Source organism: Scyliorhinus torazame, chromosome 11 (assembly GCF_047496885.1).
Source record: "Scyliorhinus torazame isolate Kashiwa2021f chromosome 11, sScyTor2.1, whole genome shotgun sequence".
In the NCBI taxonomy this organism is placed as follows: domain Eukaryota; kingdom Metazoa; phylum Chordata; class Chondrichthyes; order Carcharhiniformes; family Scyliorhinidae; genus Scyliorhinus; species Scyliorhinus torazame.
In genome coordinates, this window is record NC_092717.1 from 23,824,382 (window position 1) to 23,896,470 (window position 72,089).

Genomic DNA, 72,089 nt, shown 5'->3' on the forward strand with positions numbered 1-72,089 from the left:
ACTGTGAGATGTGGCAGGTCCGGGAGGCTTCCAGCGTCCCGGATGGCTTCATCTGCAGAAAGTGCACCCAACTGGAGCTCCTCACAGACCGCATGGTTCGGTTGGAGCGGCAGTTGGATGCACTTAGGAGCATGCAGGTGGCGGAAAGCGTCATAGATAGCAGTTATATAAATGTGGTCACACCCAAGGTGCAGGCAGAGAAATGGGTGACCACCAGAAAGGGCAGGCAGTCAGTGCAGGAATCCCCTGCGGTTGTCCCTTCTCGAACAGGTATACCCCTTTGGATACAGTCGGGGGGATAGCCTATCAGGGGAAAACAGCAGCAGCCAGAGCAGTGGCACCACGGCTGGCTCTGATGTTCAGAAGGGAGGGTCAAAGCGCAGAAGAGCAATAGTCATAGGGGACTCTATAGTCAGGGGCACAGATAGGCACTTCTGTGGACGTGAAAGAGACTCCAGGATGGTATGTTGCCTCCCTGGTGCCAGGGTGCAGGATGTCTCCGAACGGGTAGAGGGCATCCTGAAGGGGAGGGCAAACAGGCAGAGGTCGTTGTACATATTGGTACTAACGACATAGGTAGGAAGGGGCATCAGGTCCTGCAGCAGGAGTTCAGGGAGCTAGGCAGCAAGTTAAAAGACAGGACCTCTAGGGTTGTAATCACGGGATTACTCCCTGTGCCACGTGCCAGTGAGGCTAGAAATAGGAAGATAGAGCAGCTAAACATGTGGCTAAACAGCTGGTGTAGGAGGGAGGGTTTCCATTATCTGGACCACTGGGAGCTCTTCCAGGGCAGGTGTGACCTATATAAGAAGGACGGGGTGCATCTAAACTGGAGAGGCATAAATATCCTGGCCACGAGGTTTGCTAGTGTCACACGGGAGGGTTTAAACTAGTATGGCGGGGGGGTGGGCACGGGAGCAATAGGTCAGAAGGTGAGAGCATTGAGGGAGAACTAGGGAATAGGGCCAGGATGGGTCTGAGGCAGAGCAGACAGGGTGAAGTTGCTGAACACAGCGGGTCTGGTGGCCTGAAGTGCATATGTTTTAATGCAAGAAGTATTACGGGTAAGACAGATGAACTTAGAGCTTGGATTAGTACTTGGAATTATGATGTTGTTGCCATTACAGAGACCTGGTTGAGGGAAGGGCAGGATTGGCAGCTAAACGTTCCAGGATTTAGATGTTTCAGGCGGGATGGAGGGGGATGTAAAAGGGGTGGCGTAGTTGCGCTACTGGTTAGGGAGAATATCACAGCTGTACTACGGGAGGACGCCTCAGAGGGCAGTGAGGCTATATGGGTAGAGATCAGGAATAAGAAGGGTGCAGTCACAATGTTGGGGGTTTACTACAGGCCACCCAACAGCCAGCGGGAGAACATAGATTGCCCTTAGATTGCCAATCAGAACATAGATTGGGGGCGGATGTTTGAGGGCAAATCAACATCTGACATGTGGGAGGCTTTCAAGTGGCAGTTGAAAGGAATTCCGGACCGGCATGTTCCTGTGAGGAAGAAGGATAAATACGGCAATTTTCGGGAACCTTGGATAACGAGAGATATTGGATGCCTCGTAAAAAAGAAAAAGGAGGCATTTGTCAGGGTTAAAAGGCTGGGAACAGACGAAGCCTGTGTGGAATATAAGGAAGGAACTTAAGCAAGGAGTCAGGAGGGCTAGAAGGGGTCACGAAAACTCATTGGCAAATAGGGTTAAGAAAAATCCCAAGGCTTTTTACACGTACACAAAAAGCAAGAGGGTAGCCAGGGAAAGGGTTGGCCCACTGAAGGATAGGCAAGGGAATCTATGTGTGGAGCCAGAGGAAATGGGCGAGGTACTAAATGAATACTTTGCATCAGTATTCACCAAAGAGAAGGAATTGGTAGATGTTGAGTCTGGAGAAGGGTGTGTAGATAGCCTGGGTCACATTGAGATCCAAAAAGACGAGGTGTTGGGTGCCTTAAAAAATATTAAGGTAGATAAGTCCCCAGGGCCTGATGGGATCTACCCCAGAATACTGAAGGAGGCTGGAGAGGAAATTGCTGAGGCCTTGACATAAATCTTTGGATCATCACTGTCTTCAGGTGATGTCCCGGAGGACTGGAGAATAGCCAAAGTTGTTCCTCTGTTTAAGAAGGGTAGCAAGGATAATCCAGGGAGCTACATGCCAGTGAGCCTTACGTCAGTGGTAGGGAAATTACTGGAGAGAATTCTTCAAGACAGAATCTACTCCCATTTGGAAGCAAATGGACATATTAGTGAGAGGCAGCTTGGTTTTGTGAAGGGGAGGTCGTGTCTCACTAACTTGATAGAGTTTTTCGAAGAGGTCACAAAGATGATTGATGCAGGTAGGGCAGTGGATGTTAACTACATGGACTTCAGTAAGGCCTTTGACAAGGTCCCTCGTGGTAGACTAGTACAAAAGGTGAAGTCACACGGGATCAGGGGTGAGCTGGCAAGGTGGATACAGAACTGGCTAGATCATAGAAGGCAGAGAGTAGCAATGGAAGGATGCTTTTCTAATTGGAGGGCTGTGACTAGTGGTGTTCCGCAGGGATCAGTGCTGGGACCTTTGCTGTTTGTAGTATATTTAAATGATTTGGAGGAAAATGTAACTGGTCTGATTAGTAAGTGTGCAAACGACACAAAGGTTGGTGGAATTGCGGATAGCAATGAGGACTGTCAGAGGATACAGCAGGATTTAGATTGTTTGGAGACTTGGGCGGAGAGATGGCAGATGGAGTTTAATCCGGACAAATGTGAGGTAATGCATTTTGGAAGGTCTAATGCAGGTAGGGAATATACAGTGAATGGTAGAACCCTCAAGAGTATTGATAGTCAGAGAGATCTAGGTGTACAGATCCACAGGTCACTGAAAGGGGCAACACAGGTGGAGAAGGTAGTCAAGAAGGCATATGGCATGCTTGCCTTCATTGACTGGGGCATTGAGTATAAGAATTGGCAAGTCATGTTGCAGCTGTATAGAACCTTAGTTAGGCCACACTTGGAGTATAGTGTTCAATTCTGGTTGCCACACTACCAGAAGGATGTGGAGGCTTTAGAGAGGGTGCAGAAGAGATTTACCAGAATGTTGCCTGGTATGGAGGGCATTAGCTATGAGGAACGGTTGAATAAACTCGGTTTGTTCTCACTGGAACGACGGAGGTTGAGGGGCGACCTGATAGAGGTCTACAAAATTATGAGGGGCATAGACAGAGTGGATAGTCAGAGGCTTCTCCCCAGGGTAGAGGGGTCAATTACTGGGGGGGCATAGGCTTAAGGTGCAAGGGGCAAAGTTTAGAGTGAATGTACGAGGCAAGTTTTTTACACAGAGGGTAGTGGGTGCCTGGAACTCGTTACCGGTGGAGGTGTTGGAAGCAGGGACGATCGTGACATTTAAGGGGCATCTTGACAAATACATGAATAGGATGGGAATAGAGGGATACGGACCCAGGAAGTGTGGAAGATTGTAGTTTAGTCGGGCAGCATGGTCGGCACGGGCTTGGAGGGCCAAAGGGCCTGTTCCTGTGCTGTACTTTTCTTTGTTCTTTGCTCTTTGGTTAACGTGTACGACAGCACGCCATTCGTCTGCAGAATCCACGTTGAGGATAGATAGGCGTGTTGCTGAATTTGAGGAGGCCTTGTCACACATAGTAATGATGCCCACACGATATGGGGACTCCAGGCAGTTGTCCTCTGGATCCGTGGTGTTACGGGGTCAAAATCCAGCAGCCCTTGCTGCACAGATCGAACGCGTTTGCGTTGGAAATGGGATCGCTGGCCCACGACCTGTGGTGCAGACCTGCACAAGGCTACATAATGTCCAGGCTTCCCACAATTTAAACATCGCCTGCCTCTTGTCGGGCATTGCTGCTTTAAGTGGGCGGTGCCGCAGTTCGGGCACGTCATGATTTTGACGGCGTTACGCTCCGTGCATCATCACATATGCGCAGTGTGGTCTTCAGCCTCTTCACTCTCCCGTCCGTGGTGCGCATGCGTGGGACCCCGGGAAAAACACGCGAAATGGCCGCCTTCATCGATGCTAAGGCGCTGCATCCGGGCGATGGCCTGTACACTCTCTGCCTCGTGGGAGGCAAGTTGGTCCTGTTCTGCTGATTTAAGACGGGAGTAGTGACATTTCTCCCGTTCATGCACTTTACACGTCTCAATTGCGACTGGCAGGGCCATGTTTTTTATTTTTAGGAGCTGCTCCCTCTGGGCGTCGGAGTGGACCCCAAACACGATCTGATCCCTGATGAGGGAATCAGCGGTGTCACCATAGTTGCAGGATTGTGCTAATATGTGGAGATGAGTTAGAAAGGCTTGGAAAGGCTCATCCTTACCCTGAAGGCATTGCTGGAAGACAGAGCACTCAAAGCTCTTGTTCGTTTCGACTTCACAGTGACTGTCGAATTTGGCTAACACGGTCTGGAACTTGGTCTTGTCCTCGCCGTCGGCAAAAGTGAGCGAATTGAAGATTTGGATGGCCTGGTCCCTCGCAGTCGATAGGAGCAGCGCGATTTTTCTGACATCGGACGCATCCTCGAGGCCCGAGGCCTCAATGTAGAGACTGAACTTCTGCTTGAAGACCCGCCAGTGGGCGTCGAGATTTCCGGAGACCCGGAGCTGTGGGGGGGCCTGGATCTTCTCCATGCCGCTGGAAGGCACTTGCTGATCGTCACTGAATTATTCCAGGTAAATTACTGAGATGAAGTAGACTCCTGGTAACATGTCGTGTTATTCACCCTGGGGTAACACGGACTGCAACTGGATGCAGTTGGACTGGAAAGCAGACACCAAACTTAGACATTGGTTCAATACGATTTATTGAACTTCTGTAACAATGCACACTGCTTGCTGTGGGTTGACACGCTACTACTCTAACTGTGCTAACTCTAACTAACTAGACCAGACTAGCTCTGAGCCACGTGTAGAAGGTGCTAACTGATATATACACCCTGACTGTCACTACAGTTGTCACCAGTGGAAAGAGGCGGGGTGCTGATGCCTCGTGTGTTTTATAGTTGGAAGCGCCCCTCTAGTGTTCTGTCTGGCGATTGGTTGTGTTCTGTTCTGTATGTTGATTGGCTAACCTGGGTGCCTGTCACTGCCTGTCTTTACCTCATGATGTGCATAAGTGCATATTATGACAGGGTAAAGTGAGCGGAAATTAGAGTGAGTGAAGGATTAGCTGGTGGGGTGAAGAGGGCTGGGAGGAGGCTTGTGTGGAGTATAAATGCCAACGTGAACCAGTTCCATTGAATGACCCGATATAATTGTTTCCACTTTGTGAATCATGTTGCAAAATAATTTACACTGCTGTTGCTTTTTTCTTAAGGGCGGCACGGTGCCACAGTGGTTAGCACTGTTGTCTCACAGCGCCAGGGACCCGGGTTCAATACCGGCCTCGGGTGACTGTCTGTGTGGAGTTTGCACGTTCTCCCCGTGTCTGCGTGGGTTTCCTCCGGGTGCTCCGGTTTCCTCCCACAGCCCAAAGATGTGCAGGTTAGGTGGATTGGCCATGAAAGACTGGCCCTTAGTGTCCAAAGGTTAGGTGGGGTTCCGGGGATGGGGCAGGGGAGTGGGCCTGGATGGGTCGGAGCAGATTCGATGGGCCGAATGGCCTCCTACTGCACAGTAGAGATTCTATGATTCTATTGATTTTAATTTGGTTCAGCACTGCCAGAGGAAGCCTACGACTTACACGAGTTTACCCGGGACTGTATTTTCCTCTATTATTTCTGTTGATACAGTAAACATGAGCAGAGGAGGGCAATGAGAATTACTAACAGGTGATTTAGCAGGAAAGGTTCACAGCTCACTAAAAATGGCAAACATCAGTGAGAGGAAAAGTGAAACTCGAGCAGAAATCTCACCTACGTCGTTCATTCACAATGAGCCACCATATCCAAGCACCTTGGCTTCTCCACCTCTATCAACTTAGTCAGTAATATAGCTATCTCTCCTCATTTATTTTGTGCCCCATAGCTCCCTGACTACCTCAAAACCAACTACTCCAAACAACAAGAATAATTACCACCCTCCTTCGCCAACTCGCTCTCTTTGAACATAGAACATTACAGCGCAGTACAGGCCCTTCGGCCCTCGATGTTGCGCCGACCTGCGAAACCACTCTAAAGCCCATCTACACTATTCCCTTATTGTCCATATGTCCACCCAATGACTCTGAATTTCCCCGTGCATTGTACTGCGAAGCTTGCCTTGTCGCAAGGACACTGGTGATTTGGGTCAATAGGATTTCTGCACTGTTTCCAAGGATGTAACATCAGCTGAGCTGCAGAAAGTCCAAGAAAACTCTTTGAACGCCCAACTTTGGCATCATGCCTCCATTGCCTGTTATACAGCCACCTGACTTCTAACTTGACCATCTTTGCCCCCATCCCCTCGTCTCCCGTCGCCATTGGTCTCTCAGTTCAGTTCTCACAGCCAAACGCTGAGGTATGAGGGCAGCAGACGTGGGAGTACCTGGGTCATGCCGTTCATCACAGGTCCAGCCTCCCTTGTCCTGAGCAAATCTTCACATTGTGAAGCTTTGTTTTGGATAGTAGTAACTCGCCATAACTCAGTTTCTCTATGCAAAACCACCTGCCTGTCCCACACACCCCCTCTGGTAGAAGGTGGAAGCATTTGATAGATGTCTTCATGTCAAGCACTGAGATGTAATAATATATTTGCGGGACTTCTCCCAATCGGCTGCCGTGACTTTATCGGACGATTAGTGGAAACCGTGGGTAGACAGTGAGAGATTTAGTTTGAAGCTCTCATGTGCACAGTTCCATAAAATCGCATCTTCCCCCAACGGGGCCAATTTGCCCCATTATCCCTCGGCCACTTTACCCAGACACTCCAACAACCTACAGCTAACCATTCCCCTTTCCACCACCCTCGCCTGTGCATGAGGTCCTTCTGCCCTGTGGATCCCCTCGTCACTCACGTTTTGACTACTTAGCTATCTTTATTGATCGCAATGCTCAGAAACATTGGGATAGCTCCCTCTTCTCATGAACTGCCCCCCTCCCCTTTAAAAAAGGGAGCGGCATGGTAGCACAGTGGTTAGCACCGTTCCTTTACAGCGCCAGGGTCCCAGGTTCGATCCCCGGCTTGGGTCACTGTCTGTGCGGAGTTTGCACATTCTCCCCGTGTCTGCGTGGGTTTCCTCCGGGTGCTCCGGTTTTTCATAGATTATCGTAGAATTTACAGTGCAGAAGGAGGCCATTCGGCCCATCGAGTCTGCACCAGCTCTTGGAAAGAGCACCCGACCCAAGGTCAACACCTCCACCCTATCCCCATAGCCCAGTAACCCCACCCAACACTAAGGGCAATTTTGGACACTAAGGGCAATTTATCACGGCCAATCCACCTAACCTGCACATCTTTGGACTGTGTGAGGAAACCGGAGCACCCGGAGGAAACCCACGCACACACGGGGAGGATGTGCAGACTCTGCCCAGACAGTGACCCAAGCTGGAATCGAACCTGGGACCCTGGAGCTGTGAAGCAATTGTGCCATCCACCATGCTACCGTGCTGCCCTTTTGAAAAACACAAGTTTCCTCCCACAAGTGCCGAAAGACGTGCTTGTTCAGAGAATTGGGCATTCTGAATTCTCCCTCTGTGTACCCGAACAGGCGCCGCAATGTGGCAACTAGGGGCTTTTCACAGTAAGTTCATTGCTGTGTTAATGTAAGCCTACCTGTGACAATAATAGAGATTATTATTATTATTAAAACCGCCCTCATCATCTCCTTCGTCAAACAGTGTGTCACCACCTCGCTGCCCCTTTGCAGTTCATGGCCGGGATTCTACCCTACCCGGCGGGGCGGAGGGGGGGGGGCCGGCGGCCGACGTGGAAGGCCTTTGGCGCCATGCCAGCCAGGCCCCTCACATTAGCACATATTAATTTCAAACTATAAGGTGCTCCACAGAATGAGACTGAACTGGCATAATCGTCTGACTTTCTCCCGCCTTTATTTGATTACAGCCACTTCCAGGAGCGGGTCGGGGCCATTAAGGAAGTGAAAGGAGCCACAAATATGGGAAGATTCTGTATTTATTGGGTGGAGCCCACATCTGGCTGTACTCACATTATACATGTTCTCAGGCCAAAGGACGATTATGCCAGTTCAGTCTCATTCTGTGGAGCACCTAAATTCTAGCCCAGGGCAGATTTATAGTTTGAAATTAATATGTGCTAACGTGAGGGGCAGCATGGTGGTGCAATGGGTTCGCCCTGCTGTCTCAAGGCGCCGAGATCCGTGTGGAGTTTGCACATTCTCCCCGTGTTTGCGTGGGTTTCGGCCCCACAACCCAAAGACGGGCAGGTTAAGTGGACTGGCCACGCTAAATTGCCCCTTGATTGGAAAAAGAAATGAATTGGGTACGGTAAATTTTTTTTAAAAGTGCTAACGTGAAAGCAAACACGATAGAGGATAAAATGAAAGAATAATACCATTCCCATGGTATTACCAAGCACAGAGCAGTGTTAGCAAGTGGAGACAGCTAAAACCTGGCAAGCAAAACAGAACAAACCTGACGTCAGTTTATGATTGCAAAAGAGCAAAATATTTGGGAGATCTCCAGGCAGTCAGTGTTACCGAGCCGCCCCTTTTATTTGGAAAGAGTATGGTTTAGGAGTGTTGAGAACCAGATTTTAACCCCATGCACCCAGAGTTGAAGCTGGCCAAGCAGACAGTTAAATTGGCCACCGCCACTTACCGCTGCCTTCCCACAGTTTGTCATTTTAACCAGCCCTACCAGGAAGGCAAGAGGGATAACTAGCCAGAGAGAGCTCTCGTCTCTGGCTGGTACATCCCTGAAGTTCCATGTCACCTTCTCCCAGCTCCTCCCACCCCGCCTGGTCCACCAACATTTCTCCCTGATCTTCAAGATGTGGGACGTGGATCTGCGTGTGCTGGCTGTGCAGTACTGTGTCCGAGCGACTATTATTCATGTCAAAACCGCGGCACAGAGAACAGGCAGGCAACTTAACATCGCAGCCCGGCCGGTTCATATCCTCACCTGAGATCCTCAGATGTGCACTTCCAACAGCCAGGTGGAAACCCGGAGCTTGAACCTTTACAGATTTTTCATTACTTCACTCAGAGGAGCTGAGGACAATTATTTTCACTCACTCACTGCTCGGTGAACTCAGGTAGCATGACATTTCATTTCAAATTCGATGGCTTTCAGGGCAATACATTCAGCGAGGTGGGGTGTTCCAGTCTCAAGAAAGGTACAAGGCGATGGGCTGGGAAAGGTCTAGGCCACAGATGTGGGGGGAACCCATCAAGGTGAGGAATTTTTTTAAAAACTTGTAAAGGGCTCAAGGGTTGGGTGGGGGATGGGAGGGCTGCAGCATGGCGTATCCAGAGAAGGCCCGAATGCCATCCAATGACAACCAGGCATTGGTTTTCCCAGCAGCTTGAATCAGGCACGAGTTGGCCACCTATCAGCTTTGCCTGCCTTCCTATTGTCCATGCACAATTCCAATGGGGTGAGCACTCTGCCACATCGCTGATGCAACTGATCGGGGCACAGTCCACAAGTCTTTATAACAATTATCTTTTTAACTTAGTGGAGGAAATCACATTATCACTTTCTGGATCTGATCCCTTACACAATCCTCCCTCTCCAAACACTATCGTCACATTTTACAAAAGTGTTTTGCCTGCCAGGCCAGTGTGGTCACCCTTTGACGTGTCCCAGGGCCCAATCCTGTTCATTACCGACATACCAACCCTTGGTGACATTACTTGCAAACAACGTGGACTGTCATAACTCCCAGCTCATCCACTTTGTCATGATTATTGATCCCAGACCTGTTGACATACAATCCAGTTGGCTGCTTGATAGTCAGTCCTGGAAGAATCAAAACTTCTTACAGCTTGACATCAGCCAAATTGAAGCCTACATGCTCTTTCTCCTTGGCAAAAGGAACCTTACTCCATTAACCTCCCTGTCTGCCATCCGTGCTGAGCCCAACATCGTGCACTCTTAGATGAGTTTTTCCCGTCCTGTATTTTTCAAAGTTACTTGACTTCATTTTCAAATCCCTCCGTGGCCTTGTCCCTCCAATTCGGAAAATCTTCTCCACTTCCATGTCCACTATCTAACCACAATTAGTCACTTTGTTGGGCCCTGGCCAGTTTCTCCCCGGTCAAGACCACACGTAGGGCGTAATTTAACCAAAATGTTTCTAAACATAAAAACTTAGAAAATAGGTGCAGGAGTAGGTCATTCGGCCCTTCGAGCCTGCACCACCATTCAATATAGTCACGGCTGATCATGCAAATTCAGTAAGCCACTCCCGCTTTCTCTCCATACCCCTTGATCCCTTTAGCCGCAAGGGCCATGTCCAGATCCCTCTTGAAAATATCCAACGAACTGGCCCCAACAGCTTTATGTGGTAGAGAGTTCCACAAGTTCACAACTCTCTGGGCAGCACGGTGGTAGAGTAGTTAGCACTGCTGCCTCATGGCGCTGAGGTCCCAGGTTCGATCCCGCCCCTGGGTCACTGTCAGTGTGGAGTTTGCACATTCTCCCCGTGTTTGCGTGGGTTTCGCCCCCACAACCCAAAGATGTGCAGGGTAGGTGGATTGGCCCCGCTAAATTGCCCCTCAATTCGAAAAATGAATTGGGTACTCTAAATTTATGACAAAAAGGTTCACAACTCTCTGAGCGAAGTCCTTCCTCATCTCGGTCCTGAATGGCTTACCCCTTATTCTTAGGCTATGGCCCCTTGTTCCCGACATCCCCAACATCGGGAACATTCTTCCTGCATCTAGCATGTCCAGTCCTATCAGGATTTTATATGTTTCCGTGAGATTCCTTCTCATTCTTCTAAACTCCAGTGAGTACAAGCCCAGTCGATCCAGTCTTTCTTCATCTGTCAGCCCTGCCATCCTGGGAATTAGTCTGATGAACCTTCGCTGGACACCCTCAATAGCAAGAATGTCCTTTCACAAACTAGGAGACCAACCTGCACACAATACTCAAGGTGTGGCCTAACCAAAGCCTCTTGAGAAACTGCAGCAAGATATCCCAACTCCTATACTCAAATCCTCTCGTTATGAAGGCCAGCATGCTATTAGCTTTTCTTACCGCCTGCTGTACCTGCGTGCTAACCTTCAGCGACTGTTCCACCATCACACCCAGGTCTCATTACACTGCCCCTTTTCCTAAACTGCTACCATTCAGATAATAATCTGCGTTCCTGTTTCTGCCACCAAAGTGGATAACCTCACATTTACCCACATTATATTGCATTTGCCAAGTATTTGCCCACTCAGCCAGTCTGTCCAAGTCACCCCGCAGCCTCTTTGCATCCTCCTCACAGCACACACTGCCACCCAGCTTAGTGTCCTCTGCAAATTTGGAGATATTGCACGCAATTCCTTCGCCCAAATCATTAATGTATATTGTGAACAGCTGGGGTCCCAGCACTGAACCCTGCAATACCCCACTAGTCACTGCTTGCCACTCTGAAAAGGACCCGTTTATTCCCACTCTCTGCTTCCTGTCTGCCAACCAGTTCTCTATCCACGTCAAGACATTACTCCTAATACCATGAGCTTTAATTTTGCTCACTAATTTCTTGTTTGGGAGCTTGTCAAAAGCCGTTTTGAAAGTCCAGATACACAACATCTACTGGTTCACCCTTGTCCACTCTATTGGTCACATTCTCAAAAGATTCCAGAAGATTTGTCAAGCATGATTTCCCTTTAGTGAATCCATGCTGACTTGGACCAATCCTGTCCCCACTTTCCAAATGCTCAGTTATTTCATCCTCAATAATTGACTCCAGCATTTTCCCCACCACTGATGTCAGGCTAACCGGTCTATAATTCCCCATTTTCTCTCTCCCTCCTTTTTTAAAAAGTGGGGTTACATTAGCTACCCTCCAATCCAGAGTCTATAGAGTGCTGGAAAATGATCACCAATGAGTCCACTATTTCTCGGGCCACTTCCTTAAGTACTCTGTAATGCAGAACATCAGGCCCTGGGGACTTATTGGGTTTTAATCCCATCAATTTCCCCAATACAATTTCCTGACTAATAAGGATTTCCTTCAGTTTCTCCTTCATACTAGACCTTCTGTCCCCTAATATTTCTGGAAGGTTATTTGTGTCCTCCTTAGTTAAGACAGATCCAAAGTAATTGTTCAACTGATCTGCCATCTCTTTGTTGCCCATTATGAATTCACCTGATTCTCACTGTAACGGACCTACATTTGTCTTCACCAGTCTTTTTCTCTTCACGTATCTACAGAAGCTTGTGCAGTCGGGTTTTATGTTTTCCGCAAGCTTACTCTCGTATTCTATTTTCCCCTTCGGAATTAAACTCTTTGTCCTCCTCTGCTGGATCTTAAATTTCTCCCAGTCCTCAGTCTTGCTACTTTTTTTGGCCAATTTATATGCCTCCTGTTTGGCTTTAACACTATCCCTGATTTCCCTTGTTAGCCATGGTTGAGCCATCGTCCCCGTCTTACTCTTGTGCCAGACAGGGATGTACAATTGTTGATGTTCATCCATGTGTTCTTTAAATGTCTGCCATTGCCTATCCACCGTCAGCCCCTTAAGTATCCTTTGCCACCTTATCTTAGTCAATGCATGTCTCATACCATCAAAGTTATCTTTCTTTAAGTTCAGGACCCTTGTCTCAGACTTAACTGTGTCACTCTCCATCTTAAGAATTCTACCATATTATGGTCACTCTTCCCCAAAGGATCTTGCACCACAATGTTGCTAATTAATCCTCTCTTATTGCACAATACCCAGTCTAGGATGGTCTGCTCTCGAGCTGATTCTTCGACATATTGGTCGGGAAAACCTTCCCGTTTACATTCCAGGAAATCCTCCTCCATTGCATTGATACCAGTTTGATTAGTCCAATCAATATGCAGATTGAAGTCACCCATAATAACTGCTGTACCCTTACTGCACGCATCTCTAATTTCCTGTTTGATGCCATCCCCAACCTCACAACTACTGTTTGGTGGTCTGTACACAGTTCTCACTAAGGTTTTTTGCCCTTTGGTGTTCCGTAGCTCCACCTATACAGATTCCACATCATCCAGGCTAATGTCCTTCCTTACTATTGTGTTAATCTCCTCTTTAACCAGCAATGCCATCCACCTCCCTTTCCTCTCCTTCTATCTTTCCTGAATATTGAACACCCCTGGATATTGAGTTCCCACCCTTGGTCACCCTGGAGTCAGGTCTCCGTGACCCCAATTACATCATATCCATTAATGATTGTCAGCGCAGTTAATTCATTAACCTTATTACAAATGCTCCTTGCATTGAGACACACAGCCTTCAGGCTTGTTTTTTTTAACATTTATTGCCCTTTTGGAATTATGATGTATTGTGGTCTTTTTTGATTTTTGTCTTTGGTTTCTCTGCCTTCCACTTTTCCCTTTACTACCTTTTGTTTCTGTCCCCACCTTACTTCCCTCTGACATCCTGAATTGGTTCCTATCCCCTGCCATATTAGTTTAAACCCTCCCAACAGCACTAGCAAACACTCCCCCTAGTACATTGGTTCCAATCCTGCCCAGGTGCAAACCATCCAGTTTGTACTGGTACCACCTCCCCCAGAACCGGATCCAATGTCCCAGGGGTTTTAATCCCTCCCTCTTGCACCATCCCTCAAGCCACATATTCATCTTAACAACCCTGCCATTCCTACTCTGACTGGCACATGGTACTGGTAGCAATCTTGAGATTACTACCTTTGAGGTCCTACTTTTTAGTTGAACTCCTAACTCCCTAAATTCAGCTTGTAGGATCTCATCCCATTTGTTACCTATATCGTTGGTGCCTATATGCACCACGACAGCTGGCTGTTCACCTTCCCCCTCCAGAATTCCCTGCAGCCACTCCGAGACATCCTTGACCCTTGCACCAGGGAGGCAACAGATACTGGAGTCTCGTTTGCTGCTGCGGAAACACCTGTCTACTCCCCTTCCAGTTGAATCCCTTATCACTATAACTCTGCCATTCATTTTCCTGCCTTCTTGTGCAGTAGAGCCAGCCATGGTGCCATGAACCTGGCTGCTGCCGCCTTCCCCTGGTGAGCCATCTCCCCCAACAGCATCCAAAATGGTAGATCTGTTTTGGAGGGAGATGCCAGCAGTGGACCCTGCACTGCCTTCCTACTCTTCCTCTGTCTGATGGTCATTCATTCCCTATCTTCCTCAGTAATTTTCTATCTGCAGTGTGACCAACTCAACGAACGTGCTATCCACGATTTCCTCAGCATCACGGATGCTCCGAAGTGAATCCACCTGCAGCTCCACAGCCATCAGGTGGTCTGACAGGAGCTGCAGATGGACACACTTCCTGCACATGAAGAAGTCAGGGACACCAGAAGGGTCCCTGAATTCCCACATTGCGCAGGAGGAGCATGACCCGGGTCTGGGATTGCCTGCCATGACTTTTAATTTTTTTTTTAGAGTATCCAATTAATGTTTCCTATTAAGGGGAAATTTAGAGTGTTCAATCCACCTACCCTGCACATCTTTGGGTTGTGGGGGCAAAACCCACGCAAACATGGGGAGAATGTGCAAACACCACACGGACAGTGACCCAGAGCCGGGATCGAACCTGGGACCTCGGCGCAGTGACGCAACAGTGCGAACTACTGTGCCGCCGTGCTGCCCCTCCTGCCATGACTTAACCCTTAAGTTAACTTTACAACAACGCCAAGAGAGAATAAGAGAAAAGAAAATAGAAAATAAGTATAAAAACCACTTACCAGACACGAGCCAATTACTGACCTGGTGGTTGTGATATCCTTCTTTACCCTTGTCTGTCCTCTTCACAGTGCTTTTGTTTTGGTTAGAGAAGGAGAGAGGGAGGGGAACACTAATGCAATGTTTCGGGACTAACCGCTCCTTGACACCGGTTCTTCGGCTACCCACGGTAAAGTCGAGCTGACTGAGTTGACGTCTCCCAGAATCCTCTTCTGCCACCTCTACTGGCCTCTACTCTAATTGTGGTAGCGAGTGGGAACTACCGTGAGCTCCCGATGCTTGACCCGGCAAGGCCATCACTGCTATAAAACATGTCCCAGTCACTGAGGGCAAGGACGAGGGCGTCGACACGATGGCGCAGACCATGGGGAAGCGCCAGGGCTGGCAGAGCCAGATGATACAGATGGGCAGCTGGGGCTCAATCCAGTTGCCACTCCGACCCGAGGTGAACCCCAGGACCTTATTGGCACTGACCGGGCGGAGAGGCCGCTGGATGCCAAACCGGAGCCACCCTAAGGACCCACCCCACTGACAACGGCACATCTCGGAGTCAGAACTGGAACAGGGCTTCACGGCGGGGCAAGTGCTGCTGGCAAGTGCACCGGGGCCCTCCGACTCCAGAGCCCCCAGAGGACACCCGCCAGGGGAATCAAAGACCACCGGATATAGTAAGAGGTGGCTGCCTCCACCTCTGATGTGCATCCTGGGGGCACACCTAGATGCAACGGTAGAGCACGGAAGGCTAAGCGGGTCAAGGATCACTGAGAGGACACGGGGAGGGGGGCAAGGTGGGGAGGGTCTATGGGTCTACGGGGAGGTTGGGTGCGCTGAGTGCGGGAGGGGTGGGGGAGGATCTGGGAGGGGTGGGGAAGGGTGGGGCGGTACCATTGGGGTATTAGAGCAGTTGGGGACACATTTGTTGTAATATATAATGCCTCTGGCACTTTCTTCTGCAATGCAGGCTGAGCACCAATCACATGCCCCATCTCCCTGGACAAGGAGTTCCTGGATGCCTCTTCCCAGTGCACCCCCCCCCCCCCCCCCATGGCACAATGCGTGCAGGTGATGGGCGTGAGTGAGCAGTCAGCAGACAGGTGGGCATCAGACTATGCCACGGAATGAGGAGCACCAGCACTCAGCTCTCTGCGGGATATCGTCACCCCCCTCTCCTTGACAGTGACCCACTGACAGTGCCGACACAGTCCCATCACCCTCGCATGATGTTACATAGACCCTGGGAGGGGGGGAATGGTGGGGGGGGGGGGGGGGGCGGGGGTGAGAAATGGGGGTTGATGGGAAAGACTGAGGGATTGGGGAGGGGTGGGAAAGGGGGGTTGGGGAAATGGGGGAATGACGGGTGAGGCCACGCCCTATGCAAAGCGGGCAAATATGAGGGCCTCCCTGGCCCTCCTCGCCGCTGTAGCCTGTCCTCCATCCTCCGACTGGTGTTATGTGGCCTCCCCAAGGTCATCCTCCAGTCACTCCTGGTCCTCCTCATCCTCATTTTCTTCCTTGGAAGCGGCCATATATTCCTCCCCCTCCACCTCCAACACATCGCCCTGCTGCTGTGCCATGTTTTGGAGGACACAGCAGACCACCACAAAGCGGGCGACCCTCTGGGGGGTGGACTGCAGGGCACCACCGGAGCGGTTGAGGCATCGGAACCGCATCTTGAGGAGTCCGGTGCACCGCTGAATGACAGCCCGGGTGGGCGCATGGGCCTCGTTGTATCAGGTCCCTGCACCCTCCGTACTGGCGTCATTAGCCAGGTCCTCAGTGGGTACCCCTTATCCCCCAAGAACCAACTGGCCATCCTGTGGTAGTCCTCGATGATAACGGGGCTGTGCGACAGCCCCAGGATGTAGATGTTGTGCACACACCCTGGGAAGTGTGGACATACATGCATGATCTTCATGTGCTAGTCGCACACAAGCTGGATGTTCAGGAAGTGGAACCCCTCCCTGCTGATGTAGGGCACTCCCTGATGGCCCGTGAGTGCAAGGCAACATGCGTGCCATCTATTAGGCCCCGAACCTGGGGCATCCCGTCGATGGTGGAGAAACCAGCTGCCCGGGCATCCTGTTAGGCTTGGTGCATGTCAATGTTTATATAGTTCGCTGCCCAGGCAAACAGGGCGTCCATAACCTCACAGATGCACTTGTGGGCTGCAGCTTGACAGCCACTGGGGGTGGGTACCCTCCTCCTCCAAGTCCGCAAGGACATGGCACAGGTGCAGCACCGTCCCCTTGTTGAGATGGAGCCTCCTGCAGCACACGCTGTCCGTCATCTGTTCGAGAGACCAGTGAAGCCTGTACTCCTTGGCCGTCACGGACTTCCCCCTCTGGGTCCCTCCCTGGGCCGTTCAGGTGGGCGGGAGGGTCAGGCACCAGATGGGTGTCGGGGCCCTGCACACGGGTCGCTGCATCGAGTCTCTGTCACCCTGCTGCCTCCACCTCCTCTGGCGTCTGGCCGCCTGGCCTGCCAGCAGCACCACGAGGGCAGCGTCCGCGGGGTCTAAGATATCGTCCATAATGTGTAACATCTGTAAGGAATTGGGGAGGGTGAGAGACTGGCAACCAGTGGTGTTTTCCACCCTGGGACCCTCCAGCCCCCCCCCCCCCCCCCCCCCCCGCCATTGCTCCCATCCGGGCATAACGCGGCCGGTAGATCGTGCCCAGTAACTGTCTCCCAGTCACCAGTGTCAGTCTGCACCATCCCATTATCTTGCTTGCAGATGTCCTTGTAACTGAGGTAAGGGACGACGACCCCCCGTCACGGGTTTCCTGGCAACGGAAGGTGCAAACAACATGAAACCCTCTTGACAGTGGTGGGACCGGGCGATCCCGTTGCCGGCCGACAGCAGCCCACCTCCACCGCCCCAAATACACGCCATTGGGGAGCGCGGTACATCTGACCCACGGACAGCAAAGACTTTGTGACTGAAGAGATCTACCATGCGGATCTAGTGAAGTCTTGCAACACTAAAACTCAGTAGAAATTTAAGTTAAATGCCTCAGATGCAAATAAGAATCTTTTATTGCCTCTACTTGATTACAATTGAGAGAATCTTAAATCTATTCTCAATAAAGTCCGGCTAGCAAAAGGACTTAAAGAGAAGTAACTTATAAACAATTTAACTTTCAAAATAATACAGAAATGGTTTCTTGCTTACAGCAAAACAGCTTGGACTTCAAGAGATCGAGCGGAAAAGTGAAAATATGAAAATAGAGATCGCGATAAGTTAGATCAAAGTATAGAATGATCCCGGAATAAAGATGGCCATACGGACCATCACGTTTAAGGAGAATTTTATCAGTCTAAAGCCATCTGTCTACACCTCTATGTTGTCCTAATTGGTTTGGGTGAGAATCAAATACATTTGATTTGATGGTTAACTGTCAATCCTCAATGTGCAACATAAGTTCTGAATGTTTCATGTTTGAATATTTGCATATGCTATGGAATGCGATTTTGTGCTATTATCAAGACTGATTTTTACTGGTTTTCTGCTGACTTTGCTTTATCCATATTCTGGACAGTGGTGCCTTCATATTACTATGGTGCTTACTTCGACCTTGATCTCGATTACCGGTACAGCTTATTTCTTAATGTCAAACTGTCTTTGAAAGTCTGTTTATTAGAACAATAGCTTGTTCTAAAATGTTGTTTTAATCTACAATTAGTTTCTGCATGCGTCAGGCTTTTGTGCTTCTGTTGAAGTTAGTGTTTCTCATGGCCTGAGGTTATGAGTGCTGAAATCCTTATTTTAAAATAGGTATTAAAACTGGGCTTTAATATTTACATTAAAATAGCCTTTTTACCTATCAGGATATAGTTGATTACTATCGGTGACCTAGCAGCCAGTTCATCGTACGGAAGGTGTTTGGGTGTACAACCATCATCCTTTTGATGAACATCGGCAAGCTTAGCGACGAGTGTTGATGGAATTAGCCCAGAGTGGAGGTGCTGAGTCATGTCGACTGGGTGAAAAGGGGAATGGGAGCCATTCTTTGGGGGACGACCCCATTTTAATCCAGTTCTGTGCCTCAAAATAGGCAGTTAGTCAAAGGAGTCTCTCCAGCATAAGCCTGAACACAAAATGCAATAGGCGTGCAGCAAAAGCAATCAATGCTGTCTCAACACCTTCTGAAAGTGCTGGCTAAATGTCGGGTTCGGCACGTGATGAAAGGTAATGAGGACCTGGTTAAGCCATTCTGATGAAATAGTCTGCAACAGAATGATTCCTGCGCTGCTCAGGCAAAGGATGAGTCAGTTGTGAAATGTAACTGCTCAGCGTGGTGAGTTATCAAATTGCATTATTACCCTTGAGGTTTTTTGATCTAAACACCAGGAGCCATAAGTAAACTGTTATTATTATTATTCATTCACAGGATGTGGCTGTCTCTGGCAAGGTCAGCTTTATTGTCCATCACTAATTGCCCTAATTGAGAAGGGCAATTAGCCGCCTTCTTGAACAGCTGCAGTCCATGTGGTGCAGGTACACCCACAACGCTGATAGGGAGTTCATTGCAGTGAATGAGAAGCCTCCTTACTGTCAAACATTTTGGCACAAACAATTGATAATGAATGAAGGCTGACTCACCAAAAAGAGTTTACTTCTGGCTCACCAAATAAAGTCCCTGTCTGTTCTCCCCCACAACCTCACAAAGCCAAAGACTTCCGCAATTTTTGTAATAAGACAGAAGTCTGCATTTCACCCGTCACCGCCCAAACTTCCAGAAGTTGAATGTATACATAGAAATAAACACAGAATGCCATGAACAAAAGCTGTGTTCATTTTACAGAACAGCATTCATTAAAAAGTGCCAAAACGTTCAATCGTCCTGTCAGCAGCTATTTCTTTGATGCTCGTTCGCTAACTTGTCTTCAGGGAAGGACAGGTGTCTATCTTACAGCTTACAGACAGCACGGTGGGGCAGTGGTTAGCACTGCTGCCTTACAGCGCCCAGGACCCGGGTTCAATTCCAGCCCTGGTGACTGTGTGGAGTTTGCACTTTCTCCCCGTGTCTGCGTGGGTTTCCTCCGGGTGCTCCCACAGTCCAAAGATGTGCAGGTTAGGGTGCTTGGCCATGCTAAAAATAATGCCCCTTAGCGTCCAAAGATGTGCAGGTTCGGTGGATTGGCATGATAGGTGGGGTTACAGGGATAAGGCAGGGGAGTGGGCCTGTGTTGAGTTCTCTTTCAGGGGGTCAATACAGACTCGATGGGTCGAATGGCCTCCTTCTGCACGGTAGGGATCCCATAGTCCTATAGATTCACACTTGTGTTTGACACACCAACTTGTTGTCTGGGCCTGTATTGTTTAAAATAGGTATCCTGGTGTCACATCGACTTGTGGGGCTGTGTGACATCAGGGTATCAATAACAGTCCCTTGGAGAATAGTGCCCCCTACCCCGGCCCCCCGCAATCCCCCACCCCCAAGACCACATGTGCCCTTTTCACAACAGGGCAATTTTCAAGGGCAACTAGGGATGGGCAATAAATGCTGGCTGAGCTGGCAGTGCCCATATGCCGTGTAAATAATTTTTAAAGAAAGAACAGCCCACTCTGGAAGAAGCGACACCAGGCCTCTGTAGTGCCACTGGAACTTTGCACCTTGTCAGGTCACTAAATCTGACACCTTTCAGCCCAGTGGGCTGTGAATGCTTAAATCGCACGGACGCACTGCACCAGATGGTTTGGCTGCGTTACCCAGTACGAGAGATAAGGCTTCAAATCGCATATCGTGAAATAACTCAAATAAAACTTCCAAGAGGTTTATGACACCTGACATTGGGTCGATGTCTGCAATTTTCAAAGGGAAATTAGGTTTCCCCTGTACCCCCCAACACCACCATAACTTATCAGTCAGTTGTCAAACAACTAGTATCAATCTATCGATCTATCTCTGACTAAGAGATGCCAGTGTATCATCAACTAGAGCACCAACAAACTTTGTGATTGGAAGAATGAAGGGTTAGTCTGTCAATGAGGTCAACACTCTGTTCAGAGTTTGAAGTTCAGTCTGAACAAGGCCATTCCTCAAAACAATTTACTTTCAGTTACAAATTGATGGGGCAATCGCGATGTCCCATTAAGTTGTTACTCACAGCCTTGCCGGGCTCTCGTGCGCCCAGAGACCAACCCCAACACCACTCAAACTTTACTGGAACTTGACTGGATCTTGATGTTGGGCAGCAACCCCACCAGATCGTCTTTCATATTAACTATTATAAGTATGTAATAATTCACTGCCCGTCCTTGTATATATGTTTTGATGACAATGTAAAAATGCTGTGGCTAATTGTTGCTATGGGGCCCTAGAAGTAAAAGGGAGACGGATGTTACATATTTAGGGTTGTTGTTGGGTTGTGTGGTCGGTTTAAGAGTCTGGTCACTTGCATAGTTTGTGACATCATCAGTTGCTTCATGGGCTTTTCCTCAGTCTAGATCAAGCCTGTGTACAGTTAACAGCTCTTCAATAAACCTGCATTGTTATCTGCATCCAACGCCACGTGCTGCAACTTCACATTCTTTTGACCTCAGAGCGCAGAACATGACACCTTCCAAGTCCGAAGAGATTGTGGGAGGAGTGAGATGTGGGATGATAGAAGGAGGGTCAGATACTGATACTATCAGCATTGATCATTCCAGCTCCACCAGTGGCCACAGCTTCAGGGGTACCCCTTCTCATGAAGGCCAGCACTGTCTCATCCATGGCGGTTAAAAACACATGGGAGAGGGGCAGCACCGTGGGTTAGCCCTGCTGCCTCACGGCACCGAGGTCCCGGGTTCGATCCCGGCTCTGGGTCACTGTCCGTGTGGAGTTTGCACATTCTCCCTGTGTTTGCGTGGGCTTTGCCCCCACAGCCCCTAAGATGAGCAGGGTAGGTGGATTGGCCACACTAAATTGCCCCTTAATTGGAAAGAAATAATTGGGTACTCAAAATTTATTAAAAGAAACTTCACCTCACCGTCTTCTGAGAATACGGGATCCCTGACTTTGCTCCTCTTTCCAGCTCTTCCGCGAGGCACCAGTGCTAACCACTGCACCACCATGCCGCCCCAGCTCAATAGGGCTTTCACCAGATTTGGGAAATCAGAACAAATTGTGAGTGATATCGGTCCATAATTTACAGCTGAGGTTTGAGGACTATGGAAAGATGAGTGGTATCCAACACACAAAATCAGCACCTTGCCACCCACCCACGAATGGTTCAGCCGAAAGTTTGGTCCAGTCCTTGAAGCTTGCACTGAAAACCTCCAAGCACCAAGTTTCATTAAATCGCCGTCTGAACAGTTTGTTGGCAACGTGTCGCAACCCCTCACACGCGGCTACCCAGAGTTCCCCATTTCCTATTACATTTGATCCACTTTTACCGCAGGACAGGTCTGAGGTAGTAGAACATAAACGGCAGTCGCAAATCTTAAGAAGAAAAGATAATTCCAAAAGACGCTTGTTTCGACAAGGAGCGCAAGTGTTGGAGCGCAGCTATACCACCAGCGAGAAGCGGGTTCCTGCAACTGTATTGGCTCAAACTGGCCCTGTCTCCTATACAGTGCAAACTGAAGATGAGCGAGTGTGGAGAAGACATGGAGATAAATTGTTAGCTACATGAATCAATGTGCCAGTACCGTGCACACCAGAGCTACCTCAGGATAAACTGCCTGCCATCCATACTACCAGATCATGTGACTGCGATTTCTGGTCAATCAGCAGAAACCGAGATTGCCGAAGAATCCCTTGCTGCTATTAGTCTTCTTTCCGCAAAATAGACTGCAAAGCCTTCCAGGGAGGAGACATCCTCTGAAGACCTGGAAAGTACCTCGAACGTCAGGAACAACTAAATCCCTGAAGTTGGTAAGCAACCCCACCAGATCGTCTTTCATATTAACTATTATAAGTATGTAATAATTCACTGCCCGTCCTTGTATATATGTTTTGATGACAATGTAAAAATGCTGTGGCTAATTGTTGCTATGGGGCCCTAGAAGTAAAAGGGAGACGGATGTTACATATTTAGGGTTGTTGTTGGGTTGTGTGGTCGGTTTAAGAGTCTGGTCACTTGCATAGTTTGTGACATCATCAGTTGCTTCATGGGCTTTTCCTCAGTCTAGATCAAGCCTGTGTACAGTTAACAGCTCTTCAATAAACCTGCATTGTTATCTGCATCCAACGCCACGTGCTGCAACTTCACATTCTTTTGACCTCAGAGCGCAGAACATGACACCTTCCAAGTCCGAAGAGATTGTGGGAGGAGTGAGATGTGGGATGATAGAAGGAGGGTCAGATACTGATACTATCAGCATTGATCATTCCAACTCCACCAGTGGCCACAGCTTCAGGGGTACCCCTTATCATGAAGGCCAGCACTGTCTCATCCATGGCGGTTAAAAACACATGGGAGAGGGGCAGCACCGTGGGTTAGCCCTGCTGCCTCACGGCACCGAGGTCCCGGGTTCGATCCCGGCTCTGGGTCACTGTCCGTGTGGAGTTTGCACATTCTCCCTGTGTTTGCGTGGGCTTTGCCCCCACAGCCCCTAAGATGAGCAGGGTAGGTGGATTGGCCACACTAAATTGCCCCTTAATTGGAAAGAAATAATTGGGTACTCAAAATTTATTAAAAGAAACTTCACCTCACCGTCTTCTGAGAATACGGGATCCCTGACTTTGCTCCTCTTTCCAGCTCTTCCGCGAGGCACCAGTGCTAACCACTGCACCACCATGCCGCCCCAGCTCAATAGGGCTTTCACCAGATTTGGGAAATCAGAACAAATTGTGAGTGATATCGGTCCATAATTTACAGCTGAGGTTTGAGGACTATGGAAAGATGAGTGGTATCCAACACACAAAATCAGCACCTTGCCACCCACCCACGAATGGTTCAGCCGAAAGTTTGGTCCAGTCCTTGAAGCTTGCACTGAAAACCTCCAAGCACCAAGTTTCATTAAATCGCCGTCTGAACAGTTTGTTGGCAACGTGTCGCAACCCCTCACACGCGGCTACCCAGAGTTCCCCATTCCCTATTACATTTGATCCACTTTTACCGCAGGACAGGTCTGAGGTAGTAGAACATAAACGGCAGTCGCAAATCTTAAGAAGAAAAGATAATTCCAAAAGACGCTTGTTTCGACAAGGAGCGCAAGTGTTGGAGCGCAGCTATACCACCAGCGAGAAGCGGGTTCCTGCAACTGTATTGGCTCAAACTGGCCCTGTCTCCTATACAGTGCAAACTGAAGATGAGCGAGTGTGGAGAAGACATGGAGATAAATTGTTAGCTACATGAATCAATGTGCCAGTACCGTGCACACCAGAGCTACCTCAGGATAAACTGCCTGCCATCCATACTACCAGATCATGTGACTGCGATTTCTGGTCAATCAGCAGAAACCGAGATTGCCGAAGAATCCCTTGCTGCTATTAGTCTTCTTTCCGCAAAATAGACTGCAAAGCCTTCCAGGGAGGAGACATCCTCTGAAGACCTGGAAAGTACCTCGAACGTCAGGAACAACTAAATCCCTGAAGTTGGTAAGCAACCCCACCAGATCGTCTTTCATATTAACTATTATAAGTATGTAATAATTCACTGCCCGTCCTTGTATATATGTTTTGATGACAATGTAAAAATGCTGTGGCTAATTGTTGCTATGGGGCCCTAGAAGTAAAAGGGAGACGGATGTTACATATTTAGGGTTGTTGTTGGGTTGTGTGGTCGGTTTAAGAGTCTGGTCACTTGCATAGTTTGTGACATCATCAGTTGCTTCATGGGCTTTTCCTCAGTCTAGATCAAGCCTGTGTACAGTTAACAGCTCTTCAATAAACCTGCATTGTTATCTGCATCCAACGCCACGTGCTGCAACTTCACATTCTTTTGACCTCAGAGCGCAGAACATGACACCTTCCAAGTCCGAAGAGATTGTGGGAGGAGTGAGATGTGGGATGATAGAAGGAGGGTCAGATACTGATACTATCAGCATTGATCATTCCAACTCCACCAGTGGCCACAGCTTCAGGGGTACCCCTTATCATGAAGGCCAGCACTGTCTCATCCATGGCGGTTAAAAACACATGGGAGAGGGGCAGCACCGTGGGTTAGCCCTGCTGCCTCACGGCACCGAGGTCCCGGGTTCGATCCCGGCTCTGGGTCTCTGTCCGTGTGGAGTTTGCACATTCTCCCTGTGTTTGCGTGGGCTTTGCCCCCACAGCCCCTAAGATGAGCAGGGTAGGTGGATTGGCCACACTAAATTGCCCCTTAATTGGAAAAAAATAATTGGGTACTCAAAATTTATTAAAAGAAACTTCACCTCACCGTCTTCTGAGAATACGGGATCCCTGACTTTTCTCCTCTTTCCAGCTCTTCAGCCAGACACCTCCAGTGGATTGTGCGAAAACCTTAGTGCCCTTTTCTCATAGAAGTTCAGCGATTGCTCAAGGGATGAGAGCCCAGACTGACCCTTTTACAAATAAATTTAGAGTACCCAATTATTATTTTATTTCAAATTAATGGTCAATTTAGCGTGGCCAATCCACCTACCCTGCACATCTTTGGGTTGTGGGGGTGAGACCCACACAGACACGGGGAGAATGTGCAAACTCCACACGGACAGTGACCCGGGGCCGGGTTCGAACCCGGTCCTCGGCGCCGTGAGGCAGCAGTGCTAATCAATGCGTCACCGTGTAGCCCGAGCCCAGATTGACTTTGACAGGCTCCCACCACTTGCTGTACTTACAATGCAATTTAGGAGCTACAGTTGAATAGCAGCAGCCACTAATGACATTGGGCCAATGAACAGGGTGGACAGTGTTTCCAATGGCAATCATTTACACGTGCACACAACACGGTGAGGGGCATGGTTTGATCGTCAAACACGTTTTCAGGGGTTAGTCAACTTCTTCCCCCATCATTGTGCAAAGAATCGCTGCATAGAATTGAATCAGAATTTTGCTCGTTCCGAGTATGGCTGTCGTTGAATTTTGGGCAGGATTTTCCAACCCCCCCCCCCCCCCCCCCCCCCCACCCCCACAGTGAGTTTTCCGGCAGTGGGGAGGCGACCCGCCATTGGCTGGCGGTGAGATCTTCCAGTCCCGCTGAAGGCAATAGCATTTTCCACGGCTTGCCAGCTGCGCCATTGGGGATGCCACCAGCCGATGGCATGCTGCCTCCACCATGGTTTGGGGTGGGAGGGGGGAGAATGCCCGCCCACACCTTTAGTAATGTTCACTATGGCTCCAAAGGAAAGTCTCTCTGAATCACTGTTCTCAATAGTATCCCTTATTATTAATTGAATGTATCTTTGTCCCCATCGTCTACATATAGTACAGGCTTGTCTCAACGCATCTGCAAAGGAAGCTTGTTCCTGATATTCCAGGTAATTTGAACATTCCACATTGACTGATCAGGGGCAGCACGGTAGCATAAAGTTAGCACTGTTGCTTCACAGCGCCAGGGTCCCAGGATTGATTCCTGGCTTGGGTCGCTGCAGAGTCTGCACGTTCTCCCCGTGTCTGCGTGGGTTTCCTCCGGGTGCTCCGGTTTCCCCCCACAAGTCCCGAAAGACGTGCTTGTTAGTTGAATTGGACATTCTGAATTCTCCCTCTGTGTACCCGAACACCAGAATGTGGCGGCTAGGGGATTTTCACAGTAACTTCATTACCTGCTTATGACAATAAAGATTATTATAAGGTGTCAATATATTTGATTTACTTATTGCTGCAGCATTGTTTGAAGCAATTTAATAAATTTATTTTGTTTGACAATCTGCTTTTTTGTCATAAAGCATGCTTGATGTTCCCTTGCAATTCTCCTCTATTGACTTTAACATCATAGTTTGCATCTATTTGTCCAAGGAGTTAAGACACATAAAGTGATTTCCCTCAGCTAGGTTAACAGTTCATAAGCAGTTTGGACATGGGCTGCACAGATGGGTCAGTGGGTAAGCACATTGCTGGCTAAGCTGTCTAACTGTATGTGGTAGTTTGTGTAGAAGTATTACGGTACCTGGTAATGCTGGAACACCATTGGTATATATTTTATGTTTCCTATTGGTCAAGCTGTATGGTAGCTCCGCCCTGCAAGGCGGGGTATAAGAGCCTGTGCCCCACCAGCAGCCTTCTTTCTGTACCTGAGCTGCTGGGGGAAACATCTAGCTTATTAAAGCCTTCAGTTGGACTACAACCTCACTTTAGTGGTCATTGATCGTGCATCACTGTACAGAGGAGGGAACCTCCAAAGTTAAATTTCGCTGGTCTGTGTTGCATTGTCAGAACTCCGTGTGATGATACAGACACTATAATTGGCCTCAGGGAATCGATCTAAAGATAAGGGAAAATAATGTTGCAGGTTTCCCAAACCTGGGCGCGATTCTCCGACCCACCGCCGGTCGGAGAATCGCCGGGGGGGGGGGCGGCGTGAATCCCGCGCCCACCGGCCGCCGAATTTTCCAGCACTGGAGATACGGCGGGGCGGGAATCACGCTGCGCCAGTCGGCGGGCCCCCCCCCCCGGCGATTCTCCGGCCCTCGATGGGCCGAAGTCCCCCTGCTGTAATGCCGGTCCCGCCGGCGTGAATTAAACCACCTCCCTTACCGGCGGGAACAGGCGGCGCGAGCGGGCTCCAAGGTCCTGGGGGGGGGGGGGGGGGTGACCTGGCCCCAGGGGGTGCCCCCACAGTGGCGTGGCCCGCGATCGGGGCCCACTAATCTGTGGGCGGGCTGTGCCGTGGGGGCACTCTTTCCCCTTCACGTCGGCCATCGCCTCCGCGACCCCGCCCCCGCGCGTGCGCAGGGATGACGTCAGCAGCCACTGACGCTCCCGCGCATGCGCGGACTTCCGCCAGCCGGCGGGATGACAACCACTCCGGCGCGGGTTTGGCCCCTAAAGATGCGGAGGAATCCGCACCTTTGGGGCGGCACAACGCTGGAGTGGTTCACCCCACTCCATCCCGCCGGGATACCCCGCCCCGCCGGGTAGGGGAGAATCTTGCCCCTGATTCCTATCCATGTGTGTATATGAGCTGGTCATGTTGAGAAACAAAACCAATTGGTGGATTGCCAGAGATGGTAAAGGCGCATGAGTCGCTGATCTTAGAAGGGCAGGAGTCAAACTTGGGATGTCGAAAAGAATGAAAAAGACTTCTATAATATTTTTTAAAATAAATTTAGAGTACCCAATCAATTTTTTCTGATTAAGGGGCAATTTAGCGTGGCCAATCCACCTAGCCTGCACATCTTTGTGTTGTGGGGGCGAAACCCACTCAAACACGGGGAGAATGTGCAAACTCCACTCGGACAGTGACCCAGAGCCAGGATCGAACCTGGGACCTCGGCGCCATCGTGCTGCCCTACACTTCGGTAATATGTCAGTTTACAAAACATTTGTAGATTCACATGAAGTAAGAACAGAATATATTATTTACTTTCTCTTGCAAATGACTTTTGCGTTTCTAGAAAGACGGGCAAAACAAAACATACATTTTATTTTTACTAATTTCTCAACACTGACCTTGCCGTATTGTTGGATTTGTGGATAAATGCACAATAATCATAGCCTTGTAAAGATTTACACAAAACATTCCAGGAAAGGACAACAAACTGGATGAGGATTGTGATCCTGAGCACAGTGTTTGACATTTGCCTGTGGGTGCCTTTGGAAAAGCCCATCTCTAGTTGCTCTGAGAAGGTTGCGTGGGGCGTTTTCTGAACCTCTGAAGTCCTTAGCCTGAAGGTGACTCAATTTTAGTGGGGAAATGCATGGATTCTCCGACCCTGTGGCTATGTCCGCAGGATCCGTCTGGTTGGCGCCGCCCCCGCACCGATCCTCCGTCCGGTGCGGGGCCCCTGGCTTTGCCTGCGGATACAGCCGCAGAGTGGGCAGGTCCGTGGCCACACAATCGCACGGCAGCGACCTGGGGCCACTCGCAGACCTGGCCTGCCAAACACTGCCCCGCTGTCACCCTCCCTCGACACTCCCCACCAGTGTCCCCAGCCCCCGCTGAAGCCCCCCCCCCGCCAGCGGAACAGCTCTCTCCCCGCCCGCTCCCCCCCCCCCCCCCGACTGTGGCGCCACTGGACACAGTCCGCAGCCGCCACGCGAGGTCCCCGAACGTTGTGAGGACACACGTGCCCCATGCCGTCGGGGCCTCGGCCCATCGGGGCGGAACCTCGGGGGAGGGCCTCAAGTGATGTCCTGAGGCCGTCCCGATGGCGCGTGTCGTACTCCTTGAGTACTCCGTTTTTGTGGGGGCGGAGCATCGGAAAAACAGCACCGCCCCCGATTCCCACGGGAAAGTGGATCCTCCAGCCGATCGGCGAACGTGGTTTCGGCGTCGGCGATCGGAGAATCCAGCCCGACATATATCCAAAAGCACACGGGATAATCTAAACCATGTTCATGTGTCTACCCAGTATTTGCCAGCATTGTACCGGCCAGCACGATCATTCAAGAGACAGCCACCTAATTGGTCACTTCCGTATTCACCATCCAATTCAGGGCAGAGGGCGGGTTCTTGAGGGTGCCTGCCCAATCAGAGTGCCTACAGCCTCGGAAAAATGGAGCCCGACTGGCATTGCTCTTTAGACTGCTCGCGCCTCCATCTTGAGGCACTCTTGTGAAGCCATCTCAGTTTTGTTAATTCCCACAGATACCAGGCCCAGTGTACCCAAGGGGAACACAGAGTGACCTGCTGTCTCAGTCTGTAGCCCACAGATTCTCATGGACCCAGTTGGGGGAGCTTGGTCCCTGCCCAGGACAACTGCCTGCAAGACACCTCCTGGCACCTACTGGGATTTGGCCTCAGCGGAGGTGAGGCATATTGCCGTTTGAAAGACTCCCACCAGCGGCGCCAATCTGCCCACTATTGGGGTCTGACATATGGAAAGTGGCGACCCGCTACTGCTTGGCGAGACTGGCAGGAGCTGGGAATTTAACCCCGAGACGCTGACCCCTTTAAGAAGCTGATTCTGCCTCACTGCCACCCGCTCTCATCGCGTAACTCTCGCTTCGGCTTCCGGCTCCACAGAAAACGCTGGTCTCCCAAACTCACTGCATTCCCCCGGTATCCCTTTCTCTGCCCCCCACCCCTGCCCAACCTCTCCTGAATTACAACAGTGATCACGCTTCAAAAGCATTTCATTGGCTGCCTATAGCACTCTGCGGCCGAGAGGTTGTGAAAGGTGCCGTGTGAATGCAAGCGTTTCGTTTGCTTTTGTTTTCTGCTGTCTATCTCTCTCTGACTCTCCATTCCCAGCTTTCCTCTCTCACTACTGAACTCCCAAACCCAGCCTCCCCCAAAGATGGAGGAAGATCGCGAACCCACCCCCCCCCCCCAAAAAAAAACACCCAGCATTCACACTCGCTATTTGGAACATTTTCTTTTTTTAAATAAATTTAGAGTGCCCAATTCATTTTTTTTCCAATTAAGGGGCAATTTAGCCAATCCGCCTAGCCTGCACATCTTTTGGGCTGTGGGGGCGAAACCCACGCAGACGCGGGGAGAATGTGCAAACGCCGCACGGACAGTGACCCAGAGCCGGGATCGAACCTGGGACCTCGGCGCCGTGAGGCAGCAGGGGAACATTTTCTTTTTAAAGACCAACTCAAGTGTATTTTTCACTTCATGCGCGGGGTGTGGGCGTCGCTGGCTCGGCCAGCATTAGTTGCCCATCCCAAATTGCCCTTGAGAAGGCGGTGGCGAGCCACCCTCTGGAACCGCTGCAATCCATCTAGTGTAGATACACCCACCGTGCTGTTAGGAAGGGAGTTCCAGGATTTTGATCCAGTGAATAACCTAACATCCTAAACCCGTAAAATGACCTTTGGTACCAAAGGTTTGTCCCGCTAACCTTTTGATATCATCTTTGTCCTGATGTGACTGACCTTAGATAAACCGCCAATGACAATAAAATGTAACTTGGGGCTAAATGCAGTGGTCACCGAGACTAGAGGGTTTCTCGGTTTGATTTCCAATCGGCACTGCGTTAATCAGTATGATCTTAACCAGGTCACCCGTTTGCAAGCATTCACTGGAGAGCCTCAAAGGATAAAGTATTACAGCAATTCCCACCGTGCATTAACTTATCGAGGCTCGGGTAGACTTGTAATCGGCTGGGTACTTCCTCAGGACGTCTCCTGGTCTGTTGCCAAAGCTTCAGGGAGTTTAGTTGAACCTTTGCTGTTGTTAACGGTGCTGGTGGTGCCGGTGTTGGGTGGGGGAGGGGGAGGTGGTGGGGAAGGGGGGTGCGGGGCGGGTGCGGGGAGTTGGGGAAACACCACAAGGAAACTTCTGGCTGAAAGTACTTTTTTTTCCCCCTTCCCGTACCAGCCTCCCCGAACAGGCGCCGGAATGTGGCGACTAGGGGCATTTCACAGTAACTCCATTTGAAGCCTACTTGTGACAATAGGCGATTTTCATTTCATTTCATTCATTGTTGTAGTGCTGTCAGCTTCGCACCTTCAAGGCAATTAGCGACGTTATAAAACGCGCAGGAAACAGGTGAGCGGAGCTTTGAACCAGGCCCGATGACAGCTGGCAACTGTCAGGAGGGGTGCCAGATGGAGTCTGGCACTGCGTCACGGTGGTCTGTGGTTGGGAAACATGTGAAGATGTAAACAGGAAGAGCGAAGCCCAATACATGTCTTTTTAGTTTATTGAATGAATCTGACTCCCAGTGAGAATTGATGTGTTTTGAAATAAACAGAAGAGAATTTAATGGCGAGGAAGTGTTTGAGGCATCTGTTTTGCCTGTGTAATAATGGCAGAATCCGTCCATTGCCCTCCCCAGTGATCTTCAATGTGTATATTTATCAGCTCAGAGATCCCGGACGTACACAGAGCAAAGTGAAAACAGTTATCAGATGGATGGGAAATGATCTCATTTGAAGTGAATCTCTCGCTTCTTGACCTGTGCTCGTCGAGGATTTGGGAAGCCCTTTGAACCCTGAGCAGAGGAAATAATTATTGTAGTAAAGCGATGGGACCAGATGGGCTCCGGCATGTCATCACAGGCAACTGGTAACAAATCCCATGTTTGACTCTTTTAAGCCATTATAGTATGGCTGTTGTTTCTGTTCTGATTTTCTATCTGGTGTCATTCTCTTGCATACGGCTAATCAGCTAATTATGACTTTTCTTCAAAGTGTTCAGCAATTAGTTTCCAGCCTAGTTTGCGTGAGAAAAAAAAATGAAGTGGCCATTCATGTCCCCGAATGGGGCTCGGCATCAAATTTTAACTGGTAATGATCCCGTGAAGCCCCATGAGATGTTTTGTTTGGTTAAAAGATGCTATTTAAATGCAAGTGGTGCAACGTTACGACTTGAGCTACGAAATGGGTAGATTAATAGAGTTAGCGCTCCTGACTGCTATCCAGCGATACACTCAAGAAAGCCTGTCCATTCGCCCTGACCAAATCGAGCACCAACACCCACTCGTCAAGGCTTGTGTGCGAGGAACTTGGATAAATAGTCATAGAGATTTACAGCACAAGTTCTATGTTCTATGACCATGTCTGCCCCAGCCATCAAGCATCTATCTGTTCTAATCCCATTTTCCAACAATTAGTCCGTAGCCTTGTATGCTACGGCGTTTCAAGTGTTTGTCTAAATGCTGCTTAAATGTTGTGAGGGTTCCCGCCTCTACCACCCTTTCAGGCAAGGAGATCCAGATTTGAAAATATGTTCTCCTCTAAATTTCCTGCCCTTTACCTTAAATCTCGGCTCCTTGGTTGTTGACCCCTCTCCTAAACGGAAAGGTTCCTTCCTATCTGTGTCCCTCATAGTTTTGTACGTCTCGATCAGGTTCCCCCCTCAGCCCTCTCTGCGCGAGGGAAGGCAGCCCCAGCCTAACCAGCCTCCCCTCGTAATGGAACATAATGTACCCGAGGGGGCTGGCATCGGAGGAGCTCCATCCGGCCTGAATCAGTGACTTCAGCAGAGGAGAGGAGAGAAAAATCGAAAGGGAAATAATTCATCTTAAATCTCCTTACTGCGGAATCCATTTCCTTTGGGACTCCAGTAACAAGGTTAAGTTTGTTCTAATTTTTCGAAACAATGCATCAAGCAAACCAGAAGCCTCAAATTGCACAAGCTCCTTTCATTCTGAGAACTGAAATTGGTTTGCCATTCCGTATATATTTTACAAAGTGATACTTTACAAATGATAATGACAGTGGTTTCCGAATACAAAAGCAAAGGTATGGAACACATGGAACACATCCGAGCACCTTGATGAGCTAAATTTCTGATGCACATCTGAAATCCCTTTCCCAGGGATAATTATCTATTCCACAATCAGTCCCAACAATCGCTGCACCATGACCCTCTTCTAAAAGACTCTATTCAGCTCGGAAAGAACCCAAGAGAACAATTTCCTCCTCAAGTTAAGCAGGTTGATCGTCGACAATGATTTTTAATGGTCATTATATAACATCTCCAGTCTGGGTGATTGAAATAATTAAGACAATACTTGCAAATGTTTGTACAAAAGAGGAACCTTGCTGGTTTGCAGTTCAATAGATGACATCCACCATTTTATAACTCAATTGATTGTTCTTGCATGGGTTGGTAGGCAAAGAGATTACTTGCAGTGCCCTGTACCCCAGCTTATAGTTCAGCTCAGAGGAGGTCACCGATCTGCCTTTATTGCAAGGGGACTGGTGATTAGGTAAGGTAATTGTCTAGAAGGGACCACCAGAATGTTCTCTGTTAGAGGGAGAGAGAGACAAGTGTTTTTTGAGTTTGAAGGGCATGCGCTTTGCATCAAGCGTGGGACAAGGCAAGGAGGCAGGCCTCCATGAACTACCACAGCCTATACACTGATTGAACCAATACTTTTGGTATCATTCTTCACCACACTCCAGCCGTCTAGTCAACTGAGTCAACCAACCCACAAGGGATTTGGAGTGCAAGAATGAGGAAGTCATCCTCCAGTTGTAGTGTTCTTTGGTAAAACCATACCTGGAGAACTGTGCAGTTTTGGTCTCCATATCTAAGGAAGAATATACCTGCATTGATGAGGTGAGAGTGACTATCCTTGACATCAAGGCCACCGAGTGTGGCATCAAGGAGTCCTCACAAAACCGGAGTTAATGGGAATTAGTGGTAAAATACTCCATTAGTTGGAGTCATAACTAGCACAAAGGAAGGTGGTTGTGGTTCTTGACAGTCAGTCATCTCAGCTGAAGGATATCGCTGCAGGAGTTCCTCAGGGCGTGTCCTAAGCCCAAACATCTTCAGCTGCTTCACGAATGACCTTCCTCCCCCGATCATAAAGTCAGGGGATGTTCCCTGATGATTGCACAATGTTCAGCACTATTCACTATCCAGGCGTAGGCTGACAAGTGGCAAGTAACATTTGTGCCGCACAAGTGCCAGGCGATGACTATTCCAACAAGATATAATCTAACCATCGTCACTTGACGTTCAATGCTATTAGAATTTCTGAATCCTCCACAATCAACATACTGGGGTCACCACGGACTAGGAACGTAACTGGATTAGCCATATTAAAACTGTCGCTATAAAAGCAGGTTTGAAGCTGGGAATCCTGCAGCAAGTAACTCACCTCCTGACTCCCCAAAGACTGTCCACCATCCGCAAGGAACAAGTCAGGAGTGTGATGGAATACTCTCCCTTTGCCTGGATGAGTGCAGCTCATGGTACATGAGTCTGTCAATGTACCGTTTGTCAATGTTCTCTGTTGATTATTCTTGTGTCTACTATGTACGTACTGTGTACGTTCCTCGGCCGCAGAAAAATACTTTTCACTGTCCTTCGGTACATGTGACAATAAATCAAATCAAATTCTTTTGGTGTCACTGGGTGAAAATCCTGGAACTCCCTCCCCAACAGCACTGAGGATGTACCTACACCACATGACATGGTCTGCAGCGATTCAAGAAGGCAACTCACCACCACTTCCTCAAGGTCAACTAGGGATAGGTAATAAATGATGGCCTAGTCAGTGACCCCCACATCCCTTGAATGAACAAAAATATATATACTCACATGAGGAATAAAAATATTTTCATCCAGTGAGTGGTTAAGGTCTGGAATGCACGGCCTGAGAGTATGTTAGAGGCAGGTTTGAAGAGGAAGAATGTGCAGGAGTACGGAGAGAAGGTGGGAGAATGGCACTCAGTGAAATGCTCTCTCAGAGCGCTGGAGCAGACACAGTGAGCCAAATGCCTTCCTCTGCACTGTAACGTTTCTGAAATTCTGCGTATCGGAGATGGTAGAATGAAAGTTCTCAAGACTGGTTCCTGGGATGAGCGATCGTCCTATGATGAGAGGCTGAGTAAAGCTCGTCTTTGCTGTCTGGAGTTTAGAAGAATAAGATATGATCATATTCAAGCATACAGGATTCTGAAGGGATGGATAGGCTTTTCATTGAAGCCTATTTGTGACAATAAGCGATTATTATTAGGCATTAAGAGGTTCTTTCCCATGGCTGGGGAATCAAGAACATTGGAGCACAGTCTCAGGATAAGAGGTCAATCGTTCAGGACTGAAATGAGGAGAAATGTCTATACTCAGCGGGTTGTGAATAGTTGCTTCCCTCGAGCATTGTGAATGCTCCATTACTGAATATATTCAAGACTGAGTTCGACAGATTTTTAACCTCTCGCGGAATCAAAGAATATGGGGAGCACTTGGCAAGAAAGCAGAGTTAAGCTCGAAGATCAGCCATGATATATGGTGGAGCAGGCTTGAGGGCCTGCTTGAGGTGAGGATGAAGCACACCTCCTGTTTGTCCTTTCCCAATATGGCGTACGGCGAGCTCCCAGCCAGAAATGTGCGCGTCCATCGTGACTGCCATTTTGGGGGTTCAGGTGTCTGTCTAGCGGCCGGGAAGCAGGCACTGTAGAGTGCAATTTCTGGGCAACTGTACAATGTAAAGGTAGATTGAATAAATTACCAAATGTCTAAAAATTGAATCAAGTGCGAAGTATACCTCACGGTATCACGTCAAGAAATCACGTACTTCATAAAACAAATGAAATCTAGTAGAATTTCATCATACCCAATGGGATAATGCCCTCCCAGCAGTGGGCTTTGAGGCAGGGGCATTTAATTGGGCAGAAGGTCTGGAATATGAACCTTGCAACCTCCGCTCGATTAAGTCCAGGGCGGGAAGGCTTCTGGATGGCTTTCCACCACACCCCTCCCCCCCCCCCTTCCCCCCCAACCCTTCCTTCCCCCCCCCTCCCCGGATGATAATTGGGGCCCCAAAGTGAGCAATTAATGCCCACTTAAGGATCTTACCCCAGTACTGCTGGCATTCAACCCGCTACAACCTTGTTGGGTTTGCATGTGGGTGCCCAGTGGTGTGGGGAGGTGGAGAGGGCGGCCGTGTACCTTGTTCAAAGGCACTCAGTTCCTGACCGAGGGGCCTGGAGTTGGGGGGGGGGGGGGGGGGGGACACGCTGAAACCAATCCCTTCCTCCCCTCCCTCCAAACTGTAGCTCAACCTGCGACATAAGCTTTTATTCACAAATGTGTGCACTATACCATGCACCTCCTCCATAGTCTCAGTCTATTGCTATTTATTGGAGCACAGGTTAATAGCGCCTAAATAAAAACTCCTTGTCTTGGATTTTATTTTTGCCTACTTAGCCCCTCTAAAATAATCTTCTTCTTTTTTTTGCCTCCCAGACGCCTCCATTTTAAGGCGTCGTCGAAGGTCTCCTATCTGCCTCAGCGGGGCCCTCGTCTCCCCAGGGTGCTTCTGAGACTCTACACAATCAATAGCGTTATTGGCTTCCCTGAAGGTCCACAAGAGAAGAAGACAATAGAATTAGCAGGGCTGAAAACAAAGAGCACAAAAAAGGTGGAGGAGATGAAGAAACGATCTGAGATACATTCAGGTCAAAACCTTCCTCTGTGACGAAAGAACGACGTAGCCCCAGATACCAGGACACAAGTTAGTGGATGAACAGCTGGATGTGGGTGACCGAAGGGAGGGAAACTGTGCAGACCTGTATAGACGACTGTTGGAGGGTGATTGCTCTACCCTGGACGAGACAAGGAAAGAATGCGAGGAGGAATAGGCATAGAGGTAGGGGGAAGACTCTGGATCGAAGCACTGCACAGGGTGAACTTCACCTCCACTTGCGCAGGGCAGAGTCTAATGCAGCTAAAGGTGGTGCACAGAGCACACCGAACCAGAAACTGAATGAGTGAGTTCTTTCCGGGCGTGGAGGACAAAAGTGAACGGTGCCAGGGGAGGCCCGGTCAACCACACCCGCAGGCTCTGGGCCTGCCCCAGACTTGTTGGGTTCTGGACGCCCTTTATTGAGGCGATGTCCAGGGTTGTGGGAGTGAAGGTGCAGCCATGCCCAAAACCTCTTCAGGGGTTCAGAACAGCCAGGACTCTTTATGGGGAGGGTTAGGGGGAGGGGGTGGGGGGGTGGGTGGGGGGGGGGTGGGGGTGGCGATCCCCTAACCTTTGCCTCCCCGATCGCCCGCCGGAGAATCCCGCTCGGCTGGCGATCGGCAGCACCACCCAAGGCTGCAGACCGGCTGTCCGACCTGCCGGAATTTCTCAGGCTGGAGAAAATCAAATTTGCCATCCGGGGGTTGGGAGAGGGTTTCCGCAGGACACAGAAGCCGTTCGCCAACTTGTTCCAAGATCTGTTCATAGCCAGCGACCAGTAGAGTAAGTGTGGTGGGGGGCAGACACATACGAGCCGCGAGATGAAGAGGAAAAGAAGAAGGGGGGGGGGAGGAAGAGGAGAACAGAGGGAGGGGGAGAAGGCACGCAAGGAAAACGAGAGGGAGAAGGGACAAAGCGGCAGGGGACGGATCCACGGACAAGCTAAAGCCTGAACTAAACTGTAAATAGACACTTGCCATACTGGGGAGTGTAACAGATGTATGCTGACTAAAGGGGAGGCACTGCCCCAACAAGAGGGAAGATAATTGTCTGTGAATATGTGGGCTGATTTCGGTTTGTCTTTTTTAATTTCCTACCTTGCACAGTTTTGCAATATGTAACTTATGAGTTGTGAAATATAAGAGGGGGATTCTCCGTCCCGCTGCACCCGTTTTCTGGTGTGGCCCGACTCGCCGGCAGTGGGATTCTCCGGCCCACCGGCAGCGGGATTCTCCATCCCGCCAGCAGGCCAATGGGGTTTGGTGCCCCCCGCCCCACGCCGTCGGGAACTCCGCAGGCGTGGGTGCTCCGTTGGTGAAACGGTGGAACCCGCCGACAGAGAATCCCGTCCAAGATGTGAAAACCCAATAAAAAACATTGGGCGGGATTCTCCCCTACCCGGCGGGGCGGGAGTCCCGGCGCTGAGGAGTGGCGTGAACCACTCCGCGTCGGGCCGCCCGGAGGGTGCGGAATCCTCCACACCTTCAGGGGCTAGGCCGGCGCCGCCGGGGTTTGGCGCCACGCCTACCGGCGCAGAAGTGCCTCCGCCGGCCGGCGCGAGTTGGCGCATGCGCGGGAGCAGCAGCTTGTGCTGGCGTCAACCCCGCGCATGCGCAAGGGGGTTCTTCTCCTCACCGACCATGGCGGAGGTCCAGAGCAGCCGGTGCGGAGGGAAAGAGTGCCCCCACGGCACAGGCCCGCTCGCGGGTCGGTGGACCCCGATCGCGGGCCAGGCCACCGTGGGGGCACCCCCCGGGGCCAGATCCCCCTTCCCCCCCACCGGAGGCCGCCCGCAGAGCCAGGTCCCGTCGGCAAGTACCCGGTCTAATTTACGCCGGCGGGACCGGCCTAAAACAGGCGGCCGTTCGGCCCATTGCAGGCCGGAGAATCACCGGGGGGGGGTGGGGCGCTGCTAGTGGCCGCCGACCGGCGCGGCACGGTTCCCGCCCCCACCAAAACCCTGGCGCCGGAAGAATTCGGCAGCCGGCGGGGGCGGGATTCACGACGCCCCCCCCCTGGTGATTCTCCGGCCCGGCGGGGAGTCGGAGAATCCCGCCTATTTTCTTTTAAAAAGATGGAGGAGGAAACCATCGGTGTAAGTGTGGAATCATAAATCGGAAAACCAAATGCAAGAAGCAGCAAGGTAAAAATTCCTCTGTCGCACTGAGCAAGGAAATTTTTTTTAAAAGGGGGAGAAAATGCTGGAAACTCAACACCTACAATGGGCTGAATTTCACCTCGCTCAGCGGTGGGTGGAAGGCTGACCCAGACCTCAGTGGATTATCGACCCCGACCTCTGCCTTACAAAGGCAGCCAATAATACGTGTAGCAGCCAATCAATAGGTGACTGACGGGGAGCTGACCACAGCTTTGGGAGATGGTGGGCAATGGGCCCAATAGGCTGCTGAAGGAGGGATGTCTGGGAACAGAGGGGGCAGGCCATGACCCGGAAGGTAATCAGGGCCATCTATTTAAAGGGACCCTTGGCATAGGACTGTGGCACCTGCATCAGGAAGCAGTGATTGGGCACATCGTGTCGTTGTGATGGAGATTCTGAATTTATTTAAACAAGTGGGTAAATGTGCATGACTGTCTTCTAGTTAGGAGGTATTCAGGACCTTTGGCAGGGAGGAAACAGTATTGGAATTAAACTGATCCCTTTGTTTGATAAGCAAGTGTCAATGGAGGTATTGAACATCAGGCTGTTAACTCTCCGTGTCTCTCCACAGAGGGTCGAGAAAAGGAAGCCTGGAGCTGGGCAGGGTAAAAGATCAAGGATGTGATGATGACTCCTGGCGAGCCGCCTTCCAAGCTGGAAGTGACAGACAGGAAGAGGAAACTTTCCAGCCTGACCAAAGCAGCCTAGATGGGGGTCAGCAGTCTTGGGGTCGTCGGGCTTGCCCGGCTGCAGTGCCGCAAAAAAAGGTCAACGACCTTCTGAGATCTGTAAGGGCGAATATGAGACCTTCAAATGGAACACGTAATGCAGGATATGTTCTGGGTCCATTTCTGGATTGTCTTGTGTGTCAGCCAAGTGTATAAAGTGGCACGATGCCAACATGCCACTCTGCCTGGCACAGGGTGTAATGAAAGGGGTGGGGAGGGAGGCACATAACACCTGTTTGCTGGCAAAGAGCATTGAGAGAAGTGTGCTGCCAACAGAATACATAATGACTATGATTGCATTGCAGCATCGTCATCATTACAGGGGTGTCCTGAGGCAAAGTGGTAGCGTCCCTACCTCTGGACCAGAAGCTCCGGTCCAACTTCAGCACCTGGTGGTCACGGAGTGAGTGTACATAGCAGGGGTCAACGGGCTGATAATCAGCTCAGGAATCCTTCCACCACTCCTCCACTATTCCCCAAAGGGAAAACGTGTGTGTGAAGATCCGCTATATAATTTTCTTCTTTAATTACAGCAGAAGAGGCCACACGATGCCAAGGAGAACAAGGGGACTGGAGGTGGTATCCAAACCTGGCCATATACACTCCCATCCAGGAGGAAGTGCTACAATTGGCAGCTGATGGTTGGAGCCAGGCCGTAGGTTGAGGATAAATAGGAGGGAGGCTTCAGGGCGGTGAGAATTTATACAATTCCCAAAACCATTTGTTAAGATGGAGGGTGCAAGTGGCTGGACAAGTTGTCAGAAATGAAGTATTGATGGTTTGCGACTTTGAAAGCTTACATACATCAGCGAGGAAGCCTGTATGAATCAGCCCAATTTATGTAGCGCCTGTAACGTTGCATAACGTCCCAAGGTGCTTCACAGAAGTGTTAGCGAAAAAAGCTTCACTTTGAACCACGTAAGGGGATATTAGACCAGGTGACCAAAAGCTTGGTCAGACAGGTAGGTTTTAAGGAGTGTCTGAAGGGAGGGAAGAGAGGTGGAGGGAAGAATTTTCAAGAGTTTAGGGCCTTGGCAAATAAAGGCACAGCCACCAATTGTAGACTCATAAAAATGATGCATTCCCAACAGATCCGGATTAGACACAAAGATATCTCAGAGGGTTGCTGGGCAGGAGGAGATTACAGTCATGGATAATTTTGCAAACAAAGGTGAGAATTTTAACTGGGAACCAATGTAGATCAGGGAGCACAGGGGTGACAGCGGAATGGGTTTGGATGTGAGTAGGTCAGGCAACAGAGATTTGGATGACTTCAAGCTTACAGAAGCCAGATTGTGGGAGACTGCCCAGGCGTTCATTGGAAGAGTCAAGTCTAGAGGTAACAAAGACACGGTTAAGGGCTTCAGCAGCAGAGGCAGGAGAGCAGAGGCGAATTTACAGTCAGTGGGGTCACATGCTCACTTTCATTTCTGGCCCTCCTCCCCTCCCAAACCTCACGCCCCTCCCGACCCCACCCACCCTCACCCCACAGGACGCAAAAGAGGAAGCCACAAAAATGCACAAATTGGTCACCGCGTTTTAAACTTGGAAAAACAAGCCTGAATGAAGAATTGCTGAGTTGAAATCCAAGCTTGCCTCTTGTCAGAATGACAGTAAAGATGGACAATCGTTGGGCGTCTGAGTCTTGAGGCGAGCAAACGTGGAACTGGCTGATGCGCAACGAGATGGACAAATCTGCTCATAACACCCCTGCAGCACAGAATGAGCCAATCCCGTGCAGGAGCAAATACTCTAATCAACTAGATGTATACACTGCCATTCAGTATTATTCACAGAGTCTCATTCAGTTTCAAAAATAAAAATTAACACATTCTCCCCGTGTCTGCATGGGTCTCGTCCCCACAACCCAGGGTGGGCCACGCTAAATTGCCCCTTAATTAGATTTTTTTTTTTTAAAGTTGGGCACTTTAAATTTAAAAGGATAATAAAATAAAAGTTAACTTCCTTACTTCCTCAAAATCAAAGAACTTATTGCTGCAAATTCACATGAGTGGAGTGTTCAATGTGTCCAAGTCCAATATCAGTGGTTTTGTCTGGCAGGGTTCCATTCCTTATCCTAGAGTATTTCTAAAGACCAGTCTTCATTATATCAAACCAACATGGTCCATTTTCAGAAACAGAATTTAAACAAGGGAATATGGAAAAAGGACAGATTTTTAAGATTTTCTTGCTTCATCTCTTGTTGGCATGGCAATTTAGATAGCTTTATTTCGACACCTTTTTCTTTACAAAATCATCAATTACATCATCGTAGGTAAAATCTTGTAAAGATGCACTTTCAATCGTCAATGTTACTGAACTTGTTAAATGTTCCTGACTCATTGCACTTCGCAAATAATTTTTAACTCTTTTCAATTAGAAAAAGAACGTTCACCGCAAGCATTTGTGACAGGTATTGTTAAAAATGGTTTCAGAATGGTTTACTTAATTCTTTACTGCAGTGGCTTTTAGCATTTTCATCCAAACACCTGTCAAAAAGCACACAGAATAAATCAACAATTTTCTTCAGAGATTGACTTCTACTCTTCAATTGCACCATTATTGCATCACCGAATAGCACTGGCAGTCTCAACGATGATCTTCGCTTTTCCTTTTAAAGTGATTTCATTGTCTCTAGTTTCATTGAAAAAATAACTTCCTGCGTCTCGTATGCTTCTCATCAGCAGAGGCACCTATACATTTTGTTAATGTTAGTGCCTCTGCTTCTACTGGGTTATAGTCATTTCGAATTTCCATGACAAATCTTTTAACTGAGGATAACAATTGTGCAGCATTTGTATCAAAATTTGTCAAAGTTATATCAACATTTTGCAGTAGTTTGCTGGCGGAATTAATTCTTTGAAGTAAACAGTTCCACTGAGTAAAAACAGCAATATTGTATTTTTCAACCCCCTCAAACACTATCCTCTCCCCCCCCCCCCCCCACACCCTCACACTCTTCCCCACCCTCCATCCCCACACAGGCACCCCTCCCACTCTCCCTTTTTCATAATCTCACACACCTTACTCACATGGGGTCTTCAAGGCAGCCTCCTGCCCCACTCATCATCTCCTCATGGTTAAGGTTTGATATGTTGTGTCATGCCTCGCTGTTGCTGGTCTTCCCTGGGTTGAGTCACAGACCCGCTCTCCACGCCTGCTTGGCGACTGACTTCACCTCGTGGTGGCTTTTGGCACCTTATTCCTCGCTGTTACTGGCCTGCCCTCGGCCCTGGATCGAGTCACCTGCACCAGCCGGTGCCCTCCCCCCCCCACCCCCCCCCAATTGGTTGGGGCCCTGTGCCCAAGTACGGCGTGTCATTGTAAATCTGCCTCTGGGTTGGAATTGAACAACTTTACAAAGGTCGAATTAAGTGCCATGAGTGATAGCTCGGATATGTGGTCAGTAGGTCATCTTGGGGTGCAAATAGTCTATGTCAGCCTTGAACGGTTGCCAGAGAGGGAATGGAGTTAGTGGAAAGCAAATGATGTTTATGCTCTTCCCGATATTCAACATTGACTAGTGGGAGAAGCTCCGTTAACCTTCCAAGATGATGACCCTTGCATCGGAGTTGGAAGAGTTAGAGATTGAACCATTTGTGAGCAAGGAGAGTGCCAAGGGAAAAGCATATGGGTGGCAGGAGGGCGGTTTGGGTCAGGAAAGAACCTAGTGGAAGTCCTGTTATAAGGTGGAGTTTATCCTAAAGGTCGCTACGAGAACCATAAACCTGTTCTTCTATTGAACGTTTATCTGATTCCCATCCCCATTACCGAGAGTGGTTACCCCGTGGAAGGTATTGGGCCTCTGATGCTGATGTTTAGCCAGAAGGCCTCTCCGGGTGGGGAACAAGAGGCATGTGGGCTCAGACTGGAGCAGCAGCAAATTCGAGAAGACAAAATCCCGGGCTGGATTAATCACGGAAAACCTCTCGGTGTTCACGGAAAGAAACGGGGTTCCGAGAGGGTTTTTTTGTGTTTGTCAAACTCAAGGGCTCAGGCCTCACAGTGCAGTTTGGGGACATAAGCACCGCGCCCAGATTATCTGGAGCTGCAGGCTTTCTGCAGCTCCCTCATGCTGAACGCTGTTGTGGCTGTTTTCTTCTCTCCACAAGAAAGGAGCCATGAATCTCCACTGACAATTAACTGCCGTGCTGTGGAACAGAATGCTCGGCCTAGAACATTTCTGGTGAAGATTACCATGTCATTAGTTACCATGTAATTTAAGAGCAAGCATTCAGGGGAGGTGGGTGGGGGAAGCTTACCAGTTGGGCTCCATATGTTGTCCCAAGGCTCCCACTCACTTAACCTTTTCTTGCAAAATGCCCCCCCCCCATCCTCCCCCGCATTTGAGGCTTGAGAAACCAACCCTGGTGTTTGTAAACATCCTGCTTGTCAATCCTGTCGGATTGTGGAACTGACTGGGGCCATTTATCCACTCCTAGGTGCAGGGCTCCTCTTTGGGCGCTGGACACCTGAGGTATGGCGAGCTGATCTCACAATATAAACCACTGCCACCTCATGCCAGTGTATTGTTGCTGCTCCCGAGGCTCCCTGTTTGGTGTGTCGAGAACGCACACGGTTGGATTGTGGGTTTTGAGGCAGCAGCAGCTCGTAAAGGGCCGTTAACTTCTCAAAAGCCTATTCTGCTGCAAGTGATAATCGCGCTTCAGCTGCTTCATTGCCAACCAAATATCTGCTTCGATACGGATCTGTGATGGCCTTCAGTCAAATGCCACATTTGGGTTTTAGAAATTTTTTTGAAATGCCCAATTCTTTTTTTTCCAATCGAAGGGCAATTTAGCCTGGCCTACCCTACGCATCTTTGATGTGAGACCCACGCATAAACGGGGATAATGTGCAAACTCCACATAGCCAGTGACCCAGGGCTGGGATCGAACCCGTTTCCTCGGCGCCGTGAAGCAGTAGTGCCGCCCCAACAATTGCCACGTTTGTATTATTGTAGCTACTGGTCTCAAGTAACTCCAGATATTCCTAATACCATATAGGACCTGGAGTACTGTTCACTGGTGTTCAAGTGAGGCCTCGGGTGTCAGCGGGGAACTTTTAACAACTGGAATAAAAACAGGACATGCTGGAAAAGCTCAGCAGGTCTGGCAGCATCTGTGGAGAGAAACAGAGTTAATGTTCCGAGTCCGTACGACTCTTCTGCACGTGTTGTTGATTCTTACGGAGTTTATATGTGGTTGCCCAGGCAATCATAATCACTCCCGGTTAAGGGATACAGCCTTATTAAAAGTAGTTGAACAACCAACCTGTCTGCAGGGAGTTGCATGGTAGCCTGTCCTCTGACCCGACCCGATTAAAACTGGAAGTGAGCGGGTTCAAGGTGGGTTGGGTACAAGTTTGAGATTCTTCAAATTGTAGCATCCCACACAACAAATACCACCCGTTAACATTGCCCCCAGTGCATCGGTACAGCTTTCACTTATATCTGTACCTGGAAAACACAAGAAGAGTGTTGTGCTTAGCTGCAGTGATAATTGAAGTTTTTACTATTCTTCCTGCCAACATTGGCCCTGTAGCTGATGCTTGCATCCAAAATGGTGATGGTGCAGCAAATGGAAGTGAGAACGGATGACTAGAGTCACACGACATGACAGCTCATTTATTTCAACTCATGTGGGGAGAGCTGTATTCTCTGTTAATACTGAGCTGCACTGGACTACCGTGTAGCTGTGCACTTACGGAACCTGAATGGAGATGAGGCAGTGGTCTAATGGGATTGTCACTGGACCAGTAACCCAGAGACCCAGAGTAATGCTCCGGTCCCCATGAATCTCACCACAGCAAATTTAAATTCAATAAAAATCTGGAATTAAAAGTCGAATGACGACCATTGTTGATTGTCCGAAGAAACCCACCTGGTTCACGAATGACCTTTCAAAAAGGAAGTCTGCCGTCCTGACCCGGTCTGGCCTACAAGTGACTCCAGGCCACACAGTGATGTGGTTGACTCTTTTTAAAAAAAAAAAATTTAGCGTACCCAATTATTTTTTTCCAATTAAGGGGCAATTTAACGTGGCCAATTCACCTACCCTGATCTTTTGGGTTGTGGGAGCGAAACCCACGCAGACACGGGGTGAATGATGGTTGACTCTTAACTGCCCTCTGAAATGGCCTAGCGAGCCACTGAGTTCAAGGGCAATTATAGGCTTGGGCAATAACTGCTGGCCCAGCCAGCAATGTCCACATCCCTTGAAAGAATGAAATAAAGCTCTCTGCTGATGTGGGCCAAATCTGCTCCTGTAGAGGTGTTTTAGAAATGGCCTGTTCTTGTACCTGGTATGCACAGTGGCATAAGATAACATAGTCTATTATCATGATACAGATCGTCTATAATGCTGTTGATTGGTAAGAGTGAGTGTGTGTGAGAGAGAGTGAGTGAGTCTGTGTTTGTGAGCGAGTGTGTGTATGTGAGAGAGTGGGTGAATGTGTGTGCGTGTGCGTGAGTGAGTGAGTATGAATGTGTGTGCATGCATGAGCGAGTGTTTGTTTGCTTGTATGTCTGTGTGTAGTTTGGGTGTGTATGATCCTTTGTGTATGTGTGTGTGAGTAGTTTGTGCACGTGGGTGATTGCGTGCGTGAGAGCGAGTGTGTGTAACGTGTGGTGAGTGTGTGTGTTTGCATGTGCTATACTCTCCTATACAGACACAAGAGTCAGAAAGCTATGGGCCTTTGGTTCCAGAGTAAGCTACCAGAATCCACACTGACCTCCACTGTTAAGCACAAATAGAAGAGGAGCTCAGCTTTCTGGGTAACCGTGGGTGGGTGGGTGTCTGCCTATGCCACTAGGGCCACATCTCAGAAATGCACCATCCTAGAGAGGGCAGAAACCCTGGCAGACTGGGGATGTGGAAGCTCCTGTTCTGAATCTCCCTGCTCCTAACCATACCCCGTCCTATACTGTTGGCTGTGTCTCCGGCTAATGGAGACCCTAATCTTTACAAGATCATGCAGGACCTCACCTGGGGCCAGAATCTAAGGCTGCTGGTCCAGATACGATGAGCCAACTGGATAAAAGTTGTAGTTTGAACCAAAGGTGGTTTGTGTGGCTCTGTGACATAGGGGCATAGGCCCTTGTAGCCTGCACCACCATTCAATAAGATTCTAGTTGATCTGGTTGTGGCCCACTTTGCATCTGTCCCCACAATCCTTAACTCCCTTGCCTATCAAAAATCTATCAAGCCCTGCCTGGAATAGCCTCAACGACCCAATCCCCGCTTCTTTCTGGAATCCTACAGACTATTACTTTCTGAGGAGAAAATTTCCTCCTCATCTTGGTCATAAGAGGGAGACCTCTTATTTTTAAACTGTGTCCCACTAAAAGAACGATCCTTTAAAACAGAGATGAGGAGGAATTTCTTCAGCCAGAGGGTGGGGACTCTTTGCCGCAGAAGGCTGTGGAGGCCAAGTCACTGAGTGTCTTTAAGTCAGAGATAGATAGGTTCTTGATTAATAAGGGGATCAGGGATTATGGGGAGAAGGGAGGAGATTGGGGATGACAAAAATATCAGCCATGATTGAATGGCAGAGCAGACTCGATGGGCCGAATGGCCTAATTCTGCTCCTATTTCTTCTGGTCTTATGGTTATGATTTAGTCTCCCCCGCAAGGAAGCATCCACCACCGATTCATCCTATCAAGTCTCCTCAGGACCTTTTTCTGTTTCAGTAACATAATTTTTCATTCTTCTAAACTCCTTGACCCCTGGGCAGCACGGTGGCACAGCGGTTAGCACTGGTGCCTCACGGCGCTGAGGTCCCAGGTTCCATCCCAGCTCCGGAGGCCACTGTCCGTGTGGAGTTTGTACATTCTCCCCGTGGGATTCGCCCCCACAACCCAAAGATGTGCAGGGTAGGTGGATTGGCCACGCTAAATTGCCCCTTAATTGGAAAAAAATGAATTGGGGCCTCTAAATTTTTTTTTTTTTATAAATTCCTTGACCACTTTACACACATTCTCTGAGAGTCGAGGAATGAGATGTATTATTTATCAATGATCTACTGACTCCCCAAAACCTGTCTGTTAATGCATAAGTAAGGAGTGCGATGGAATACTCCCCACCTGCCTGGATGAGATCCACCAACACAGAAGAAGCTTGACACCATCCAGGACAAAGCAGCCCACTTGATTGGCACATCATCCATTACAATAAACCTGTACTTCCTCCACTACTGAAGCACAGTAGCAGCAGCGCATACCATCCACAAGATGAACTGCAGCATCTCCCCAAGTGCATCTTCCAAACCTGAAAAGTACCTATAAGGACAGGGGCGGCAGATGCATGGGAACACCATCACCTGCCAATTCCCTTTCAAGTCACTTACCAATCCTGTCTTAGAAATACATCGCCGTTCCTGCTGGTACTGAGTCAAACTCCTGGAACTCCCTTCCGAACTGCACTTACCTCCACCACATGGACTGCAGCGGTTCAAGAATAATAATAATAATCTTTATTAGTGTCACGAGGAGGCTTACATTAAACTGCAATGAAGTTAGTGTGAAAATCCATTCCCACCGTCTCAAGGGTATTAGGGATGAGCAATAACGCACGTCTGTTCAGCGACTCCCACATCGTATGAATTAGTCGATTTAACAAATTAGTGATTCCAGTTGCCTGGAGAGCTATTTCAGGGAAGAAGTGTATAGCAAGGAGTTACCAGCGAGGAGGTATTCAGCCTGTCACTATCATTATTCTTCCAAACCCTTTATTCTTTGCACCATCCAGAGAACTGTACAATTACGCATTGGCAGTCCGCTGGCTACTGCTCTGGGGTAGAAAGAAACAAATGCCTCAGGCACCAGAACCCTGCTTCATTCTCAAAACATTGCAATCTGCCAGGCTTGGGACAAGGGGGGGAAGGCAAATACGGACAAGGTTTTCAGACCATTCATAATCAACGGTTGGGAAAGCTAGCCCTTCCAGCGTGCTGTGAATCCTCAGCGATCTAGTGGCCAAAGAGTTGGACGTTATCTCTGCAGGTCTATTTTGAAGCACGAAGCTTGCCCCGAGGGTCTCGAAGCGGTATGCAACCAAGTCCCAGCTGCAGCAATCAGCAACCCTTCACTTGAAACTGCAGGGGCTGGATCCTCCGTTCCTGCGTCTAAGTGCTGACGCCAACGGAGGTTCCGGGGTGTTTCACGACGGAAAACCCAGCGGCACACCCGCTAATGGTGAGGGGCGAGCACCGGCGCCGCGTGAAACACTCGTGGAACAAGCAAAAAACGGTGGGAGAACCAGCGGGTCTGTGCTGGACATGCGCAGGGCTGACAAGCTGCAGCCGGGCGTATGCCTACACCATCCACACACCCCCTGATTGCGCAAGGAAAGATGGCGCCAGTTGTGCTGGATCACGTACCCGCCCACCCCCACCCCACAGCCCGCCACCTAGCCTCCCCCCACTACTCCCCCGGGCCAACGGCATGGCTCTCGGTGGAGTCTGGCGATGCTGGACACTGTCTGCGCGCCCTCACTCTCTCCGCAGCCGCCACGCAGGCTCATGACCGCTGAGGCCACCCATGGCCCGCTCTGTCGGGAACTCGTCCCATCGGAGGCAGAGCATGGCGGGTGGGCCCGGTAACGATATTCAAACGGGGTTGCGACTGCGTGCGGCCCACATCTAGAGGACGCCGGTTTGGAGGGGGGCGGAGCATCTCGACCCGGTGTCAAACCGGCGCCTGCTGCAATTTCAGCGTCGGGAGCCATTCTCCACCCGCTCGCCGTTCACGATTTCGGAGTCGGGCAACGGAGAATCCCACCCCAGACCTTTTAGAAAATAATTGCCTTAAAATAAAAGCCACTTAGGGCAGCAGATGGAAATTTAGTATTTCTAAACCGAATAATTGGCAAATTGCCAAGTGGCTCCGGTGCAATGAATAGTTTGCATATGTAAAATAAATAAAATAAATGGAATTTTATGTATCATGCGAAAAAAAATTAAGGTAAAATTAACCTACCTCTGAATTATCGTGTTTTTGATGCATTTCTTTTTTCACCATAATTTCTGGCAGTATAGTCATCCTGAAGCCAAACTGTAACTGTGGCAATTTTTTTCAGCTTTTGATTCACGTGATAAAAATCACCTTTAACAGCAGAGTCAGAATAACTCACTGACACAGCTACAGGAGAAAGAATGATGGTTGCAGCTATACACCCGGTTTCACGATCCATTCGGAATATCTAGAACCACAGTGTAGCTATCACACTCAGAAATGTTTATATGGAGCACAAATATGTTTTTTTGTGACAATAATTATTTGAAAGTGTAACGTGCAGCTTCATTATTGGTCTTTTATCCCCATAATAGAGACACAGCTCTTACTTTGCCTGACTTAACTTTTTTGTTTTGCACTTTGCTCATGTTGACTGAATCCAACTGGGAAATGAGATGTTAAACAGTCGCACACAGCTGCGAAGCCTGCAGCTTGCATACACCCGTCCTTAAGTCCTGGAGATTCAGTGGAAACGGTTCTCGGATCAAAACCTAACTTTGCAAATATTCTGTGGGTGTAACTCAGCGATGGGCAACCTAGGCCAGTCAGTGGTCCGCACGAGTGACCCTACTTCACCTCAGTGGGCCGCAAGATTGAAATCAGGCTTGTTCACTAAACATGCCCTCCATGAGTAAGACTAAATGTATTTAATACACACCGAATATTTCATAACGGGTTATGGGGTGTGATTTAACGGAAACAGTCCCTTTTTGAGTGCGTTTAGCTGGGTGTTTCCCGGTGCTCGCAGCACAAAGAAAGACCACCCTATCAAACGGGACCCTGTTCATTTCGGGGCCTTCACCGAGGCCACACTCAATCCCATTTCTACACTGATGAGTTCTGCTCGCCATTTTAAAATGGCGCCCTGATCTCTCGGCCCGCTACGCAGCCTCCGAACCCCCTCAACACCCCAACTCACCCATAAGGGGGTCCCGAAGACACCCACACCCCACCTCATAAGGGCAGGGCACCTGCAGGCCCAATCCCTGGCACGGGCAAAATGCCAGCCGGCACCAAGGCACTGCCAGCCTGGGCACACAGGGTGGCATCCGGGTAGCACTGCTGTGGTACCCGGCTGGCAGTGCCAGGGTATCTGGATGGTATGAGAGGCGTCAGGGTACCACCCTGCTTAGAACCAGAGCACCCAGGGCCCCCCCCCCCGTCCGCCTGGAGACCCCCCCACCTCATTTGTGGAGACCAGTACTAACCGGCGCTCGACCTCGGAAACTCCAGCAAGTGTATATTAAAGTGATGCTTACTGCAACACTTTAACAGGTAAATTCACCTGATCTGGACCCCACCCACTGTGGGGAGGGATCCAGATCGTAACGTCTGGATCGTGGCGTAGTGAGCTGGGTAAATCTCGTGGGGCGCCTCTCACGAGATTTATCGGCCGCATCGCGCCCCGTGTCAGGCGGGACATGGCCATTAGATCGCGCCCAATAAAAATGCTTAATCGTTTACATATTAATAGAACTATCATCAACTTCAAATGGTAAAAGCAAAAGAAATATTTACACGTTGGATGCAGAGGGAGCGTTCTGTGGCTCTGGTCCTCCGCGCTCTATATAAAGTCAATGTTGTGAGCAATCAGCACGCACCGCTCGTCACTTACCCTTGTTTTATGTGCGAATCACTTCAGTCATACCGGTAGGAAAAAAAACTACTGGAAGGAAAGCAATGGAATGTGACAACTCTGCACGTGGGCAACAATCAATAAGATGTCTCATGGGCACACTAAGAACACAGAAGGGCCACATGTTGCCCCTGGGGCCGCAGGTTACCCTCCACTGGTCTAGCTGCTGGGGCATCAAGTTGAGGACATTGTGGAACTAACGTCCGCAGACGTTTATCAGATTAGACATCCCTGAATGCTGAGCTCACCTGTTAAAATACACTGCTGTCTATACACTTTAGAATATACTCTAACTTTAATACAATAATAGCCAGTACATGTCCCGCCAGCTCTTCGCAGACATACAAGCACGCATACACACATGTTGCTTTGGCTTGGGAACATAGCAAAACCATTCAATTTTGGTTAGATGGGGCTTCCATTTCAGGAAGAGGGATTTCATGTTTTTAAGATTCCCTTTTAAGTTCTGGGGCTGATTTTCTTCTCAAAACCCTGATTAAATGCAGACATGATTGTAAAAGGAGTGGAAATAACAGTCACTTTAAAATGAATTTGAGGGTTTGATTACACTGCAGAGTAAGAATGCACTGACAATATCAACCAAACTCCAACTCCAGCTGTTGTGCATTCCACACAAGCTAGTCAGAAAGGCAGGAAGTGGCACTTAAACAGCAAATGTCAGTGATATTCAGGAAACAAACAGAAGGAGCCCTTAGCCACAGAGGAAAGGGAATCTTTCTTCTTTTTTTTCCTGCTCTGACAGTCTTTTTCAAAGCGTGCAGAACCGATTCTCCACTGTTTTGTGTTCATGTTTTGCCAGGGCCTCAATTCCCAGTCAGTTGCACTGTTACGACCACAGTCGATGTTATAACTGGAAGGGCCGATCCCAGAATGGACCTCGGCTCAAAAGACAGTAACTTTTCCTTAATTTATAGATATAGAGCATGGAGGAATAGAGGCACAGAACCGCTAACAACAAGAATTTTTTTTAAATTAAATATGAAAAGTTGGTTCATCATACAATACTGTCTTTCCCAATCCCCGCCCCTTAGTTTAACAAGTACACACAGAGTATAAGATTAACACAGATTACCAAGTACATTGCAGTACAAAGGACTACAATGGGCTCATTAACACACACAAGTCCCTGTTTAGCACATAAAATGACTGTGGTAAGGCACTTGGTGGATTTCTCCATAAATTCCTCCCAGATGATTCTTATACCGTGAGCCACCTTGCCTCACTGAACGCCGTTTTCGACACGAGGGATTTCAAATTCCGCTCTCAAAAGTCACACTTTCAAATCTTCTTTTAAATTATGCTTTCCCAGGGCAGCACGGTGGCTTAATGGTTAGCACAGCTGCCTCACGGCGCTGAGGTCCCAGATTCGATCCCGGCTCTGGGTCACTGTCCGTGTGGAGTTTGCACATTCTCCCCGTGTCTGCGTGGGCTTCGCCCCCACAACCCAAAAATGTGCAGAGTAGGTGGATTGGCCACGCTAAATTGCCCCTTAATTGGAAAAAATAATTGGGTATTCTAAATTTAAAAAAATAATAATAATAAATTATGCTTTCCCTCCACTTTCTATCAAGATTACATTTTCAGGTTTTACACCTCTCCCTCCAGGTTTCCTTTGTCTTAAAAGATTTGATACAAACTCCAAGGTCCAGACACCAATTTCCACAATTATTTCAAATATGTCTCCCAAACTGTTGCAATTTCTCACAAAACGTAGCACTACTGTAGGTATCTTTCTGGCCCATCCTGATCCAATGCCGTTTCAACTCTTTACTGAACAGTATTCTGTTCTGGTTCCCAGTTTCCTCTGTTCTGTTAACTCCAGACTTCTTGGGAACTTCTCTTCATTTCACTATTTTCCTGATCTAGCTGGACTTTAGATTTCCAACATCAGTTTCTTAACCATTACTCTGTAGTATGGTTTTTCTTCTAGCAAGGCTAAGAGAGATATTTCCTCTTTAGTCTTCTAAACCAACTGCTTCTGGCGGAGCTGTGAGAGCTGCCTTCTCTCTCACTACCTATCTCCAAATATAATCAAATTAGCTAAAGTAAAATTTTAAAGCTTTTCTACCTTACAAAGCCGCAGTTGCTAAGCAACGCCTACATTTCTCTGCTGGCCTATTTTTTTTCACGCCATAGCCCTCTCTGAGCACAATAGATGAACAGTTCGAACTTCATCAATCCCCACATTGTGAAAGCCACTGTCCAGTTTGTGAAAAGAATGAATGGTAAGTTAGCAGCCAGATGTTGTGGTAGTTATGATGGTGAAACTGCATTAATGTTCACTGTCATTACTCCTCTGAATGTGACAGCAACTTGTTGAGTCTGTACTTGAACGTGATTATCCGGAAGTTGCTATTAGTGATTGTACACTTCTCCAAGGGGGAACTGTACCTCTTTAACTTCAATTGATTGGAAATCACTGAGCTGACAAGAACTTTCCCTTTAATACTATTAACCTGAAAGTAAAATAAAAACAAACCCTTGAAAAAGAAGTTACCTCTTGTTGAATAAGGTGTAACTGGGAATTTTAACAGTGTGACATGTTCATAATGACTGCTAAAACACCTCTCTGTCTCTAAAAAACAATTTTATATTTGTTGCATGTGAAATTTATCCATTAAAATAATATTTCTCAAAACATTTATTCATGGCTTTTCAGCTTCTAACTTAACCCCATTTATACATCCCAGTTATTTATTTTTGTCTCCATAAAGTAAGAGAAAAAGTTGAAAGTTGAGCAGGGCATTTTACTTTCTGCTTTGCTGTCTATTAGAATACTTCGGTGTGATTGGCTGCTTACCCTGTTGGATAATGCCACTGCTGTTGCCCGCCTGAAGATCCCCTTTGCCATGCCATCCATTTCAAACTAGTGTCTGGAAAAGGGAGGTCCATGGCAATGAGACTGCTAGATCTTTGTGGCCAGAATTTACTTCATCACTGACCATGATCTGAGAGTTGTTGCTTCAGCTGTAACTGCAAGAAGGATTACACTCAAAATGTTAACTTGTCTATTCTATATACTGATGGCGCTGGCTGATGAGTGTTTTCAGCATTTTCTACTTCTCTGTATTCATCCGCTGTGTTTTATGATCTTCCTTTTTCATTTATCACCTCCTGAAGGGGTGAATCTTGTTGACGGTAATCGGTGTGTGAGTGTGTGGTGCGTGGGAGAGAGGGGGTGATGGATTTAGGGGGGGGGGGTTTGCACAAGTTCCTTAATGCTTGACCACTAGCCAAAACCATATTACATGGTGATTCTTCATGTAGGAGTTAGGCAACTTGATTCCAATTTTCAGCAATTTGCATTGAGATCAAGACAATGGTCGGAATTCTCCAGTCATTGCCATTCACTTTTCCTGCCGGCAGCAGGAAAATCCCATTGACAAGCAGCAGGAGGATAGAATCCCGTTGCCAGCGAATGGCGCACGGCGCCGAGAAACACACGGCTGGGGGACCAGAGAATGGTGCCTTTCTCTCCTATGATTCTCTTCTGTAATCAGAAACCATAGTGCCCATGTTAGCCCACCTAAATCGGAGCAGGCTGGGCTGCTGGCCTCTCTCAAGCCTGTACAGGGTGGAGTTACCCTGGCAATGCAGTTCTGCAGTAGGGTACAGGGAATCTGCTCATCCACTGTTAAAATGCCCACTCTGGTGTGTGTGCATGCGGACTACATGGGCGTGATTCTCCGATCGCGGGACAGAGTGTCCGCGCCGTCGTGAACGCCGTCGCGTTTCACGATGGCGCGAAACGGGCGCGGGCACTATGGTTTGGGCCCCTCCCCCCCGGCACTGGAGCGGTTCACGCCACTCCAGCCTCACTTCATGGCACGTACTGGGGGCGCCGCCAACCCGTGAATGCGCGGGGGACTTCTTCAACGTGCCGGCCCCGACGCAACATGGCGTGGGGGCTCAGAGGCCGGCTGCGTAATAAAATATGCCCGGGGGAAGAGGCCGGCCCGCCGATCGGTGGGCCCCGATTGCGGGCCAGACCCCACCGGAGGCCCCCCCCGGTGAAGGAGCGCCTCCCACAGGCCGCCCCCCTGACCCTGCGCGCAGAGTACCCGCCGGCTGCGAGCAGGTGTGACCGCCGCCGGCGGGACTCTGCCGTTTCCACGCGGCCGCTATGCCCATCAAGGCCGGGGAATCGGCGGCCCGGCCGCGGACAGCAGCCCACGACCGGCGCCGTCGCCAAACGCGCCGGCGCAAATGCCGCCGATTCTCCGAGGAGCGGAGAATCGCCTGCCGGCGTCGGGGCGGCGCCGCGGGAAAAAATGGCGCGAACGGCGATTCTCCTATACGGCGCGGCATGGGAGAATCCTGCCCCATATATATTGGGCTGTCATTTTGAGGATTTCTCCTACAGCGGGAGCGAGGAAGAATTCCTCGACATTTTCAAGACTATCAAGTCAAATGAAAATTAAAACTAAAATCAGCATGCTCAACTCCCCCCTTGCCGGCTCAGTCGATGAAGAAAAGTGGGTTGCTGAGCCCTCACAAATAAATCACAGATCGGGCGCGCGCGGTGGTGTAGTGGGTTAGCACTGCAGCCTCACGGCGCCGAGGTCCCAGATTCGATCCCAGCTCAGGGACACTGTCCGTGTGGAGTTTTCACATTCTCCCCTTGTTTGCAGGGGTTTCGCCCCCACAGTCCAAAAGGTGTGCAGGCCAGGTGGACTGGCCACGCCAAATTGCCCACACGACACCACACAACCCTGCCATGGCAATCTCTGCAAGACGTGCCAGATCATCGACATGGATACCACCATTACACGTGAGAACACCACCCACCAGGTACGCGGTACATACTCGTGCGACTCGGCCAACGTTGTCTACCTCATACGCTGCAGGAAAGGATGTCCCGAAGCGTGGTACATTGGCGAGACCATGCAGACGCTGCGACAACGAATGAACGGACATCGCGCGACAACCACCAGGCAGGAATGTTCCCTTCCAGTCGGGGAACACTTCAGCAGTCAAGGGCATTCAGCCTCTGATCTCCGGTTAAGCGTTCTCCAAGGCGGTCTTCAGGACGCGCGACAACGCAGAATCGCCGAGCAGAAGCTTATAGCCAAGTTCCGCACACATGAGTGCGGCCTCAACCGGGACCTGGGATTCATGTCGCATTACATTCATCCCCCACCATCTGGCCTGCGAAATCCTACCAACTGTCCTGGTTTGACACAATTCACACCTCTTTAACCTGGGGTTACCCCATCTCTGGATCTGCAAAGATTTAATCACCTGCTAATGCTCGCATTCCAAGCATTGTCTGGCATCTTTGAATTTGTCTATATATGTGTTTCTGGCACATACCTCTTCATTCACCTGAGGAAGGAGCAGTGCTCTGAAAGCTAGCGACATCGAAACAAACCTGTTGGACTTTAACCTGGTGTTGTAAGACCTCTTACTGTGCTCACCCAAGTCCAACGCCGGCATCTCCACATCATTAAAATATTAAATAGGGGGCGATTTAACAGAAATCGCTCTTCCCTTGAATGTTCATGTTTGGATTGTTGAACTTCACTCAGCGAACCAATAAGAATATATGATAACAGTGTTTCAGAATTTCACATTTAAGAGATAAACTTGAGGGCAGCACAGTGGCGCAGTGGGTTATCCCTGCTGCCTCGCGGCGCCGAGGTCCCAGGTTCGATCCCGGCTCTGGGTCACTGTCCGTGTGGAGTTTGCACATTCTCCCCGTGTCTGCGTGGGTTTCGCCCCCACAACCCAAAGATGTGCAGGGTAGGTGGATTGGCCACGCTAAATTGCCCCTTAATTGGAAAAAATTAATTGGGTACTCTAAATTTATTTTTAAAAAAAGAGATAAACGTGTATTTATATAGGGCCTTTCACAAACATAGGACTTCGCAAAGGGCTTTACAAACTTTTATTCTGGGAGATGAATCAGGAGACAACGAACAATTTACACAACTGTAGTAAAATCAAATACAGAATTTTGCCATTCTAGTCGGTGGCCAGGTGGTACAGTGGTTAGCACTGTTCCCTCACAGCTCCAGGGTCCCAAGTTCAATTCCGGCCTCAAGTGAATGTCTGTGTGGAGTTTGCACTTCCTCCCATGTCTGCGTGGGTTTCCTTCCGGTGCTCAGGTCGAGGAACTCGTTTTGTAAAATTCAGCTCCATATTTGTAATCGTATTTTGTACTACATATTTGAAGTGTGGAAAGGAAGATGATCACATAGTGTCCAGCTCGAAACATCACTCCGAAAACTCTGCTTGGACAGCTCGAGGTTTTACCATGGCCTTGCACTGCCATTGCCCCGCCTCCACACTCCTGTCACAGATCCAGCGTCCCAGGTTCGATTCCCCGCTGGGTCACTGTCTGTGCAGAGTCTGCACGTTCTCCCCGTATCTGCGTGAGTTCCTCCGGGTGCTCCGCTTTCCTCCCACAGTCCAAAGACGTGCAGGTTAGGCGGATTGGCCATGATAAATTGTTCCTTAGTGTCCAAATGGGTTGGGTGGAATTGCTGGGTTACGGGCACGGGGCGGAGTTGTGGGCTTAAGTGAGGTGCTCTTTCCAAGGGCCGGTGGATGCTCGCTGGGCCAAATGGCCTCCTTCTGTACTGTAAATTCTATGCCTATGTCTAATTGAAAGGCTCTCTGGTCATTCTTCGCTATTGGGCAAATAGCCTCACTTCTCCATCCTCAAGAGGTATGAAAATAGATGAAAATGTTCAACAGGAACAAAATACAGGCGGGCCAGTTTATTTAATGCCTTCATTATTTTTGGCAGTGTTTTTTCGCAGCAGTTACCTGGAGATTAATCTTTACCTTCCAGAGACCCCAGTGACATCCTGGAGGGTTGGCAGGCCTACATTGAAATCAGAGAATGCAGATTATTGAGAAATTGGGCACATTACTTCCACCCTAGAGTGATAGTGCACTGGAAGACTGAGGGAATGGTGGGGGTACTAACATATGAGGCATTGCATACGAACATGTAAACAAATTAGAAGTAGGCCACTCGACCCCTCTACCATTCAATAAGATCACGGTTCATCTGAATGTAACCTCAACCCCAGATTCCTGCCGACCACAGGTAGCCTTTCACTCCCTTTTTGTTTCTTCTTTTTAAATTTATAGTACCCAATTAGTTTTTCCAATTAACGGGCAATTTAGCGTGGCAAATCCACCTACCCCTGCACGTCTTTTTGGGTTGTGGGGATGAGACCCACACAGACACAGGGAGAACGTGCAAACTCCACATCGACAGTGACCCGTTGCCGGGATCGAACCCGGGTCCTCGGCGCCGTGAGGCAGAAGTGCTAACCACTGCGCCACCGTGCCGCCTCACCCCCTTGTTAATCAAGAATCTATCTAGTTCAGCAGGATTCTCCTTCCAGAGGCGCCGGAATCGTGAAATGCGATGGGGCTGAGAGTCGCGCACCAGCCGAAAATCAAGGACGGCACCAGACGCCAAACTGAATGCCATGGTCCGGACCCTCGACAGTGGCGTCAATGCGTTCTGCACCGTACGCTGGCGTGGCCATGCAAATTGTACAGTAAACACCGTTGGCATATCATTAACTGGCCCGCCCCGGCATTCTCCAGGTCACCCGTGAGGCTCCACCTCCGCCAGTAGGAATTGCCGATGGCACGGTTCACTTGTGGTATTGACAATCGGGAAACAGGCGCTGTGCTGCTCAGGGAGAGAGAGCGCGTACGGAGAGTGCCCTACATCGCTATAGTGTGCTGGCAGTTGTGCTGCTAGCCTGGGGGTCTCTGCCAGGGCTGGGGGGAGTATTGGGTGCAGCCAGGAGGTGGGCCATGTGGTCGGGGTGGCTGGGCATGGACCACCATTGTCGTAGCCTGCAAGGCAGCTATCCGGTTGCACACACCGCTCACTGCCCACTGTGAACCTAGCGCCACAGGTTGCATAGGTGCCTCCCCAGGCCACCACCCCTGGGTACCCTCTGACCCCAGCCGACCCATCACGAGGACGGGCATGCTTCAACGCAACCAGTGGAAAATCATCGGCTCCAACGCACCCCTCCCTGATGAGCTGAACGCATTCTATGCCCGCTTTGAGCAAGAGGTCAGCGAGAGCGAGTCCTCCACCTCAGAAGCCTCGGATGAACTTGTATCTGAGATCACCACTGCAGACGTCAGAGCAGCCTTCTCGAAGGTCAACCCACGGAAAGCCACTGGCCCGGATGGGCTACCCGGACGGGCACTCAGGTCTTGCGCGGATCAGCTGGCGGGGTTATTCGCAGACATCTTCAACCTCTCTTTACAACAATCTGAGGTCCCTATCTGCTTCAAGAAGACGACCATCATCCCTGTACCAAAAAAAGTCAAGCAGCGTGCCTTAATGACTATCGTCCAGTGTCTCTGACATCCATCATCATGAAGTGCTTTGAAAGGTTGGTCATGGTACAAATCAATTCCAGCCTCCCGGATTGCCTTGATCCACCCCAGTTCGCCTACCGCTGCAACAGGTCCACAGCAGATGCCATCTCCATGGCCCTGCACTCTACCCTGGAACACCTAGATAAAAAAGACACCTATGTCAGACTCCTATTTATCGACTACAGCTCAGTCTTCAACACCATCATTCCTACGAAACTCACCTCCAAACTCCGTGGCCTTGGCCTCGGCTCCTCCCTCTGCGACTGGATCCTGAACTTTCTAACCCACAGGCCACAATCAGTAAAGATAGGCAACAACACCTCCTCCACGATCATCCTCAACACCGGTGCCCCACAAGGCTGTGTCCTCAGCCCCCCACTATACTCCTTATACACCTATGACTGTGTGGCTAAATCCCCCACCAACTCGATTTTCAAATATGCTGATGACACCACCGTAGTGGGTCGGATTTCAAATAATGACGAGACAGAGTACAGGAATGAGATAGAGAATCTGGTGAACTGGTGCGACGACAATAATCTCTCCCTCAATGTCAACAAAACGAAGGAGATTGTCATCGACTTCAGGAAGCATAGTGGAGAACATGCCCCTGTCTACATCAATGGGAACGAAGTAGAAAGGGTCGAGAGCTTCAAGTTTTAGGTGTACAGATCACCAACAGCCTGTCCTAGTCCCCCCCATGCCGACACTATAGTTAAGAAAGCCCACCAATGACTCTACTTTTTCAGAAGACTAAGGAAATTTGGCATGTCAGTTACGACACTCACCAACTTCTACAGAAATTATTCTTTCTGGTTGTATCACAGCTTGGTATGGAGCCTGCTCTGCCCAAGACCGCAGGAAACTACAAAAGGTCGCGAATGTAGCCCAGTCCATCACGCAAACCAGCCTCCCATCCATTGACACTATCTGTAATTCCCGCTGCCTCAGAAAGGCAGCCAGCATAATTAAGGACCTCACACACCCCGGACATGCTCTCTTCCACCTTCTTCAGTCAGGAAAAAGATACCAAAGTTTGAGGCCACGTACCAACCGACTCAAGAATAGCTTCTTCCCTACGGCCATCAGACTTTTGAATGGACCTACCTCGTATTAAGTTGATCTTTTCTCTACACCTTGCTATAACTGTAACATTATATTCTGCAGCCTATCCTTCCTTCCCTATGTACGGTATGCATTGTTTGTACAGCATGCAAGAAACAAGACTTTTCACTGTGTACTAATACATGTGACAATAATAAATCAATTCAATTCAATTCAGTGCCATCATCTTGGCTGGGATGAGGGTTGACATGCATTGGAATTGCGCAAGTTCTACCTGGCGTCAATGCTAGCTCATTAACGGGACCTGAATCGCTCCGGAACGGCACCGCTTTGGTGAATGTAGAACAGTAAGAAGTCTTACAACACCAGGTTAAAGTCCAACAGGTTTATTTGGAATCACTAGCTTTCGGAGCGTCGCTCCTTCATCAGGTGAACTCACCTGAGGAAGGAGTTATGCTCCGAAAGCTAGTGATTCCAAACAAACCTGTTGGACTTTAACCTGGTGTTGTAAGACTTCTTACTGTGCCCACCCCAATTCAACACCAACATCTCCACATGTGAATGTAGAACACTCATGATTCAGTCCCGGCGTTAGCACTTAGTCTCGCAAATGAAGAATTCCACTGTCTGTTTTCACTGCCTCTTGAGGAAGAGAATTCCAGAGACACCGAACCCTCTGAGATAAAAAAAATGTTTCCTCATCACAGTCTTAAATGAGCGATGCATTACTTTTAAACAATGACGCCTAGTTCTAGATTCTCCCACAAGAAGAAACATCCTCTCCACATCCACACTGTCACGGCCACTTAATATCTGAAAGGTTTCAATCAAGTTGCCTCTTACTCTTCTAATCTCCAGCAGATACAAGCCTAACCTGTCCAACCTTCCCTCATAAGACAACCCACCTATTCCAGGTATTAGTTGAGCAAACCCTCTCTCAGCCCTTTCTCAGTTCTGCTCCCTCAGTCAAACTGAGTTCAAACTCTCCCTGCCATGCTGGCAAAATCGCTTTGCAGCACGGTAGCATTGTGGATAGCACAATTGCTTCACAGCTCCAGGGTCCCAGGTTCGATTCCGGCTTGGGTCACTGTCTGTGCGGAGTCTGCACATCCTCCCCGTGTGTGCGTGGGTTTCCTCCGGGTTGTCCGGTGTCCTCCCACAGTCCAAAGATGTGCAGGTTAGGTGCATTGGCCATGATAAATTGCCCTTAGTGTCCAAAATTGCCCTTAGTGTTGGGTGGGGTTACTGGGTTATGTGGATCGGGTGGAGATGTTGACCTTGTGTAGGGTGCTCTTTCCAAGAGCCGGTGCAGTCTCGATGGGCTGAATGGCCTCCTTCTGCACTATAAATTCTATGTGTATGTTAATATCTTAAAACGTAGCACGGTGTTCAACCAAGGTCCATTTCTCTGAATGGATGTCAAAGAGCCCACGTCACTTTATCAAAGGGAAGTTGTTTTACAATATTCATCCCTCAACCACCAGACAATTTAACTGGTCAATTATCTCAGTCGCTGTTTGCGCAGTGATATGCATTCTTGTTACCTTTTGATTGTTGATAATCGCACTTTAAGATTTGGAAGATCAGAACTCTTTCTGTTTAATATTGTCATACTGCCTTACACTATAGAAAGTTCCCACATTGCATTTATCCATATGTCATATGGATCGGGTGCAGCTGTGAAATGTGGCCCCTGGAACACCAATCCATAACACATTAGTTCCTAGTTATTTACAGATAATGCAAAAATATATAACATGTGGCCTTAATGGCTCCAAGGTGGATGCTGTATTTGCCTCCAAGAAGCAACACTGGCTATACGCCAAAAGTAATCCATTGGCAGTTAAGTGCCGGAAGGGACATAGCCACCTCATTTTACGCCCTTTTCTTACAAGTATTTATATCTACCATTGTCATAACCAGCAGGGGTTACACTGGGGTGGTAGCAATTAGACTCCCCATTAACCGTGCCGAATATGAGCTCCCCTGTTACGGGGGCGGTGATCTCTGAACTATGCATAATTAGCTCTTGTGTAAAGTTGTCCAGTTTTGGTACCGATGGGAGGAGATCCGACAGGGACCTTCTGTGCAGGGCACATAATAGTTTATCAAAATAAAACTATCATTTCAGTTAACAACTCGGTGTGGACTCCTTCCAGCCTCCAGAAACCTTGCACTATAGAATTCTCACGAGCACAATTCTATTTCGTCCAAAATGCGAACGTAATGTTTATTTCATCATTGCTGAGTAATTTTAAGAGACTCCAGCTGTTTTTATATTGCTCACGAGCCAGGCTTCTGCCACTGGGTCATGTTGCACAGGTGTTGCATGCAGTGGCCTTAACCCCAAAGTGAAGTAGCCAAATTAGTTAAACTCGTGCGATCTGCTTAAATCAAAAATTTCTTCCTGGCAGTCAACTTTTGCATATCCTGCAAGTTTGGTTTGGTATTTCTCATATAAAAATATGAAATGCTGAGATGCTGCCTCTGTTTCTCTCTCCACTGACTGCTGAGCATTTTCTTTTCAGCATTTTCTGTTTTTATTTCAGATTTTGAGCATCCCCAGTATTTTTGGATATGTTTACTGTGGTGTGGAGGGCAGCATGTGGCACAGTGGTTAACACTGCAGCCTACGGCGCTGAGGACCCGGGTTCGAATCTCGCCCCTGGGTCACTGTCCGTGTGGAGTTTACACATTCTCCCCGTGTCTGCGTGGGTCTCACCCCCCACAACCCAAAGATGTGCAGGGTAGGTGGATTGGCCACGCTAAATTGCCCCTTAATTGGAAACAAAATAATCGGGTACTCTAAATTTTAAATTTAAAAAATGTTTACTGTGGTGTTTGTTCAAGTTGAAAATGAGCAGCACCGTGTGTGACACTTACCCCAATGGAAGTGTAGTTCCCCTCCACTTGGAGAATGGGGTGGAATCAGTGGTGCTTTGTATTCATTGTACTGCAGTAACATGGAGTACCAGAGTGCCATCAATCTGATTTGCAAATGGTTCTTATCACTGTGTTTGTAAAATAGACAAACAAGAGGATATCAGCAACGGTGCCCCTTTAACATCGAACTGGCAGAACTTGGAACTCAGTTCAGGGTTGCTACCTCTCGCCAAGTCCAAAATAAGCCCTGGGTGAGGATGTCGACGCCACTGTTCTGGGTTTGCATTCTGATGTTTGCATAACTGATGGTGAAATACATTGAAGGCCTGAGCTATCTTAGTCATTAAGGCCCCCACGTCATCATAATAATAATAATCTTTATTAGTGCCACAAGTAGGCTTACATTAACACAGCAATAAAGTTACTGTGAAAAGCCCCGAGTCGTCACATTTCGGCGCCTGTTCGGGTGCACAGAGGGAGAATTCAGAATGTCCAATTCACCTAACAAGCACGTCTTTCGGGACGTGTGGGAAGAAACCGGAGCACCCGGAGAAGAGACAGGAATATGTATGAAGCTGAATTGTATTTAAGAAATCATGTGCAATTTACATTTCAAACATTTCTGGAAAAAAGACAATCCAATACACAATTGGACCGTCAATCGATTAGAGGAGTGACAGGCAAATGCAGATTGAATTTAGCGATTTGAAGCCAAATGAATGCAAAAACTTTGAAATTCGGCGTGTGTTTGGGCGGAGGTCGTGTTTACAGCATTCCTCTCTAGGTTCTGCTGGTCTTCTGCCAAAGTTAGCTCAGGAAACTGAGAGAACCTGCCTGCCTGAATACATGAATAGGATGGGAATAGAGGGACACGGACCCAGGAAGTGTAGAAGATTGTAGTTTAGTCGGGCAGCATGGTCGGCACGGGCTTGGAGGGCCGAAGGGCCTGTTCCTGTGCTGTACATTTCTTTGTTCTTTGTTCTTGTTCTTTGGATCTTCCAGACCATAACTTTGTTCTTCAATCTCCCTGAGCTAACTCACAAATTATTGACCCCAGCACAGAGTCTCAGCAAACCCACTAATCCAGCAGACGGCACGTCGCTAGACTGTTGTGCCACTCCGCGGGGCCCTTTGAACGCTGGTAATCCCAGCCGTGGTGCCACCCCTCTCGGCCTGAATGACAACAAGCTAACTTTGCGTGACTTCAGACTGAGTTTCCACCGCAATGGTCAGGACTTTGGAGGGAGCTGTGTGCACTCCAACAACAGCTGAGGCGTTGGCCATCTGAGGCTCCATTGTGCGGATTCACCAGTATGCTGAAAGCATTGGCCAGCTCTTCCATGCTGAGAAGGATGGATTCCAAACTGTGTTCAAAGACCTGTGTCAAGTTGGTGCCGGACTCCTTCATGCTCCTTGACACTGTTCGCTGGCTTTCTGGCAGGATTTCTAACTCACCAAGTATTTCACTTTGTACGCCCAGCAGCCTTCTTCTGTCTCCTGATGTGTCAAGCCTTCATCTGAGTCCTCTGCGGTGAAACCCGCATACCACCTCGCCTTCTCGAGCGTTGGTACCTGCATTACCCTTGCCCCCCGCCCTGGCTACAATGCTCCAGTGCCAGGTGTCTCACCAAATACAGATCCCGTCTCTAACGGAAACAGAAAATGCTGCACAATATCAGCAGGTCCAATAGCAAAGGTGGAGCGTGACTCAGTCATCCAGACTCGAAACGTTAGCTCCATTCTTCTCTCTCCACTGATGCTGTCGGAACTGCTGAGATTGTCCAGCAGTTTCTGTTTTTGTTTCAGATTCCAGCATCCGCAGTAAGTTGCTTTTAGCCTGTCTCTAATCTACTCTCTAAGCTAGGTGCAATGTTAGTATCTCATAGTTCCAGGTGGAATTTTATATAATTCTCCAGCTGCTATGCAGTGGGGATAGAGCCAGTGCTTGGGAACCAGAATATATTGTTGGGTTCTGTTTGGCTGGTGGGATACTTAGACTTGTATAAAGTGGTCTCCTCTTTATACAACAAGCCATTGTGTCATTTAAATACCACTCTGCATTTAACTGAAACCTGGTGTGATATTTTCATTTGTTTTACATGCGATTCCTCCAACTGGCATCCACTTCAATCAGCTAGTGGAGTTAAGAGAAGATCCTTTGAGCAATGGAGCTCTGAGAGAATCATGACTGCTCAGCAACTTGCTTCTTTATTTTACAATTTCACAGTGCTTTAAAAATACTGGTTTCTGTTGGTGTGTTTATATTAAAAATATTTTCTTTCAGAACTTTTTTTTCTGACTTAACAGTATGTCAGGTAGAAAACCCATAATGGTTTCCTGATCTCGTTCCATAAGATTGCTCCTCGGAGTCCCACAAAGGAAGTTCTAATTTTTATTGCCCGGGTTGTCTCTCCACACGGCCCTCATATCTTTCAATTGAGACCCCCTCCCCCTGCCCCTACAAAAAACCTCTTCCACACTATTTATCCAATATTAATAATCATCTTTATTATTGTCACAAGTAGGCTTACATTAACACTGCAATGAAGTTACTGTGAAAATCCCCTAGTTGCCACATTCCGGCGCCTGTTCGGGTACACAGAGGGGGAATTCAGAATGTCCAACTCACCTAACATGCACGTCTTTCGGGACTTGTGGGAGGAAACCGGTGCACCCGGAGGAAACCCACGCAGACACTGGGGAGAACGTGCAGACTCCGCTCAGACAGTGACCCAAGCCGGGAATCGCACCCGGGTCCCTGGAGCTGCGAAGCAACAGTGCTAACCACTGTGCTACCGTGCCACCCATCTGCAGGCATCCTTTACCCATCTGATCTACCCCACTTTATGCCCTTAATGAGATCAGCCATGGTCTTATCAAATGCCGGAGCAGGCTCAAATGGGCCGAATCGGCAACTGCTGCTACATTCCTTTTATTCACCTTTTACCTTCCATACAGCTTTTGCGAAGGTTGAAAAATACATGTCAGATATGTACAGTCGTTGGAAAGCCCCAAAACATGGGCCGGAGTTCTCCATCCGTAGAGATTCCCTTTTCTCGCCAGCAGCACACCCCCTCCCGTGGGTTTCCCGCCGGCATGGGGTAGTTACAATGGGAAATCCCATTGACAAGCAGCGCAAAGATAGAATCCCACCACCAACTAATGCCACGCCGCCGAGAAACACGCTACTGGGGGACTGGGCAATCCAGCCCATGGTTTTCCCTCCAAGTGGCCACTTAACTTGAACATTTGGAGGCTCCTGCTCCCAGTACACAGAGCCAGGAGCCAGCCAGGAATAAGAAAGTTTAAACGCCCACATGGACAGCCCAGTGTTATACCAGCAACAACTCCTTCATCATTACTGCCCATGTCGTAAACAAAATCACCCTTAACATATATATTCGTTCAAACAAAGCCAGGAAGGAATGTTGCTTTAAGTGTTTGCTGCTTTTAGATGCCAAGCCAGGTTGAAACAATTAGTGCAGCTCTTGCCTTTTGCTGCTCTCGATTTAGCTTCTATTTTCCGAGCATGCATTGAAGCTCCCCCTTTGAAGTGGTTGGCCCTGATACTTGCAGGAGCCAGGGATAAAGCAGGGGCTGGGGGGGGGGGGGGGGGGGGGGGGGGGGTGCTGTTTGTAGCCGGGAAACCCGGAAAGGAAAGACCATGAACGTGGATCACCTGTTGAATGTAATACAGGGTACGCTGAGCATTTGTGCTTCTGTTTCCTGTCAGGTAACTGGGAGGAATTGCTGGTTGGTTTGGGCAGTTTTCGGACTGGCAATTAGGATGCAGAGAGGCTCCTGGGAAAAGATTGGAGAATGGTCCAGGGCTTGGAAATTACCAATTGCAATACAAGTCCCGTTTGGGTAGGGTGGAGGTAGTGGAAGCAATTCTGCTCCTCCTGGCGTACAAGCAGTGCCATAAAATGCATTTAGCTGCTGGGTATGGCATCTCCTGCCTTCCTTCAGCTGCAATGTTTCTCAAACCCTGGGAAGCCATGTCAGCCAGTGTTTAATGCAAATCTGAGGAATGAAGCCTCAGTTAAATATGATGTCACTGACCTGCCTCTCTCGGGTGAGTTGAATGCCCCAAATCCAACTGTGGTTGAATTGGAAGTAGGTGTAGTTGCGACGGGTTGGGGTTGGTTCTTGCATATTTGCTGATTTGACTCTGTCCTGACCCTCTCTCACCTGTCCTGAGGGGTGGGGATTGGGAGTCGAGATTCCCGAATGTCTCTGGAGTCTGACACCAAAGAAGGTATGACTGACAAAACAATCAACTCATCCACACTTGCCTCGATTTTCAGCACCAATTCCAGTCAATTGCCAGCCTCCACCCGGAGATCTATTGGCTGAGAAATATTCAGGCACATAAAAGGACGACTAAGTGGCCAAAATGTTGGGAGTGACACATAAAACTCATTCTGCATAGAGAGGTTGGAAAAAACATTTTTATTGTTGCACTTGGCTCGGCACAGAAGTGATCCAAATGTTCTACCACTGTGGCCACATTTTTCATTTGACGGAATGCCTACCAGGTGAGTTGGAGATTTTTTTTTTGTGTCAGTTGGAATTATTGATGAACTTATAGCCAGAAATGTTTGGGATTCTGAATAGATTAAAAGATCGCTTATCCTCAGAACGAGCAAGATTTGACGGAGGACCCTGATTGTGGAAGATAGCCTTCTGATTGAGACCTACTAGATTGAATTGCTGCTATATGTCAAACTTTCACCAACACGTTGACAGTGGCTCTCATAGAGCTGTTATTCGTTATTCAAGGGTGCTTGTAGAAAAAATGGCAAATTGGGGTTTTGGAGTGGAGGGGGTGGGGGTGGGGAGGGGGAGGGGGAGGGGGAGGGGGGTTTGTGTAGCCCATAAAATCCCTCAGATGGCGTTCCTGCTGCTGGGTCGGGGGAAGCCTCACCCTCACCCTCACCCTCGTTACACCCTGCACGGAGGTCACGGGATGAGTGGCCTCCCCAGAATTTGAAACTTCCCCATTCAAGGGGCGGGGCTTCCCATTAACAAGGGAAGCCTGACAGGTATAAAAACCCCAGCCCAGATGTGGGGCTGGGGCAGGAGAACCCTTTGAGGGGTGGGGTGAATATTGTACAGCATGGTGCCACAGTGGTTAGCATTGCTGCCTCACCGCGCCGAGGTCCCAGGTTCGATCGCGGGTCACTGTCCGTGTGGAGTTTGCACATTCTCCCCGTGTTTGGGTGGGTCTCACCCCCCCACAACCCAAAGATGTGCAGGTTAGGTGGATTGGCCACGCTAAATTGCCCCTCAATCGGAAAAAATTAATTGGATGCTCTAAATTCTTTTTTTTAAATGATTAAACCTTTCTTTTTGCCTCCAAACATTCATTCACTGTAGTCAGTCTGCCCGGAACCAACAGTCTCCACTCCTTTTCCGATCACCAGTCCCGTCTGCACCAGCCTGATTCTGTCGATTTGGATGCTTAGATTGGTGGAACTGCTTCCAAACCAAGGATGGCCACCACTCCCAATCCGATGCCCAGCAGCTCTCTGAGGTGGGACTTCCTCCTGAGTGAGGTTGGAAGACCCACCTCCTAATGCCCTTGGGGTGTTTACTGGCTGCAGGGTGTTAGGTAATGGGTTAAGAGACATTCCAATTAGTTGTCTCATTTATGTTAAGTATCCAATAATTGACACTGATATGTAAAGAGGTTCAATTGGCCTTTGTGTCAGGTGATGTGATGTTAGAGTTTTGTGCAGAGTCTTTTAAAGTGAAATCAAACCTTTGACTCTTTATACAACAGTAGCTAAACGTCTAACACAGGGCAATCAGTATCGGTGGGGAAGCATTCCTCAATCACTCTCCAGGTGGTAGAGTGGGAAACCCATCCATCCAAAAAGACCCTGGGCGCCGAAATCGGGATCGACGATGGGGCGGAGAATGGCTTCCGACACCGGATCCGGGGCAAGCACCAGTTTGACGCTGGTTGCTGATGCTCTGCCCCCTGCAAATCGGCATCGTGGGGATTCGCAAGGCCGTTGCCATGTCATCAGCCAGCCCACCAGTGATGCTCCGACCCCGACGGGCCGAGTTCCCGACGGCAAGGGCCACGTGTGGTCCCAGCGGTCGGAACCCTGACGTGCCAGCTGCGGACAGTGCCCAGCGCCGCCACGCTTGGCCGGGATCTGTGTCGCTGGCCGGGGGGGGGGGGGGCTTCTGCTAGTGCTGGGGGATGGACTGTGGGGTTGGGGTGGGCGGGTTCGATGTCCATGGTTAGGTGTCTGCTAAGTGCCGACGCCATGTTTTCTGCCGTGACCGATCGGGACGTAGGCATGTGCGCCTGCAGCTACTCAGCCCTGTGCATGCGCGGCACGGGACCCAGCGATTCTCCGGCCGTTCTCCGTGCGACCCACGGGTGTTCGCATGGCGTCAGTGCTAGCACCTTACCAGTACCGGAATCGGTGAGGGATTCGCACCGATTTTCCCATCATGAAACACATGGATTCTATGTTGGCGCCGGCACTTAGCAGAATCCAGCCCCCTGTGCCACAACATGGACTGCAAGCCACCAACACTGTTCCCATTGATATTGAAGAATTAGAGAACAAACCGGCAAAAATTCCTTTATTATTCCAAAACTGCACAGGTTAGGATAGGAGAATAATAAGAGGGACATGGGACCAGGAGTAGGCCATTCGGCCCCTCGAGCCTGCTCTGCCTTTTAACTAGATCATGACTGATCTTCTACTTCAACGCCATCTTCGCTCACTATCTTGTATCCCTTGTTGTCATTGGTATCTAGAAATCTGTCAGCATCTGCTTTGAACATGCTCAATGACTGGGCCTCCACAGCTCTCTGGGGTGGAGAACTCCCCCTTCTGAGTGAAGAACTTCCTCCTCATCTCAGTCCAAAATGGCCTGCCCCTCATTCTGAGTCTGTGTCTCCTGGTTGCGGACATCCCCAGCCAGGATCCTCCCTGCATCCACCCTGTCAAGCCCTGGAAGAATTTTGTGCATCTCAATGAGATTACCTCTCATTTTCCTAAACTCTAGAGAATATAGGCCTAGACCCCTCAATCTTTCCTCATCAAATCATCCCAACATCCCAGTGAACCTTCACTGCACTCCCTTCATGGCCAGCATATCCTTCCATAGGTAAGGAGATCAAGACCACATACAATACTCCAGGTGCTATCTGACTAAGAATTCCTTTCCTCAAATCACCCCTGCAATAAAGGTTTCCCTCCTTTCTTGAGCAGAGGAGTTACATTCATTATTTTCCAATCTGATGAGGCCTTCCTAAGGAATTTTGGAAAATCAAAACCAAAGCATCTACTATCACAGCAGCCACTTCTTTTCAGACCCTCAGGTGAATTCCATCAGGTCCTGGGGACTTGCCAACTTTTAGTCCTAATAGTTTTCTCAGTACCGTTACCCTGATGATTGAATTGATTAAAGTTCCTCCCTCCCTTTCTCCTCTTGATTCACAATTATTTCTGGGATGTTAATTATATCCTCTACAGTTAAGACAGATGCAAAATATCTCTTCAATTCGTCTGCCATTTCCTTATCTTCCACTCACTCTCTGGAGGACCACTGCGCGCTTTAATTACTCTGTAACAAGCACATGTGTGTATGGTTTTCAGGCATGTGTGTTTGCTAGAGTTGGGGTGTATTTTTAATACTTTACCGTGGGCATTTTTTTAGTGGAATAAACTGTGGTAGTCTCTGTAGAGGTATTACGGCACCTGGTAATGCTGGAACACCATTGGTAGATAGTGTATGTTTCCCATTGGTCAAACTGTATGGTAGCTCCGCCCTGCTAGGCGGGGTATAAGAGCCCATGCCGCCCAGCAGCCTTCATTCTATACCTGAGCTGCTGGGGGAAGCATCTAGCTTATTAAAGCCTTCAGTTGGACTACAACCTCGCTTTAGTGGTCATTGATCGTGCATCAATTTAATAAGCTAGATTTAAAAGGATGGAGCTCCGAATCAAGCCGGAGTGTCTGCAACTCAGCCCCCACGCGGCGAACTCAGCGGCAATCTTCAAGCACTGGCTGGCGTGTTTTAAAGGATATCTCGGAACGGCCGAAAACACACCACGTGAGGTCAGAAATTGCAAGTCCTGCACTCGAGGGTGAGCCCGGAAATGTACACCCTCATCGAGGACGCGGAAGACTTCGATGCGGCAATAGAGCTGCTAAAAAGGACATTATATCCGCCCAGTAAACCAGGTCTACGCCCGGTATCTGCTAGCAACGAGGCGACAAATCCCTGGGGAATCGCTGGAAGAATTCTACCTCCTGGTGTTGGGGAGAAACTGCAGCTGACCGCAAGTTTCGGTGAGCGACCACACAGAACTCTTGATCCAGGATGCTTTCGTGGCAGGTGTGCTGTCCTCCCAGATCCGCCAGCGATTGCTGGTAAAAGACACCCTAGGCCTCAAGGAGGCATGGGCCCTTGCAGGCTCCCTGGATGTGGCCTCCCGAAATGCCCGCGCTTACATTCCCGACCGCGCGGCAGCCCCCTGGGTAGCGTGGAACCCCTCCGCAGCCATCCCCGAGACATCCCCCATTCCCCCAAAAGCTTGTGCTGCAAGGC